Source organism: Megalobrama amblycephala, linkage group LG14 (assembly GCF_018812025.1).
Source record: "Megalobrama amblycephala isolate DHTTF-2021 linkage group LG14, ASM1881202v1, whole genome shotgun sequence".
NCBI classification, from domain to species: Eukaryota; Metazoa; Chordata; class Actinopteri; order Cypriniformes; family Xenocyprididae; genus Megalobrama; species Megalobrama amblycephala.
Window position 1 is genome coordinate 41,666,249 of NC_063057.1, and position 72,089 is coordinate 41,738,337.

At 37.8% G+C, this 72,089-nt stretch overlaps 4 protein-coding genes across 4 annotated transcripts; 3 read left to right on the top strand and 1 right to left on the bottom strand.

The window, feature by feature from the left end:
- The first annotated feature begins 1,233 nt into the window (after window positions 1-1,233).
- LOC125244792 (gastrula zinc finger protein XlCGF57.1-like) lies at window positions 1,234-6,663 on the top strand. The gene has a single exon (XM_048155047.1). It carries the CDS (start codon window positions 2,786-2,788, stop codon window positions 4,421-4,423), a length of 1,638 nt encoding a protein of 545 aa, XP_048011004.1. The 5' UTR covers window positions 1,234-2,785; the 3' UTR covers window positions 4,424-6,663.
- A 23,733-nt stretch (window positions 6,664-30,396) lies between these two features.
- On the top strand, window positions 30,397-34,812 carry LOC125244493. The gene is made up of 10 exons (XM_048154568.1): window positions 30,397-30,625; window positions 30,997-31,185; window positions 31,929-32,120; window positions 32,297-32,391; window positions 32,565-32,615; window positions 32,859-33,215; window positions 33,304-33,441; window positions 33,628-33,733; window positions 33,836-33,945; window positions 34,146-34,812. Exons 1-6 carry the CDS (start codon window positions 30,397-30,399, stop codon window positions 33,135-33,137), a joined length of 1,035 nt encoding a protein of 344 aa, XP_048010525.1. The 3' UTR covers window positions 33,138-33,215; window positions 33,304-33,441; window positions 33,628-33,733; window positions 33,836-33,945; window positions 34,146-34,812.
- Window positions 34,813-43,668: 8,856 nt separating this feature from the next.
- Window positions 43,669-54,051, top strand: LOC125244793. The gene is made up of 2 exons (XM_048155048.1): window positions 43,669-44,073; window positions 46,928-54,051. The coding sequence occupies exon 2, from the start codon at window positions 48,489-48,491 to the stop codon at window positions 49,587-49,589; it is 1,101 nt and encodes a 366-aa protein (XP_048011005.1). The 5' UTR covers window positions 43,669-44,073; window positions 46,928-48,488; the 3' UTR covers window positions 49,590-54,051.
- Window positions 54,052-68,123: 14,072 nt separating this feature from the next.
- LOC125244494 (voltage-dependent T-type calcium channel subunit alpha-1H-like) lies at window positions 68,124-68,602 on the bottom strand. Its single transcript, XM_048154569.1, has one exon. The coding sequence runs from the start codon at window positions 68,460-68,462 to the stop codon at window positions 68,124-68,126; it is 339 nt and encodes a 112-aa protein (XP_048010526.1). The 5' UTR covers window positions 68,463-68,602.
- Window positions 68,603-72,089: the final 3,487 nt, after the last annotated feature.

The following is a 72,089-nucleotide window of genomic DNA, read 5'->3' on the forward strand; positions in this document are numbered from 1 at the left end:
CACATGATCCAAATCACAACAGAGCTGTTGAGAACATATCCACATCGCTATGATTAGATGCTTACTTTATGCTGCCACCGCTGTCATTTTTTGTTGTCTGTTTATTTTGTTATTGAGAGAAAAACGTGCAGTACTTATCACATTCTATCAAACACCTCTCAGGAGTACGGATGGCATTGGCAGATTCAGTGAGTTTCCCGAGTTTTGAATTATATAACATGGTCTATTTTTCAAACAGCTGACTCTTGTCAATCTGATGCTAAAGCCACGGGTATACTTCACTTTCCGCGCCTGGTCGTGTCCGCACATCCTTCAAAGTATACTAAATGGATGCGGATGCGTGCAGATGACCGAGTTCGACACATGCGCAATACAAATTTTTTCTATACTCTTTACCAGACTTGTTTCATCAATGGGACATTCGTTGGGCAGGATCGGAGAAGAAAAATAGTGCATCCACAATTGCAACATAGTTCAGAATATACACCAAGAGAACAGGAATCAAAAACGATGGAGAAGGCATGCCTCTTGAGTTTACTCGTCTTGTTTTTGAATCGCTCTTTACTCATTCTTCTTCGACTGCACATTGTGCTCAGTACTGTGCGTATTGTCACCTAGTGGACTCTTCTTTCCTGCTTGCGCTGTTGCACATGCACCGTCCGCATGGCCGCGAGCCCTCTGCATGATGAAAATTACGTCATGCGGACGGTGCACGAACGCGGATGGCTGAAGTATACCCGGGGCTTAACGCTATTGATGCACCTACTGCTTCTCCGGCTATGCGTCTGTTTACGTTCTGAGATGACGCTGACATCTAGCAGTTGGGTTTATAAGCACAATAGCACAATTTGACTTGCTGTGGAACAAATAATAGATTAATAAGACCAAAGATTGCCCGTTTTATGTACTCAAATTGAATTATGTCTCATGTTTAACCACTATAAGAGCCAGCGGTAAATCCCCGAAGCACTGCCCGAGATTAAGCTGTTCTCGGCGCTTACACAACCCCTGAATGGCTGCTGGTGCCCTGGAGCTCGCATCTCTCAAAAACATCTAAATTAATTGTAAAATAGCCGCTATTATTAAATATGAGTCACATATATAATATGTATATATATATATATATATATATATATATATATATATATATATATATATATATATATACATATGTATGGATTATGCAGGCCGTCAGCAGCTAGGAATTAAGTGTGGCACATATTCAAGCATTTAAAAAAGTCCTTTTATAGTTTATTTTATAAAAAACTGACAACTGACTACAGGTCGGCTCCATAGCAGATTTCAAGCAATTAAGAGCTTAGAGAGTTACATGTAAAGTACTAGACAGATTCTGCTAGTATTGGACATTTACAAGTAACTGTAAAATGTAAATTTTGTGTTGAGGAAAGCACATCTCATTTAATTGTTTTTTTTTTAAGTTGCCAGCCATCACCAGCATTTTTGATTATTATTACAAAACTTTAATGACCCCAGAAGATTTTGTTGTATGAATAGCTGAACATGCAATATGTCAAGAAAAATAACACAGATGATTGCGTTAGTTTGCATGTACTTGATCAAAGCTTTTATCGCTTCTTCCTGCTGCTGCTTCTTCTGTGTTTTGATCTGGAGGTTTTGTACTGATTCAGATAAGTAAAAGCACCCCTACCGTATACCAGGAAAATTCTGTCAATGGTGGGAAAGTTTTGTGTCATAAATTATTCTCAAAATGTGTCTTAAACCAAAATTAAGGGTGTACTCACACTTGTGAGCACTTTTGACCCTCAAAGTCTAGTTTGTTTGGCTAGTGTGATTGCTCCTCCGTACCATGCCCTGGCCCGCTTGAAGAGATTAGGCTCGGTACGGCTGTAGTGAGATCGCTAACCGTGCCGCAGTATGGAACAGCTTCTACTTTTGTGTGTGCTATGTCTGACATCATTACAATGACAAATATCTTCTATTACTAATAGAATAGTTCACTTTTCAGTTAAGTTAATTAATTCAAGTGTATTTAGGTTTATAACAGGTCTGGTGCTTGTCTTATTGGTGAACAGGAATAGTAGTCTGCAAATATCTCTATCAATGTCAGGTCTTCTCTAACAAGCTGATGATCTTCACCAGATGTGCAAAATACAGGAGACATACAAAATGTGCAGTGGTGGGTCCCTGTGGACCAGGTTTGAAAACCACTGGTGTATTGATTATAAGATCTATAGACGGGATGGGCAACTCTGGTTCTGTAGGGACACTATTCTGGAGAGTTTAGCTCCATCCTTGATCAAATACACCTGCAAAATTTAACCCAACCCCAATATTTAACCTTTATTCTTGAGGACTGCTTGAAAATTACAGGCACATGTATTTAAATAGAGATAAAACTGAACTATGCAGGTCCTCCAGGACCAAAGCTGCCCATCCCTGATCCATAGGGTATGGTATAGATCAGGGGTGTCCAACCCTGCTCCTGGAGAGTTACCGTCTTACAGACTTCAGTCCCAACCCTGCTCCAACACACCTGCTGTAATTATCAAGGAACCCTGAACATCCTGATTAGCTGGTTCAGGTGTGCTTGATTGGAATTGGACCTGAAATCTGCAGGATGGTAGCTCTCCAGGAGCAGGTTTGGACACCCCTGGTATAGATCATACATGTTGTTGGTTTTGATGCTTTAAATGTCTAAATTGTTTTGTCTATTTTTGTCCTAGACCTAACAGCACTGAGAGAGGCTAGCCATGAACTTAATGAAAGGGAAGAAGAGAAAGAACATAATGATAAACATGATTTCATGACTGGGGAAAGGTCGACGCTGGCTAAAAAGACTTCCTCACGAAACAGAGTTCAAAAGACAGGAACTAAAAGATATTTCACCTGCCAACAGTGTGGAAAGAGTTTTGATCAACTTAGAAACCTTCAAGTCCACATGAGAATTCACACTGGAGAGAAACCCTTTTCTTGTCGGCAATGTGGAAAGAGTTACATTCAAAAAGGAAACCTTAAAGTCCACATGAGAATTCACACTGGAGAAAAGCCTTACACCTGCCAACAGTGTGGAAAGAGTTTCAATCAAAAAGGAAACCTTAATGTCCACATGAGAATTCACACTGTAGAGACCCCATTCGCCTGCGTACAGTGTGGACAGAGTTTCAGTGAAAAAGGGAGACTTGAAATCCACTTGAGAATTCACAAAGGAGAAAAGCCTTACACCTGTCAAGAGTGTGGAAAGAGTTTCACACAAAAAAGAAACCTTAAAGTCCACATGATATCTCACACTGGAGAGAGCCCATTCACCTGCCAACAGTGTGGAAAGAGTTTCAGTGACAAAAGAAAACTTGAAATCCACACAAGATCTCACACTGGAGAAAAGCCTTACACCTGCCAACAATGTGGAAAGAGTTTCAGTGAGAAAGGAAACCTTACAGCACACATGAGAATTCACACTGGAGAAAAGCGTCATACCTGTCAAGAGTGTGGAAAGAGTTTCAGACAAAAAGAAAAACTTGAAATCCACATGAGAATTCACACTGGAGAAAAGCCTTACATCTGTCAAGAGTGTGGAAAAAGTTTCAGTCATAAAGGAAACCTTGTAGTCCACATGAGAATTCACACTGGAGAAAGCCCATTCGCCTGCCAACAGTGTGGAAAGAGTTTCAGTCAAAAATATAAACTTAAAACCCACATGAGAATTCACACTGGAGAAAAGCTTTACACCTGCCAGCAATGTGGGCAGAGTTTCAGTCAAAAAGGAGGCCTTAAGCACCACATGAGAACTCACACTGGAGAAAAGCCTTACACCTGCACTCTGTGCGGGAATGGCTTTACACGGGAGCAAATCCTTAGGGAACACATGAATATTCACACTGGAGAGAAGCCTTTTACATGTGATCAGTGTGGAAAGAGTTTCGCACATAAATTGTCACTTTATTTTCACATGAGAATTCACACTGGAGAGAAGCCGTACAAATGTGATCAGTGTGGAAAGAGTTTCAGTCAAATAGGAAACCTTAAAGACCACATGAGAACTCACACTGGAGAAAAGCCTTACACCTGCACTCTGTGTGGGAATGGCTTTACACGGGAACAAATCCTTAGGGAACACATGAATATTCACACTGGAGAGAAGCCTTTTACATGTGATCAGTGTGGAAAGAGTTTCACATATAAATTGTCACTTTATTTTCACATGAGAATTCACACTGGAGAGAAGCCATACAAATGTGATCAGTGTGGAAAGAGTTTCACACGAAAATCGTCACTTCATTGTCACATGAAAATTCACACTGGAGAGAAGCCATTCATGTGTGATCAGTGTGGAAAGAGTTTCAGATTCATGGGTAACCTTAGGGACCACATGAGGATTCACTCGAAAGAGAGCTGTTTTAGAAGTCGTCACTCTGGAAAGAGCAGAGGTGTAAAGAGTACCTGAAAACCATACTTGAATAAAAGTACAGATACCTTATCTGCCTCATCTCCTAAATCAAACACCTGCGATTCACAACTAACTGCTAATACACTTGCATTCATGTAAAGTAGCCTTGTTGGCAAGTTTGGGTGAGTAAAGGAAAACATACGAGATATAGTACCTACAATGCCTTCTTTATAGCAGAAACTGCTGCAGAAAGTTAGGTGCCATGCAAAATGTAATGTAATTATTGGAGTAAAACATACATTTACTTGTTCATAAATGTAGTCAAGTAAAGAGTAAAAGTTGCTAATATCCTGATACAAAGTAGCCAAAAAGATACTTAAGTACAGTAACTAATAGCATTTACTCAAACACTTTACACCACTGGGAAATAGTTCCACAGACAGTTTCCGTAACTGGCAGATTTAAAGAAAATTACCGCAGTTTTGGCAAAGCTTATGTTTAAATGTTTTTCCACTTGTGTGAGCAACATAATATATAGGTCAAAAGTATTAGTTCATACAGGGTTCCCACGGGTCATGGAATTTTTAAATTTCTATTCCGCACATTCAAAGTCAGGAAATGTTATAATTTTTTGTCCAAGTCATGGAATATCAGGGATTTTTGTTTGTTGCTTTAAATTTTAGTTTCCATTTATCAAAATGTATTCTATACCTTATTTTTTGTTTTTTGTCACGTTGTTTCACTCGTTTTGTATTGTAGTGGTTAGGCTATTTTTCAGCGCCATTTTATATCCTTGAGCTCGTCAACTGGCAATCACTTAATCCAGGGGTCTCCAAACTCGGTCCTGGAGGGCCACTGTCCTGCAGAGTTTAGCTCCAACTTGCCTCAACACACCTGCCCAACAAAGCAAATGGGCATTCATTTAAGATTTTAGGACAATGATGCTGTTGTTACACACTACATCACTTCTGGATTCGTGGGCCACACAGTATTAAAACTGATGTCAATAGATGTCACAGACAAAAACAATCTCATTCATGCAACTAAAGTTCATGTGGGGTTCTCTGCAGACAAAATGCTGAAGGAACTGGTGTCATCACAGAAGATCAGTGAGAAGAGTGTTATAGTTCAGGATGGATTGCAGAAAGTGCTTACTGACACTTGCAGGGAAATTACAAGAAAAATCTCCACTTGTGTGCAACATGGATTGCCTAGATCCAGGGAGGATGGCAAGCAATAAAGATTCATCATGCATCAACAAGTTGAAAAACATCCTCAAACTGCTCAGTGAGACCAAACAAGTGCAATGATATTCTCAAACAGTACAGGAAGTTCATCAATAAGACTGCTGAAGAGAAGGGCAGATTTCACTGACTTCAATCCCATCACAGGTCAGGTAGATACCCTATTCTATAATAAGTCAAGAGAAAAGGTGTACGAAACACTGTGAAATGTTGTGGCACTCCTCCTAATTTTAAGTGTTAGAAACTTTTCTGCAACCTCTTCGATGGGTTCGAAGGGAGCCATAGAAAGGCCCTGAAGCACAGTGGCCAAATCCCATGCTGGAACTCTCATGCGTACTGCAGGTCTCATCCTCAAAGTGCCACGAAGGAAACGAGTAATTAGAGGGTGTCTCCCCAAAGAAACCCCACTTAAAGGAGCGTGGTAAGCAGCTAAGGCCGCCACGTACACCTTCAGTGTGGAGGGGGATAACCCTGCAGAAAATCTCTCCTGTAGGAAGTCCAGCACCACACTAACCGGGCAGTTAACTGGATCCCACTGATGATTTTCACACCAGGAAGTGAATAATCTCCACTTCAAGGCGTAGAGTTTCCTCGTGGATGGAGCTCTGGACTGGAGTATGGTCTCAACAACCTCAGTTGAGAGACCGGAATCTATGAGACGTGCCCCCTCAGAGGCCACGCCCACAAAGAGAACCGTCTAGGAGAGAGACCAGGTCCGAAAACCATATCCGAGTCGGCCAGAACGGGGCTACTAATAATAGACGGGCCCCGTTCCGGCGAACTCTGTCCAGAACCCCTGGGAGCAGAGCGATCGGGGGAAATGCGTACAGCGGTAGCCTCGGCCACGGCTGTACCATAGCGTCCTGCCCGAGAGGTGCTGGGTGAGTTATGGAGAACCACAGTGGACAGTGAGTCGTCCCTCGAGACGCAAACAGATCCACCCTGGCTTCGCTGTAGTTCTCCCAAAGAGTCTTCACCACATCCGGATGAAGTCTCCATTCCCCGGGCCTCGGCCCCTGCCTCGACAGGATGTCTGCTCCCACATTTTGGTACCCAGGATGTAAACTGCTCTGAGGGATAACATGAAGATGATTATCTGTCTGGCATAGCCGCTCGCTCTAACGTTAACTTAGATAAATGTTCACTATTATATTCAAGGGCAAATTCCAAACGGCATTTTTGAGCCCTTGAAGGGCACTTTGAGAAAAGGACGCCATTAGTGTTTCGAACGAAAATGAACAACTGAATCCATTTACTAAGGGCCTATTAGTGAAGGGTACATGCAGTAGTCACTGAGAGGAAGTAATCTTATCATTTATGGTCATGTGACCCAGCGAATACTAGTGATTATTTTTTAAACTTGGATGACGGGAGAGTTGGGGTGTGACAGTATGGGATTTTTTTCAGACTGGTTGTATTTTTGAAAGCTTCTGACAACAACAGGGCTGGCACAGTGTTTGACCAGTTTGTTCAAGCCACAGCTAGGTATGGGGTTCCATCTCGAGTTAGATGTGACCATGGAGGAGAAAACAATACAGTTTGTTTGTTTATTAATATCTATCGTGGATCTGAGAGAGTAAGTGCCATCCGTGGTAGAAGTGTGCACAACCAAAGAATCGAGAGACTTTGGGGAGATCTTTGGTGGGGCATGACTAATGTGTACCACCAGCTTTTCTCCTTTCTCATTGACTGTACCAACGAGCTACACATGTGAGATCCAGGAGGGCCACAGTTCAGCAGAATAAAGCTACAACCCTACTCAAACACATATAAATCAGGACAAAGATTCAACTGAGAAAGCTTCAGTGCCACATCATATTGACATATGCCAAAATTATGTACTGCAATTTGCATGTCTCAGTCAGTTTCTTCAGAATGGTTACAGAGCTGTGATGACAATGCAGCTTATCAGTTTTTTTATTGGCCAAACTCTTATTATATCTCATTACTTCAGTCCCTTTTATTGTTACTAATTTTAAACCTCTTTTCTTGTATTCTTACTGTTAATTCAAACGCAGTGTGATTTACTATCATTGCATTCCAAGTGGCAATAAAAATGTCTCCAAAGGGAATTTTGAATGGAGAAATATCATGACAAAAATGTTGAAAAACTGATTCAAAATTAAGTATAAAAAAATAATGATCTTGTGTACACTTATGTATATTCAAATGTTATTTTTACTTGAGTACATCAAATCACATTTTTAAAAGTGATTGATTAATTAAATGTGTATTAAACTAGATTTTTTAAAAAAGTTACCAATTATTTATTGTGGATATTCGTCAATTAACTATTTACCACGACTTTATAGATGGGTCAAGCTGTAAAGTCATTAAAGGAACTGTTGAAAGGAGATGAGAAGAACCCAAATGAACTGAGTGAGCAAGAAGACCGTGTCAGATGGATCTGACCTGGATGCAAGACCAGTTCAAAAACAGCCTGGGACTGCTCAAACTGATACGTGTCATGAAAAGAGTGTTTTTACAACAACAACAAAAAAACACAACTAAAGAAACAACAGAAACAGAGGCAATCTGAAGACATAGAAATTCAAAAACTTGCAGTGTTAAAAGACATGTCAGCATTCATTCAAACTGGGAATGTAAAGCAGTTTGGGCAGCAGGTGGCAGTAGAAATAAGTAACATTAAAGATCACACTTTGCGAATTTGCGTAAAGAGGAAAATAATGAACACAATTTATGAGGCACAAGAATCCGAGCAGTTTGGTTGCAGCCCCAAATTATTCACCAAACCCACCCTTTCTTGCACATCAGCCACCCTCACCATATCCACCAACATTTCAACTCCCACCTCAATTTTCATCTCACTCACTTCCACCACCACATGCACAAGCACACAATTACAAGACACAACTTGACCATCCTCAAACACATGGGTTTCCTAAGATGGTCCATGATGTTGAGGACTAAAATCTAAACTAAATTTATGCTATGTATTCTACTTCTGTTATCAATATGCTTTGAATGTACTAAACGGTGCACACATTGTTTTATGAGCTCACATTTGTTTACATCAAGGGTGGATTCAGTCTGTAATTAAAGATCCTCTCCTGATGCTCCATATGCCTGTGAGAGAATGGTTTCATTAGGTCTGCATGTAAAGGATACGCATCATCTCCTAAAAACATGAATGGTACAAAGACTTTGGCAGTGGCTGTGGAGGTGGGATGTTGAGGAGTCCCTGGTCAAGTGCTTGTCTGAAATCAGAGTGGGCAAAAAGTCCTGCATCTGCTATCCTGCCCTGAGCACCGACACTCACATACAGAAACTTGTAGTTGGCGTCCACCACTGCCATCATCAAAACTGAGAATCTGCCTTTATAATTATGAAATGTACTCATTTGCTGGTGGCTGGATAAATATATGTTTCCCATCCAGGGCACTGATCATTATTCGGAAACTGCCACCTTTGCTGGAATGAAGCGGCAATTGTTTGCCATTCCTTCTCAAGTTACTTTTCCAGAATGAAAATAGGATTATAATTGTGAAAATGTAATTTATTTAGAAGCAATATCCTCATCAGTGTTCATTCAGCTTTTACTTCTTTTTTTTTTTAATGAATCAGTATATTTGTCATATTCGCCCCTTAATTGAATTTCAAGGGAATTTTTTTCTAACCCTTTTAAATTTGTGCCTCATCTTTCATGTCAAATCCTTATATTTCTTAATAATTTCAATTAGAATATTAAGACTCTTAAATCAGTATCAACAAAACATTGTTAAAATGTCTAAATATGTAGCAGACCGTCAGTAGGTGATGGCAAGTGTCTTAATGAGTGAGTAAATTAGTTGGTTGTTCATTCATCCAATTTGTTCAAACAACTGATTCATTCAAAGAATAAAGAAAGTGTCTTTATTAAAGGGCGATTAAAAACATTGACACCGATTCATGAAACAGCAGTACTGGAAATGCAACATCACTATGCAGGAACTACTAGTGATCTGGACCATTATTTTAAAGTGAAAAACATCTACTCATTAGTCCTGCATTACTTCATGCATAGTTACTTATTAATTATGGACCATTATTTTAACGTGTTACCGCCTAATCTTTTATTATCCTTACAGCACGTCAGGTATGCAGTGATACGCTATTAAATTATTTTGGAGGAAATGTATTATGATAGGCCTATATAGCCTCATCATCATCATCATCAGTCGGCTGCAAATATTAGCCTTATATTAATTTAATAATAAAAGTAGCCTAAACTAATAGTAATAATAATAGACTGTAGAAGAATGTAACAGGCCCACATTAATTGGAAATGCCAAATCATCTTAATATTGCCAATATTTAATGCTTTTGACAATATTGTGTCAACATGATCAGGGGGGTTATCGCAGGGCCCCCATATACCTGTGACCGTCCGCTGTGAAACAGCTGTGTGTTGCTCGTACTGCTGTTATTGTTAGTAGGCTACATATTATCTTCAGCGAAACAGAGCAAAAACAGACAATATAGTGTCTAAAATGTAATCGCTTAATAATGACTACTTTTTGTAGGGCTATTTTTCTAGCCCTTCATAAAAAAGAAAAAAAAAGAAAGAAAAAAAATCATAGCCATTCATAAAGCAACTTAAATATTAAGTTGTTATCATTATCATTCTGTCTTTCTGTCATGATCAGTTTTTTTTTTAATCCTTTTTGTTTTATTTTAAGTGTAAATTTACATACTATATGTAATATTAAGCATGCCATTCATGCTTTTCATCAAAAATGTTTTTTACTCCGCTTCTTTCTTACCTTTAAGGTAGTCTTCTTTCAGTACTTGGTGCAATGCTTCTGTCATTTCTGTAACAATCCTAGAGATTGTGCAAACCCCATTCTGTACTGAAAGCTTAATGATTTGTAGCTTTCACCTTTGGGATTACAAATGTGTGACAAGACATTTTAAAAATACGAAGCACACACTCACACACTCTTTATATTATATTTATAAAATATTATCATCATCATCTATTATTTTTTAAGTAAAGCACCAGATATCATATGAACAAACCTGTTGCGTAGGCTAAGTGCAGATACGATGCAAGTACGATATTAATTTATAATCCTTTAGTTTTTTATGCTATTAAAATAACAATGTCTTGATTTTCTCATGCATAAAAAGTAACTAATTCATAAACGGTTCTCCTCTGTGCGGCATACAAGAATGACCTTTTCCTCCCCACACAAAAATGCTTAATGTACTTTTTAATAGACATTATTACAATATCACAAGTAACATTACGACATTAATGATGTTTAATGATGCTTCAACCTTTGTGGGAATGTTGTCTGCTGGATGCATCATATTTTGTGTTAAATTCTTACATTTAATCAATAAATTAAATGAGTAACAAGACAAAATAACTGCCGAAAAATAACTGACGAATTAACTATCAAAATTCATCTTTGCAATGCTGAGGAAATAGATGCAGAATCTGAAATATCATTGTTTAATGCAGCTCACATCAACAATGACTTAATTAATAGCTAATTAATAAAGGGCATAAATAATGCTTTGTGTTAGAACGTTGAATATATTTTTTTTATATTTTATTTTAAATTCAAAATTGATACTACTTTAAATGTGAATAGGTGGCACTTGGTGCCACTAGGTGGCAGCAAGTCACCTTTATTGAGTGAGTCATTGAGATTCAACAGATTCATTTGGCTTGTTCATTCAGGAATGAAGTGTTATAATGTACAGCGAGTCATCAACCAATTCGTTCTGATAGATAAATGCATGTATTTCTTAAAAGATAATTTACTCTATTTTGATCACTACCGTATACATAACTGTTAATATGCAAACTTTAAAGTTTTATGTTAATACTTTTGCAGTGATTTGAATACAAGTAAAACTGGTTGAAAACACTGTATGTGCAGTGACTTTCAAGTCCAACTTTGAGGTTGATCAACATGCAAGGAAACCGATGGTGCAACCCAACTTGATATTCTCTAATAATAATAATAATAATAAGTATATAATGAAAGTAAAACATTTAGGTCATGTTTATAGCAGAAAAAAAGATTGCACCACATGGTGATTGTATGGGGGGAAAGGGTGTGAATAACACTTGTGTATTTATGAATAATGTGTATAAGCCATCTGCAGATTGATTCAGATTTTCAGTGTGTTTTTTTTCTTCCTTTTATACTTACGAAAACAGGTCATTGCTTCTACTTTCAAAGTACTCTTTTTGATTCACACTTTCCAAATTCTCACACACCTATGTAATATCATTGTTTTTGTTAACTATTTTTCTTTTTTGTTGTTATGAGAAAAACACAACACATGGTTCACACAGTGAACCCTTAACATTATATATCATATATATATCAGCCTTAGTGAAAACATTTACTGAACCTTTATTAACATTTTTATATTTCAATGCATTTCATGAACTTCAGTTATTTATTTTTCAACAGAATTACTAATTAATCACAATATTAAAGTGTCTGAGATGTGAGCAGTTGTATTTTTTTTACACTCAACGTGGTCATAAAATGCATCACTAATTACTCAAGTATCTAGTCATTCTTCAAGAATTACTAGTGAACTGAACCATTATTTTAAAGTGAAAAAGATCTCTTTCACTTTAGAATAATGGTCCTGATCACTAGTAGTTCCTGCATAGTGACTAGATAACACTTGAGCAATTAATGATGCATTTTATGACTATATTCAAAGTAAAAATGATGACTGATTACGTCTCAGACACACGATGATGTTCTTTACAATTTGTCCGTTAATTGTTATTATTGAAGGTAATCTCATTAGGTAATATTGATTAGCTAATAAGGAACTATCTTCTAAATTTGACAATACTTACTGATTAGTTAAGCTTGTTTCTATATTAGTTAATAGAAGTAGCTGAAGTTTTAATGTAGAACTACTCATTAGTCCTGCATTACTTCCTGCATAGTTACTTATTAATGACGGACCATTATTCTAAAGTGTTACCGAATTTTGTCTCCATTTACCCGTCTTTCCAAAACCTTAAGTCTTTGGTATGGAAGTGAGACAACTAAAGATTGATGTTACAGGATGAATAAAGAGAAGACAACATTTTGAAACATGTAACATTATTGGTGTATTGCTAAGATGTTATTGTTTGAAACAAAATATATATAGACAAACAAGAACAATTAAAAGAGAAATATCAAATGTAAAAAAAGAAAAAGAAAACAAAGGATGAAGGGATGAGGAGCTAACTAATCTATATGGGGGTAATGAGTTTTTTATTGTTTGGAACAAACTATATACAAACTAAACGAGAACAATCAAAATATAAATATTAAAAAAAAGGGATGATGAGCTAACTAATCTATATATTGATGAGGTCTTATTGTTTGGAATGAACTATACAACTATATACAAACTAAACAACAAATAAAACAAACTGATTAACATCAAATATGAAAGTGGGGGAGGGGGAGGGGGGATCTTATTTCAATAACTCTCCTGTTAATGTGTTTCAATTGAAGTCTCATTGGCAGTTTCTCAATTAACAAATCTGGATTTCCAGCGAAGATTGCCTCAGGAACTATGTACACGACTGAGTCGCTGCTGAGGAAGTGGCAGGTGTGATTGATCTCAGAGACCCCGATAATGTCCACCTCTATATCCTCAATCTGGCCCTTAGGGATCTGTAGGGGGAGGGGGATATTAATGGATATTAATGTAACATCTGGATTGATCCGTTCGTAGTCAAACTTTGGAATGTTCAGAACGCTTTTAGCATGCTGGACTGTGTTGTAAATCTTGCATCGGCTCCGGCCGGTCTGCAAAAGACGAGCCCATTTCACAACTTTGTGGCCTGGCCGAAACTGACCAGGCGGCCATGTTTCCAGCTCTTGGGACATCAAAGGGCCCCTCTTGTAGACTAAGTGCCAGATCACATTCCAGCACACACACCACACACACACAGATACACAAACCTGCCTTGAAGACTGTATGTGTAAAATATGATTATGCCAAAATGTACCCATCATGTATACAAGTGCATGTATGTTTCCTAGTGTTTAGGTTTAGGTTAAATAATTGTAGGTGTGTTAGTTTTAATGAGGGAATTTGTGTGTAAACCATAACTTCTTTTATATGCTTTTCTGATCTGTCGAGTTTGATCTCGTTCTAAAGCTCTGGCTACCGCTCATTCACTGAGATGTGTCACATAGCTGACAAATGCATTGTTCTATTTGTTTAATGATACTGTGAAGAAAGTACTCCATCTCGAAATCTGATCTGATAGTCATAAATTATGCAAATTCAGCTAGGAGACAAGACAAAGGAAGAGCTTGCCCGCCAACTTTGCACCTATGTCATTGGCTATTCCACCTTAAGGAGGTGTGTCGGCTTATCTGTCATAAAAGAGGAGCACCAGGATTTTTCTGTGTGTTCTCCCGACTGCTCTGAATCATCCATCGCCCACTCACGCACGTCTCTCCCGGACATCACGGCGACCGCGCTGCCATCGCGCTCATCACAGGACCACCATCTTCCAGTGAAACTAACTTTCAAGTCCTCAGTTCAAACCTTCCCGCGGAATGGAAGACGCCAATGAACTGCACCAGCACTAAACTGAAACTCGACACGATGCAAGTACTGCCGTTTCTCAATCTTAGATAGTGAAACTGCTTTCTGTGCTGGCTTCAAGGACTGTTTTGTAAGTTTTGCTACTTGCTTTCTCTCTTTCCTTTCCTACTTTCACTCTTGTATATATGTGTATATTCTTGTATATATATTTAGATGAATAACCTCTGTATTAGTAGTTTTCATATATTAAACGCATTATTCATACTCGATTGTTCTCTTGCTCATTCACAAAAACCAGGTTTCGATCCTATATCCTTGCTTTACGTTTGGATGCTAGTAGAGGAAGTTTTTCTCGTGGCCAGAGAAAAAAACCTTCCTTTTGATGATATTCTGTGAGGAGCTCACGGTTTGCTGGACAAACTGATAGTTTCTCTAAATAATAAATTATGAAGCTTTATTATATTCATATATCTAACTCATAAATTGATTAAACCTGTACACTTAATCGTTACATTAAATTCTTGTTTAACTGACCTGTTGTATTAAAAAAGATCACATTTCAACTCAAGCCTATTATCAGATTGCAGTCATGCTGATGATCAGAACAGCTGAGCTTTTGTTCTTGTTATATTTATTCATTAATGTAGGTTTACAGTTCCAAAATGCATGTTCTACTCGAATGACATAGCAGCAGTAAGGTGTGCATTAATTACCTTCACAGAAGTGTACGTAGAGGAGTTAAATTTCCCCCAGAATCACTTTGTCGCCTACATATAGTTCTGTCAGCGCCTCATCCCTCCACAATGACACGTTGAAGAGTTTCTGTCCACACTGCAGTTGGATATCGAGAATGGGCACATGGGTGCATGTCATCCTCACGCCACACACCTAGAATATTAATATTCATGGGTGAGTATAATACAGTTGTGTTTCTCAGTGATGTTTCTGTAGTTCCTCAACATTGCACATTTCGAATTTTTAGTTTATTCATTCAATTTGTTAATCATTGACTTTATTTGTTTTCCAAATAAGGGCGACATGCAAAATATGCAATGTTGAGGGTTCCTGGAAGTCCACAGTGCCATCATGATAGACTGAAAAAAATCCATGTCCTTCTTCCTGCAGTGGAAAAGAAATTAAGTTTTTGATGAAAACATTCCAGGATTATTCTCCATATAGTGGACTTCAATGGCCTCCAAACATTTGAAGGTCAAAATTACAGTTTCAGTGCAGCTTTAAAGGGCTTTAAACGATCCCAGACAAGGAATAAGAGTCTGATCTAGAGAAACGATCTGTCTTTTTCTAAAAAATACAACTGTATATGCTTTATAAACACAAATGATCGCTTTTCGTATTCTCCAAAACGCTTACGCTGTATGTCCTGCGCTTTCCCTATTCTACTTACAGAATGAGTTCTATTTTTTCTGTAAGTAAAATAGGGAAGGTGTAGGACATTTAGCGCAAGTTTTTTGAAGAATACGGAATCACGTTATGGTGGAAGCATGTGCAAGGCGATAATTTGTTTATATAAAGTATGTACATTTTAATTCTTTTTTAAGAAAACGAACGATGGTTTCGCTAGATAAGACTCTTATTCCTCGTCTGGTATCGTTTAAAGCCCTTTGAAGCTGCACTGAAACTGTAATTTCAACCGTCTGGAGTCCATTGAAGTCCACTATAAGGAGAATAATCCTGGAATGTTTTCATCAAAAACCTTAATTTCTTTTCGACTGAAGAAAGAAAGACATGAACATCTTGGATGACATGGGGGTGAGTAAATTATCAGGAAAATTTTATTTGAAAGTGAACTAATCCTTTAACAATATCTTTGAGACTATTCAGCTCACGTTTACAAAAAGGTAATACAAGAGGTAATAATGTCAAGTTAGTAAATTACAAATGATAAAACGCTTAAAGAAAGAATTGAACACAGCAACATTCATTTGATAGATGGAAAGATTGACTCACTTCTTTGATGTGCCCTTGAAGGCTGAGGTATCCTCCCTTTGCAAAAATGTTCCTCTTCCTCACCACTCATAAGTTGTGAAGTTGGACAAAGAGCTTCTCTTGCAGATGTCTCAGTGACCGTTTGTGCAACAGTCTTATATTTGAGGGTGCCAGCGTCAACAAACAAACACATTTGGCCAAATGCATTTGAGAGGGCATACTTTTGGAGGACATAACTTACCCCTTCCTCAAATTCCGGGGTAAAGCCATCTTTTTTATTAAGGTATACAGTTATACCATCAGTGAGTGCACTGATTGATTCGGTTTTTAATTTAGAGATTTAAATTTTTCGTCCTTTCATTGAGTATGTCAGGGCACGTTGGCTTAGACGGGTTGCTACACACTTGCAGCATAAAAATTCTGGGAGAAAAGTTGGAGTTCCCATTCTGAAGAGAAGAAAACAAAGAGAAAGGTACATGAGAAAACTGTGGTAAATCTTGTTTTTATTTAATTATTTTTTCATTATTCATTAAATTGAAGTCAAATCAATGTGGAAAAGAATGGTTCGCATTCCCATTTTTTTTTAGGGAAGATTAAAAAAGGAGGTGGAGTTGCTATTTATGTGGATTCTAATTTACAATCCAATTTAGTAAATAATATGTCAACAACAATTGATAATGTCTTGTTGAAGACTGTTGAAAAAATGTAACAGTTAGTTGTATGTATAGGACTCCTGGTTCACCACTTGAAATTTTTAATGAATTTATAGCAGACTTATATCAAAGTCAAAGTGGAAACAGGACCTATATTGTCTGTGGGGACTTTAATGTTAACCTGCTTAATCCAGGAGAACATAAAGGGACCACAGACTTTATTAACACCTTCTATAATATTACATTTTTCCAGTAATAGTAAAACCAAGTAGGATAACAACAACAACTGCGACATTAATAGATAATATTTTTACTAATGAAATGGATCAATTAGACGCAGGGCTTTTAATAACCGATATTAGTGACCATCTACCTGTTTTTGCAGTTTTCCAAAATGTATGTAAAGTAAATTCCAGGTCAACATATGAGTCCAGAATTGTGAGACACAGAACACCAGAAGCAATAGAAGTATTTAAAGAGGAATTGGGCCAGCAAAATTGGGATGAGGTCTATGGTTATGAAAACCCAAATGAGGCTTATGATGTTTTTCTGGAAAAAATATTAAAAATTTACGATAAATGCTGTCCACTTAAAGCAATCAAAGTCACTAATAAAATACAGAAACCTTGGTTTACTAAAGGCATCATAAAAGCACGTAAGAAGGAAAATATATTGTACAGAAAATTCCTGAAATCTAGAACAACAGATGCTAAAAAAATATAAAGAATATAAGAATAAATTGGTAAATATAATTAGAAACAGTAAAAAAGAATACTATACAAAATTGTTGATAGAACATAAACAAAATATACAAGGAACATGGAAAGTGCTAAATAGTGTAATACATCAAAGAAAATATAAGGGTGAGTATCCAAATCATTTTATTAAAGATAATAGAACTATAAATAATATTAATGAAATTGTAAATGAGTTTAATGATTATTTTGTCAAAATTGGTTATAATTTAGCAAATAAAATAGTGCATCCACATAATAAATCTATAAATATCGATTCTATCCACAAGAGCTCAAATAAATTTTTTTTAAGCCCAACCAATGAAAATGAAATATTAAGAATTGTGAGATATTGCAAAGGAAAAAAATCGGTAGATAAAAATGGGTTGGATATGTATATAGTTAAGGAAATAATGTATAATATTGTTCAGCCTTTTACCTTTATTTGCAATCAGTCATTCAAAACCGGTATCTTTCCAAATGAAATGAAAATAGCCAAAGTTCTTCCGTTACATAAAGATGGTGATAAGCATTTGTTTTCTAATTATAGACCCATTTCGTTGCTTTCTCAGTTTTCTAAAATATTGGAAAAGTTATTTGTTAAAAGGCTGGATAATTATATAGAATTGAATAATATTTTAACAGAACAACAATTTGGTTTTAGAGCACATAGGTCCACAACAATGGCAGTTATTAATTTAGTTGAAAATATTACACAAGAAATAAATAAAAAACAGTATACAGTTGGAATTTTTTTAGATTTACAGAAAGCCTTCGATACAATAGATCACAATATCTTATTACATAAATTGCTAAAGTATGGTTTTAGGGGGATAGCACATTCTTGGGTTGAAAATTATCTAACAGATAGGCTTCAGTATGTACATATAAATGGTGTAGACTCTAAATTGCAGAAAATAAGTTGTGGAGTTCCGCAAGGCTCGGTGTTGGGACCTAAGTTATTTTTGCTCTATATTAATGATATTGGTAGGGTGTCTGATGTACTCAATTATATTTTGTTTGCAGACGACACCAATGTTTATTGCTCAGGCCATAATCTGGAAGAGTTGGTAATGGTAGTGGAGAGAGAACTGTGCAAATTAAAGAGCTGGTTCGATTTAAATAAACTATCTTTGAATTTATCTAAAACAAAATTCATGGTATTTAATAATAAATTGATAGAAAATGTTATTCAAATTAAAATTGATAATAATATGTTAGAAAGAGTTAATTACATTAAGTTCTTAGGAGTGATTATAGATCATAAAATGGCATGGACATATCATATACAAAATGTTCAAAAGAAAATATCAAAAATAATTGCAGTTTTAAATAAATTGCAATATATTTTGAACAAAAGTGCCTTATATACTGTACAGTTCTCTCATCACTCCATATTTAACATATGGAATAGAAATCTGGGGAAATACATATAAATCTAGAACTACTCCAGTTTTTCTACTACAAAAAAGGGCTATTAGAATAATTACACATTCTCCATATAATACTCCAACGAATCCTTTGTTTACCCAGTTAAAAACATTAAAATTCTATGATTTGGCAGATTTGTATACTGCTAAACTTGTGTATAAGGCAAGACAACACATCCTCCCTCAGTCCTTGCAAGCTATGTTTAGTTTGAGAGACAGTAATTACGACCTTAGAGGGATATATATGTTTAATATACCATATTGTAGAACCAATTTAAGAAGAAACTGCCCATCAAATAAAGGTGTTCTGCTTTGGAATAGCTTCCCTGATGAGTTAAAAAAGGCTATTTCATTAACACAGTTTAAAATACTTTATAAAGGATTGGTACTGAAAAGATATACTGAATAGTGATGATAATGTTAGTAGTAGTAGTGATGACAATAACAATAATAATAATAATGTATGTTCTTCTAAATATATACTGAGAATATCTTATATTGTCATATTAATGTCAATTAATATGTTAGTGCTGCTTGTGTGGAGTTAAGGGTAGGCATGATAAGCTTCAGCCTACACCTTTTGGTCAATAAGAGTGTAAACATCTTGTTTTTTATTTTTATTTTTTTTTATTTTTTGAATGATCTTGTAATTATTTTCATTTGTAAGGGTATGTATGTGTACATGCATGTGCACAATTGTATGTATCTGTAAATTGTATGTTTTCCTGTGCAAAATGATGCAAAGGGAATTTTGCTTGTTGACCAAAAAACAATAAATAAATAAAAAAATAAAAAATTTATAGATTTGAATATAGATTTTGAGATGCCAAAAATAAATCTTTAACAAATAAATAAATATTGGCTGATTACCTGTGGCGATGGTTTTCATGAGTTCACACTTACAAATGATTGAATAGATTGTAGCATATGCACACGTATCAGGATAATCAATAAACTTTGGAATGTTCAGAACGCTTTCAGCATGCTGGACTGGGTTGTAAAACCTCATCGCGGCTCTGAACAGATCTGCCAAAGATGAGCCCACTTGACACTTTTGTGGACCTGCGAGGGTAAACAGAAAAGTGCAACTTCCTCACTTTGGTGACTTCAAAAGAGAGACTGACCAGATCCACATTCCAACACCCCACACACACAGGGACACACAAAAACACACACACAGACACATATGATATAGAAACACACAATCATACATTTTTGACTGTATATGTAAAATACAACTATGCTGACGTATACCCATCCTGTATTTTGAAGCGTATGCATGTTTCCTAGTGTTTAAATGAGTGTATTTGTGCTAGTGTGCATTTTAATGAGAGAATTTTGTCTGTAAACCATAACTTCTTTTCTATGCCTTTAGCTTGGGTTTCCATAAAAACAGGACACACACCTTCACCTTCGCGCTCTCTTCTCCTGGTGTGTTCCCGACGGCCCTGATTCATTCACGTGGGGTTCCCCCCGATCGTCTCACTCGTTTCTCCCGGTACGCCTCCGGTGACCACGCGCTGCCATCGCGCTCAGCTTCGGGACCGCCATCTTCCAGCGAAACTCACTCTCAAGTCCTCAGTTCAAACCTTCCCGCGGAACGGAAGAAGCCAACGAACTGCACCAGCGCTAAACTGAAACTCGACACTCACAACCAATGCAAGTATACTGCCGTTTCTCAATCTTAGATGATGAAACTGATTTCCGCGCTGGCCTTAAGGACTGTTTTGTGAGTTTGCTACTTGCCTTCTCTCTTTCCTTCTCTACTTCCACTCTTGTACATAGGTGTATATTCTTGTATATATATATTTAGACGTATAACCTCTGTATTCGTAGTTTGCATATATTAAACACTTAATTCACGCTCGATTGTTCTGTTTGTTCTTTCAACTGAAGACCAAGTCACTTTAACGTTTCGATCCTATATCCTTGCTCTATGTTTGGATGCTAGAATAGGAAGTCTTTCCCCGTGGCCAGAGGAAAGAAAAATCTTCCTTTTTATAACATTCTGAGGAGCTGCAGTTTGCGGGACAAACTAACAGTTTCTCTAAATAATTAGTAAACCAGAACTAAGCATATATGTAATTGATTATATTCGTTGTAATTAATTCACAATATATGTTTAATTCCCCGTTGGGTTGATATGAATCATAATTTATTCATAAGGCTTTATGAATTATTATATTCATATTTCATCCATAAATTGATTAATAACTGTAGTAATTCGTTACAAGAGTAAAAAAAAAAAAAAAAAAAATATATATATATATATATATATATATATATATATATAATAAGCACATTTGGTGTGCTGTCCAAGGGGATCGAGGGCTCCGAGCCTAGAATTTAGCCCAAACCCAGAGTTCTCCTCATATCCCCAGTCAAGAGTGAGGAGCGTGGTGGAGGAGGGATGCAGAAAACTGTCTAAGTAACTATAGGCGAGTCGGCTCTCGTCTGTGTATATACTCCTCTTCTTGAGCTGATTAGAAAGACCGTTTGAATGTGTTTCTCCCAAACTTTGTTTATAAAACATCATCTGTCGCTTGCATTTTGCATTCTCTTGAGATGAAGACATCCAAGAGGCGGACAATTAATTGTATATACTTTAATTAGTTTTAATTAGTGACACTTAGCCTACATTTTAAAAACCTTTATTTGAATATGGCAACATTTTTATTAAAAATATTTATTTGAATATGGCAACATTTTTATTAAAATATTTATTTGAATAGGGCAACATTTGTATCGCTGACTCCTCCCCATCAGCCAATCACTGTCTGTATACTCCATAGCAACGAGGTCAACCCCGCCCTTACTCTTAGTTTAAGACTTCAGTCGATTCCTTAGTAAAAGTTTGTCTCAGCAGCTTTGTGAATAGGTTTTAATAGGAAACTCTTAGCTAAGAACTTTTACTGCTATTTAGGAGAACTCTTAGTGGTAAGATAAAATGTTTTGTGAATACGGCCCCAGATGTTTTGCAGTGCGACCTCGGTCAAATCAGTCAAATCAGAATTTATGTTACTGTTACTTAATATGCAACATTTGTCACGATTCAGCACTCATGGGAGTCACTTTCAAATGACAATGATGTGACAGCTCTATATTAGTGCTGTCAATCGATTAAAAAAAATTAACTAATTAATCGCACAATTTTTTGAAATTAATCGCGATTAATCGCAATTAAAAGACTGAAACTTTTTGGATATGTAAATGTAAAATGTAAATAATTAATGTAAACTCAAGACAAAGAAACTATTTAAATTCAAAATATGATTGTTTATTGGAATTTTTGTTTAACTTGTAACACAGATTTTCTCATGTAAACAACATACCTGCAATAAACCATCAATATCCTCCAAATTAACTGTTGGCTTGAAAGCCATATTTATTACAGAAATAAAAACACAGGCATGTAAGTGCCATTTGAATTTCAAAACAATCAATGCCAATAAAAAACAAAAATGATTTCCATGTTGAATTCTAAGTGGACTGCAAAAAAATTCCAAAGTATAGTCATTGCAAATATGGAAATTGGAAAATAATAATAATAAAGGAATGAATACAAACAATTGTATTCATTGTAACGTTGTATTGCTGAGAGTTGAGAACATTAATTATAAAGTAGAAACTATTTTGCTTAGTCCTCCTTTACATTCAGCCAGTTGCTGAGACAGACCAGTCTGTTGACATTATCAGGGGACAATGTGGCCCTTTTCTTTTGAATGATGTGACCTGAGAGTGAGAACAGTCTCTCACAAGGCACCATTGTAGCAGGGGTTGACAGATACTTGCATGCTATTGGTGCCAGCCTTGCATGTGTTGCTTCTCTCTTTTTCCACCACTGTAGTGGACAACCCTCCATGTGCAATTTGGGCTCTGCTTTGTAGCGGTTAAGACACTGTTCTATGGACTCTTCCTCTTCATCTGACTCTGAATCAGAAGAAACCAGCAAGACGGAGATCCTTCTCTTCTTTGGTGGCTGTTGGTCTGTTGTCTCTTTAGACTCTTGTTTTCCAGGACTCTGTGCCATTAACAGCTTGCTTAGTGAAGCCCACACCTCATTCCTTTCATCTTTGGGAAGACACTTTAGGTCTTTAAACCTTGGGTCAATTGCAGTAGCGATCTTCAGCCATGTGAGATTAGTGCTGTCCTTCCTTTTAGATAGGTCTGAAGTAAAATCATTTTTGAATTTAACTACATAGGCTGGATCATCCTCTGTGGACTCCATAATTTTGAACAAGTGGCACAAGGCTGGCAATACCACTGAGCAGGAGATGTACTGCTCTCCTCCCAGCAGTTCAGTTACATATCTGCAATGGAAAGCACAAGATGTTGCTATTAAATGCAAAGAAACTAATTTTGTGCCAGTATGTAACATGTACACTTACACTCTCACACTCACTCATTCTCTCTCTCTCTCTCTCTCTCTCACACACAAACACACACACACACAATTGTATTTTATTTACATTACATTGTTCAACACCATATTTATTTCTTCTTCACCTTTTTAATAATGTTTTACACTAATCTTAACTTATTTTTATTTTTGTTTTACGCAGCATGCCTTGGCAGCGGGCACACACGCACACACAGATTGGGGGATAGTGAAAACAGACAAGAGACGGAGAAAATAATATTAATCTACCTGCAAGGTTCAAGTAGTTCCTCCAGCTTTTGCAGTTTGGCGAGCTGCTGTGTAGTCAACATGGCAACATTGCTCTTTTGCTGAGCCAGGGTAGTGGTCAGTGGAGATTTGTTTCGCTGAATTTGCTTGACCATCTCTAGGGTAGAATTCCATCTAGTCGTAACGTCCTGAACGAGAGATTCTTGTTTCTGTCCACATGCAACTTGCTGTTCCATTAGTTCGTGAGCGTTGGATGGACTATGCTTAAAGTGCCCAACAATCTTGCGACATTTAGCTAGGACACTTTCAAATCCACTGCCGTGAATGGAAACTGTGACAGTTCGTTGCAAAATGTGGGCCGTGCAGGGCAGGTGTTCAAATGGAAGTACTCTCGCGGCAGCAACCATATTACGAGCACTGTCAGTGCCAAGTGTGCTTAACTTGTCCTCGATTTTCCATTCTCTTGCCACATCGAGAAAATGATCCGCACATGCCTCAGCGTACTGTCGTTCCTCAGTTTTAGACACGGTTAGTGCGAATGAATGCAATTTCCTTTCTTTATCAACGAAGTGCGCTGTGATGCCTAAGTAGTTGTCATTGCTCACAGAAGTCCAGTGGTCCCCTGTCAGTGCGATGTGTGTCGCTTGCTGTAACGTGTTCATCCTCCGTGCCTTCTCATCGTCATACAAAGTGTGTATTTTTGACATGTCAAAGGAGGAACCATTCCTCTTGAGGGCATATTGTATGAGGCGTCTCCGGATGCAGTTCTAATGATGTCCCGCAGTCCATCGTCATCTACTATGTTAATGGGTCGGCAGTTTTTAGCTATCCAAATAACCAAAGCATTCATTACCTTATCACTTACAGATCTTGTCATTTTAACACGAACGCACTCCTGCAATTTACATTGGCGAGGCCCCGTAGAGATGGTTTTGGTGGGGTGTTTTGCTTTTAAGTGATATGCCAAAGACGAATTACTTCTGTGGTAATTAAATTCGGCTTTGCAAAATGCACAGATTACTTTTGTTTTATCCACAGAACCATCCGGCAGAGTTTTATACTGAAACTTTCCGTCTAAAAGTCCTTCCTTGGTCTTACCCATATTTCTTTGCACGTTGAACACACATGGGCCACAACCGGAAATAAAAAAAAACTGCAACCGCGTTAATTGCGTTAATTTTTTTTAACGCGTTAAATATTTCAAATTAATCGCATGCGTTAACGCGCTAATTTTGACAGCACTAATAAAATGTATTTTTATGAAACCTGTTGAACTCTAAAACTGCTAGAAACTCAAACCCCTAAATCTAAATATCTCAAAAAAAAGAACTTTCAGTACCAAAATGTCCCCATTAGATGCCCGCAAAGCTCCACTGGTACACACATTAGTTGGTTTTGTGATTTGCAGTAGAGTTTTTTTCTTCTTTTCTCAAATGTTACACACACACAATAAAAAATACACAATATCTACAAATTTGTGATAATAAACATTATACTGTAAATGCTGTTCAGTCAATGGACCTTTTATTGAACCAGGAATATTCCTTAAAGCAGCCTAGAAATAGATGTGGTAGCATTTAAGAAGTCCTATCAAATGTTTTTTTTTTTTTGCCCCAAATGTGTGCCTATCATCTTTCATTAGCAACTGCTGATGACAACAACAACAACAACAACAGCAGCAGCATCAGTATTGATGACAGCTCCATACCTTCTACTGAGTCTGCGGTAGAAACCAGTGATGAGGGGACTTCAAGCAGTCATCCAGTGAAGAAAAGAGAAAGACTAGCAAATCCAACCAAGAAGAGAAGAAAAGTTATCTACTGCAAATTACCACTTTGATTTCATCATTCACTGAACAGCAGAAGAAAGACCATCATCTGTTTTTGCTGAAGGAAGAGGAACGGCACCAGAGAGAACTGGAGTTGGAATGAGAGCGTTACAAGCTCCAGATGGAGTTAGAAGAGAGGCGACACCGTGCACAGATGGAGCGTGATCAGGCTATGATGAGGATGCTGTGTCAAGTGATGAACTCAGCTGTAACTAACACTTTTCCTCCTGTTCACACACCTTTGTACCCCACAGAAGAACCATCTTTTCATACTTTGCCTGTCATACACCAACCAAGTGCTTCGGTTACTGATCAAGGAGTCGGTAGTATCAGCAGTAGTGAGCAGACACTGTCTTCTATCTTGCATGAGTTGAGCAATTCTGATAAATAATGAAATTCCAGTTTATTGATGGAATTTTGATGATATATTTATTGATGTTCCAAGGGTTGTTTTTAGAGAGAAATACTTTATCCACTTTTAAATGACCGGACAGTTTTAGTTTTGACTCTACTTGTGAGTATTGATGACATAATTTGTTAAATACAAAAATGATTTATTATACATAACATAAAAGCCATTACAGGTTTATTTTTTCATGTTTCAGACTGAAATTCCAGCCTTGCCCAGTCCACTTGAGTTTGCTGGTGGGTCTGGGGGCAGAATGTCCACATCCAGTGAGTATTTATTCATCACATTAAATCAGCCACTCTTTTGTTTAAGAAACAATCATGCTAAATAAGACTTCAGACTCTCGACATGCAAAACACAAGAAAACACAGGGCACAGCATCACATTTAAGCCACAGCAACCGGTCAGATCCAGTCAGTGTTATATGATATGAGATCAAATAAATTACACTTTATTTATAGTGTTGTTGGGTAGAGTTGTCAAAATTACCAGTACTTCGGTATCAAGTTGATACTTATATTTAATTTGTGTTTGTGGGTATGATTGCTCTGTTAAGAGCGTCAACCAAAATTCAAGTTTTAAAGCATGAAAAAACAAGACAAAATATAAATAAGACACAAAATAGTGCCAAAATAAATGAAGGAACAGAATGCAAACAGACAAAGAGTAAACATGTATTATAGCAATAAACAAACATGTTAAAGTGATAAAAATGAATATAAATAAATGAACAGGTCCAATGATGGCTCCGAGGACTACAGTGTTAGTTCCAGACACAGCACTGGATCCAGGAATGTAAAGCCCGCCCAACAGGCCCAACGGTGGTTTTCCCACAGGACGGGGAAGGTTTCTTGCACGTTCAGTCTTTTCAGTGTGTCAAGGTAGTTTAATTAAACTCCATTTTATTATGACCTTGAATTTAGGTTGGAATGCCAATTGATTATTGACCATTTATATTTATAATTTAGACATTTGAATATAATATTCAACTCTTTACTCTTATTGAATTCATTCATTCATTCATTTATTCTATCTAAAAGTATTTTGTTTAGTCCCCCATAGATCTGTATACACTTGAATTAAAGTAACACTATCTCTAGTCTAGTCAGAGGTCACAACCTCTACTACAGATAAGCCGACCAATATTACTCCTCTGATAGTAGCTTTGGTTTGGTTATGCCATAGTTTCCCGTGTACACTTAGCTAGAGTAACATTACAATAAACAGAGGTAAGGCTCACCCTATTTAGGTTGGTCGATCAACATTTTGTTGTCCTAAATGGAAATTCCTAGTCTAAGTACACTTCAACTAATGCTAAGCGTTAGTCAATGTAAATGTATCATGCCAATTACTTAATCAATTCAAAGATGATCAATACAAAACATCAAATGCTCAAAAATAGAGTTAAAGATGAATACCTGACATTAGAAAAATAGACATTGCTGAGTGTCCTGGACACTAAATTGTCATATACAATATGCCAGTTCAAGTATATAACAATTAGTTCAAACTTTGACCTGTGGAGGGCAGTAATACACTCAGCAGCGTCTACACTGCTGGAATTCAAATAGAGAAGAAGAAGAAGAAGAAGAAGAAGAAGAAGAAGAAGGGTGCTTCTCGTTGGCTGTGTCCGAAAACCTAGGTAGCTGTCTTGCTGCCTCGCTGTCTTATAAGAGAATGACTTGTACAGGCAGCGTTTGTGCATGAAGGCACCTCATGAAACTGATTTCAGACAGACTTCTGAGGCAGCGTAACAGTTTAATGATCTACAGCAATATAGCGTGAGCTTTGGTGAGAACTAAACAAATAATTAATTACTACAGTAGTAATTTCTCGATAGAAATGATATCAAAATTGAAATATGTTGGTCAAAATCGTACATTTATACACAAACTGAGCAGCAAACGCAACTTTCGGATGCCATCTTTATTTTTATAGCTCAACTGTCACAGAATGGAAAGCACAGGATTGTGGGATATCAAAGGCAGCTAAGGATACATCTATGCTTCCTTCAAAAATCGATCAGATGAAGGTATCTCATGAGACAGGAAGTGAAGCTAACATTGGATTCGGACATGCCTTGATGCCTTACTACCTGGAAATGTGTCCTCAGAAGGCAGCATTTTCCAGTTTTCGGACGCAGCCAATATCCCTCCTCGTTTCCTCGTTCCTCCGTCCTCCATCCTATGACCCGGGAACCGATCGAGCTCAGCTATCCTGAAGGATATCTCAATTCTCTAATTGCACTGCGAGGAGGTGAGGATCGAGGAGTGAGAAGGCTTCCTGAGGAGTCATGAGCGAGGATACACAGGTGCATCCTTTGTGGAAGTCTTTCTCATCGAGAAACGTGACGCACGCATAAATTCTCCGCCCCCTTCATATCTGTAACAATAATTTAAATATATGCCTTAATGTATGCAGTTTAAATAAACTTTACATCTCACATATTTCAACGGGGCAACTTGTTTTATTAATATTTATAATTTTTTTTTTTTTTTAAATAGCCAAACTTTAACAACATGTGGGTAGATCCCTCGAGTGCAGCTGATGACGCTTTGAAGAGACGCTAAAGGGAGCGAGGATATATCATTTCACTTAATTCAATTCATCCGTCCTCACATCTTTTCCTTGTTTCCTTCCCTCACATCCTGAAGGGGTGGAGCTAAGACGCGAGGAAAGGAAACGAGGATGCACAAATAAGAATTGAGAAGCACCCGAAGAAGAAAAGAGCTATTTCAAGATGAGCATTTATGGTTAAAATGTATAAAATAAAAAAATAAAATAAAAAAAATGAGCGATGGTTTCTCTAGATAAGACCCTTATTTCTCGTCTGGGATCACGTAGAACGCTTTGAAGCTGCAATGAAACTAATTTTGACCTTCAACCGTTTGGAGTCCATTGAAATCCACTATATGGAGAAAAATCCTGGAATGTTTTCATCAAAAAAAAGAAAAAAAAAAAGACATGAACATCTTGGATGACATGGGGGTGAGTAAATTATCAGGAAATTTTAATTAGAAAGTGAATTAATTCTTAAGAAACAGATTCAGTATGTGGCTCATGAGAGATCTGCCCCTGAATGGACGTGTTCTGCTCTCAAAAGCAGAAGGATCTCAAGGTCTGTTTATATATGGATGTCAGCAGATGCTCCAAACAATGTTGTCAGGAAATTAGACAAGATTCTTCAGGATTTTATTTGGAGGAAGAAAATACACTATTTACTGAAAGATATTCTAAACAATAATAGAGAATTTGGTGGCCTTCAAGTTTTACATTTTACAGATCCTAATAATGTGTTTAAGATAAAATAGATAATTGGATTTATTAAAAAATAAAGATAGTGCATGGAATGTTTTCATATTTAAGTCTTTGGGTGGCATTCATTTTCTTTTAAAATGTATTTTTTCAGTCAAAAAAATCCCAGTTAAACTGGCAAACTTTCATAAGCAGGCACTGCTGGCTTGGCAATTAATCTATAAAAATAACTTTTCACCGCATCAATACTTCATATGGAATAATAAAGACATCTTGTACAAAAAGAAGTCAATCTTTAATCAGAAATGGGATGTTGGATGGAATTCTTACTGTTAGTCAGTCGCTTAATGAACAAGGTTTACTTTTAACATATTCTGAATTTATCAATAGATTTATGATTCTTGTGAGGCCAAAAGAATATGCTGTTATCTTTGATGCAATCCCTGACAGAGTTGTTACGAAATCCTGGATTCTATCCTATAAATGTTGATCGTCAAACCAGTTTTTGCAGTGATACAATATTTATGGGAGATATTAATATAGTAATAGATAAATGCAGTAACAAATATATATATATATATATATATATAAAAAACTATTTGCCTTGTTCAACAGTGTTTTGATCTACTAAATATGAAAATATTAACTGGAAAAGAGTATGGTAATAACAAATACACTTTTTTTTTTTTTTTTATTAATAATAAAATTAGAGAAGTGCCCTATAAAATTGTACACAGAATTTACCCTGTCAAGGAGTTGCTTGAACATTTCCATTTGAATATTGAAAACTGATGCGAATTTTGTGGCAATGCCAAAGAATCAGTGACTCATCTTTTTTTAATTGTATATATTAAAAAAAAATGTGTTGGTTGGATGTAATTTATTAATTTAATTTATTAGATCGTGTATACAAATAGATCTGTATGATGTGGTCTTTTTTTATTTATTTTTTATTCCAAATGCACCATGTGCTTCTTTATACAACTTTTTATTTTACTTGGAAAATATCACATTCATAGTTAGCACTTAATATTTCTGTATATGGCCAAATCATTCACAAAATCATACATTAAGGAATGTTTACGCTCAGGCTCGAAGCGTCTAAGCCAATAAGATTTGCTGAATTATCAACCAATGAAATTGTGCCCCGCCCCTTCGTCCAGACCGCTTGGAATCGTGAATCGTGGAACGCGTTATTGTGACGTCACAGTGCGCGCAGCCGCTTCATAAATCGAGTCAGTCGAAACTCTTTGTCAGAGTTTAAAGCTGCTCTTTGGTCTCTTGCGATCGATCTGTAGTACTGAGTGTTACAAGTCTACCGCTAGAACCAACAGGCAAATACAGTGTTCACAGCTCGTTGAGATGGAGCATCTGGCGACTGTTACATTGGACACTATGTTTGCCAACTTTCCACTGGAGCTGGAAAGCTGCAGCAGCTTGGACTCATTCGAGGACGCTCAAGTTGAGCCGCTGAGTGGCGCTGTGAAGCCGGCTGACAGAAAGGCCTGCAGTAGCAGCTGCCAACAGCTCCCGACAGAGGCGCCTCGACCACCGGCTGTCCCTACAGTCGCCTGGGAGGACGATTCAACAGGTAACTGATAACGTTAATAAGTCAAACTGCAGGAGACAATTACTTTGTGACTTCTATGTAACAGCATCAGCACTGTGTTTTTAACTTTTCAAGTGTTCTTGGAAATTTGCTGAGCACAGAAACAATGCAAAACCTGCTAATTATTCACATGAACTCGCTGCATTAGGACAGTTTTACTCGTGAATCATGTAGCTGTAATCTGTGCTGATAAAAACAATGTTTCTAATCAACATTCATTCATATACTGTATATTGCGTATTTTTAAAAAATATATTTTTTGTATGTTGTTATTTCCTGTTTACTTATTCTATTTTTATTTGTCTTGTCACTGTCATTCTGTCTCTCATGTGTAAACATACCTGGCAATAAAGCTCTTTCTCACTCTGATTGTTTGCAGAAAAGCACACACAAGGGAGGAAGTCTAAGAAAGAATCCATCCAAACCCAGGAAGAAACCCAAGTGTGTGCTTTTGTGCCTGAGGATCCATCGCAGGAGCTTCCACACACATCCGGCGTGGATCCGACAGGGCACAGATCCGCGGGAGTCTGAGCCAACAGACCGTGAGTCTCCAGATATTACCACTCTGATTCATGTCTATGTCAGCCTGATGTTTCTGGGTTTAGTTTTCATTTTTCCTCGTCTTCTGCTGGTTCCTCACCTGAAAGACCACCAAAAGATCTGTAAGGTCATTTTTTTAGTGTGTGGAAAAAGCGGCAATTACTAAAAACTAAACTAGCCAATCAGATTTCTCGTTACCAATCCCACACCCATACACACACAAACACATTTGACTTCACAACACACAAACGCACACCTTTATTTATTCTCATTCCCTCTTGCTTTCTTAGTATGTCATGAGTGCACACAGATTAATAACCAATTTGGGGAAAAACTGGCATTAGGTTAGTGCCCTTTATGGTACACACAATTAGGATAATTACGGTGTGACTTCAATGTGAAACAGCATCAGCACTGAGTTTGTACTCTTTCTAGTGTTGTTGGAAATTGGCCCAGAAACTCTCATGAACTCGCAACATAAAGCAGCTCTACATTAGGACAGTTTTACTAGTGAATCATTCAGCTGTAATCTGTGCTGATAAAAACAGATGTTTCTAATCAATATTCATACATGTACTATCTATTTTTGTCTATTGTGTATTTTTTTTAAAAATATATTTTTTGTATGTTGTTATTTCTTATTTACTTATTCTATTTTATTATCTTTGTCTTGTCACTGTCATTCTGTCTCTCATGTGTAAACATACCTGGCAATAAAGCTCTTTCTCATTCTGATTGTTTGCAGAAAAGCGCACAAAATGGAGGAAATTCCTTGCTGGCCTCCGGAGAGCGTGGAAGTCGATAAAAGGATCCTTCCAAACCCAGGAAGAAACCCAAGTGTGTGCTTTTGTGCCTGAGGATCCATCGCAGGAGCTTCCACACACATCCGGCGTGGATCCGACAGGCACAGATCCGCAGGAGTCTGAGCCAACAGACCGTGAGTCTCCAGATATTACCACTCTGATTCATGTCTATGTCAGCCTGATGTTTCTGGGTTTAGTTTTCATTTTTCCTCGTCTTCTGCTGATCTGCACAGGTGTATTTCGTCACAAGCAGATGCTGCTGGAGTTCATTCTCATGCTGTATATTAATATGTTGTTGTGCATTTTTCAGGATCCTTTGAATCTCTTTATGATGTGGTAAAGAAACTGAAGTCGAGACGTGGTGTCAGTTATCATCTAGGATTTCGAAACTCCGATGACAAACGAGTATGTTGCCCTTTCTGTAGACACATATATATTCTGTATATTTCTGTCTTTACTCTTTCAGTCCTGATGAAAACATCAGTGTTTACAGTTTTGATCAAAAAGGTACAGACTGTTAGATTAGATGTACACAATCAAAAATAAATCAGTTTACAAAAATGTTCTTCATTTTTCAGGTATTGATCAAATTTATTAAGAAGAACCGGCCTGAGAAACTAGTGGAATTGGTAAGTTGAAAAGACTTTATTCTTCATAAAATGTTTTATTAAATTCTAATTTGGTAATTGATTAAAGTTTGTATGTGGACAGAGTAAGATATAATTGAAATAGCCTAGAAACATCAGTTGTAAAGTACATTGCTTTCATCTTCGGCAGCCCTAGAGTGGAAAATGAAGTGTACCGGGCCTTTAGTTAGGAGATTTGAGATGGGTAAGGAGTTAACTAAGCTTTTGTCAATCTCTTTTCTTTAGCCTGGGTATTCCAACCCTTTAAGTCAAGAGGCAGCTGCAATGTTGATGGTGCAAAAGCCTCCAACTAGCGAGCATCTCGTACAATTATATGATCACTTTGTCATGGAAGATCAAGACATCTTGATTATGGAGTATCCACGTTCCTACATCAGCCTGTTTGATTATGTCCAACGAAACAGCAGTAACCTGACCGAAACCGAGGTGAAACTCATCATTCAGGGGCTCATTGTTGCTCTTCATCACTGCATGAGTCGTGGTGTTTATCGCGCACGCATATGAAAAACATCCTTGTCCACACAAATACCCTGCATGTAAAGCTGATGGACTTTGGAGGCGCACTGCTCGTCGAAGAAAGACGTGAGTCGGCTTTTTAAGCACAGTTCACTGATGACTTATTTACTACAGTTCACTGTTTTACTGAACACTGAGCCTGTATTTCTTACAGGAGAAGATGAACCTCTATTAATCAGTGCAATCAGAAAATATGCTGAATGGGCAACAACTGAGGACTTACGCATACTGCTGGATCTGCTGGTCCCGAGAATAAGTCGTTGCTTTTGGATGAGACCACGCGTGTCCAAAGGTGAGACCAATAACTAGTGTGAAAAACATATAAAGCCCTGACATGAGTGACAGTGAAATTATCAGTGGGCATCCAGAGAAAGTCATAGTAACAAATGCAGTGTATTTCATGGTAACATTACCTTACATGAACTACATATCTCAGTCAAACATGACTAATCAGATCTCTTATAAAAAATGTTTACAGAATGCCTGGATCTTCTTGAGCACCTTCATGATGTAAAGTCACGGATGACGTTACAGGCTATGTTGAAGCATGACTGGTTTAAAAGAAAAACTGAAGCATAAGAAAAGTAAGCATAAGAGAAAGAGATTTTTAAAAAATTTTTTGACAGATTAAGGCCGCCTTGGCACCTTTTGACCATAATTAATGTCATGCTTTCATTATTTGCCAGGTTCCCCTGCATTGGCAGCTCAGGGCCTATAGCTCAGCTGTATGGGTCATCAGCCGGGGACGGTTCACGCTTTAACCCTGGAGCGTGGATAAGACCACGTGTGTCCAAAGGTGAGACCAACAACAGGTACAAAATGGAAATGACATTGCTTGAAAAACATATAAAGATCTGACATGAGTGACAGTAAAATTGTTTGTGTCAAAACTTGATGAGTGTAAAGAGATGGAAAAGAGATGTTTTTTTTTGATAGATTCAGGCCTTCTTGGCACCTCTTGACCATAATTAATATCATGCTCTCATTATTTGGCAGGTTCCCCTGCATTGGCAGCTCAGGGCCTATAGCTCAGCTGCGGGGTTATCAGACTGGGACCCCAGGGACGGTTTACGGCTTTAACCCCGGGACGTTCCCCTTTCACCCCTGCATGATGACACTGATGGCAACTGTCCTCTACTTGTGAAATGTTTGTGTGCCACCAACCCTCTCAGAACATTATCACGTCCCACTGATAGCAGTGCGAGCCCCACCTTGCAGCCTGACAGGAAGTGCTGGAGGCTTACATTTGGACTCCGTTCTTCCAGGCCAGACCACCATGTTTCAGACAAGCGTCGTGTCAAGCCCAGCCATTTTCCTGAATTACTGTGGACAAGGATTTCACACAACTTCAGTGTCCACACAATTTTACGCCACACCTTGTACTTGCCTGGAAGCTGGCTTTAATCAATCCTTCCTTAGTGAAAAAATAGCACAATTTATTCAAATGTAATTTAGTGTAACTAAATGTATTTGTGGCACACTGTAAATTGTTATACTTAAAGTCTGTTCAAGTGGATCAACTCATTTTGTACTAAATGCATTTTAGTTGTCCAAAAGAAGTGCTGAAGTTCAGGTTGTATTAATTGTAAACTTGTAGTGTGCTAATGGCTTCATTATTGTGTGATTCTAATACAATAAAGTGATAAATACAATACAATAATAATACAATAAAGTGATCTTTAAAAATAATGGCACAGCTTAGGAATTTGTCTTTACTGGTATTTTACAGACACCCCCTAGTATACCAGTAAAGCTCACTTATCTAGAGATCAGAGAGACATTGGGAACAGATATATGTACACCCATGGATTCAAACCCGGGTCTGTAAATGTTAGAAAGTCATGCAAATATTTCCATTTTGCTGCTAAACTTCACAGTGAACAAGCGCAATAGAAGTGCAATAATTCTAAAATATACATTTCGCTAAAATACGAGGCGTCTAATCGACGGTAATCCATCCATATCAGCTGTGCCAACATGCATAAACTGGAGCGGGATTGCATGTCACTTGTACGTACAATCAATCATTTCTCCTCTCAAACTCACTGGAGCATCTCCAAAGCAACAGGCCGGAGTTATGAAATATTCGGTGTCTGAGATTTCCGGTGACACTGGGCGGAGCTTACATGAATATTCACGAGGTTACAACTGTTTTGATTTTATTTTAGTTCGTTTGAGGAGATAACTTGTATAAATGTATCTGTGGTTGCATAATAAAAGTTTCAGTTGTGATTGTGTCATTCCCTATTGCTTTCTCAGATAGCCTGCATAACTTTAACCAGGCATTATTATTTTTAAAACACATTGAGAGTTAGATTTATGTTCTGTTTATATTTTTGACATGCATTAATTAATGTAAACCTTCTTTATCCTTTTCTGCAAAACACACAATGCTCTCTATATGATTAGAAACATGATGAGACAGTGATATTAGCTTCCCTGCAGCACTTTCACAAGGTTTTATTTTAATGCGCTTTCCACAACAATTAAAATGTTACAATTGAATTACAAGTGGTTAAATTGATCAGCTACAAAACTAAAAGTTACTAATGCAGGTTTTATTTAAAAATATTTATATGGAGAAGACAATTGGCAAAAGTGTGAGGAATATTATTGTTATGTGGATAATCAGACATATATACATACTGCTGTGATTGTTCTGTCATTTCTTAATTGCTTGCTCAGTTGGTAAATATTTTTAAAGAGACTTTATTAAATCCTAAAGTTAAGTGTTATTTTTTTCATATTATAAGGAAACATTCTTTTTTCCCATAAAATTATGCATTTCATTGACCAAAAAAAAAAAAAAAAAAGTAATGTGGAAAAAACATGAAGCACTGTGAATCAGGATTCAGTTTAACAGTGTTGATATGAAACTAAATGATCAAACCTGCAGTATATTCACAATGAAATGTATTAGTTCTATTCTACAAGCTTTCCATAACAAAATTTTATTTATGTTAAATTAGCTGCTAAAATAATAGACCATGTAGTAATTTGCATATTTGTAATATCAAATATGAAAGTAAATAATGAGAGTAGTTTCACTTTGAATAAAAAAGAGCAACTGATTCTGTGTGGAAATTTTATTCACAAATGAGAAGAAGTCACGACATATAATATGACATATTTAATTATCAAAAACACTTGTATTTAAACACACATTGACACACTTTACACAGGGTCTTGGGATCCCAGACAAATGAAAGTTTGGTCTGCTCATGTGATCTCAGTGATACCAGTCTTTGCTACTGACACATTAAATCTGAAATATATAATAAAATGACATTACAACAAACATGTATTATTAAAATACTTTTGTCTGGTGTACAGGGATATTTATTGGCAAAAGTCATATTTGGGAATGAAAGAATATTGGCTATAGATATTATATTAGTTATCACATGCGTAATTCACCGTGGCCTATTTGGTTTGTCATTAAACTATATTTAAAGTACATTAACATGTTTTCTTGCATGTGTGCAATTTTTGAAACATATTACATATAGAAATTCAAGTCTACCCAGATTAGAAGTGCTTCTGCAAACTAGGAAAGTTCACTGCTGCCTTCACCACAGGAGTTCACAATTATTATTATTATGCTACCATACATTTCGGCAAACTTTTAAAACTATATGCTTAAAAGTTAATACAGAAACAACAAAAATAGGCTACTTAAAACGCTATTGGCTCGTTTAGCGAATCCTAACGACACCTCTGGCGAATCATTGGCTGTGTTCATATCAAACATAGCTAACACATGACACGACATAACACAAAATAGCTTATATATAAAATATTGTGCTTCAATAACAGTTAGAATATAAGCTTGACATCATTTAACACTGAAACATATGATAATTACCTTTAATGCAAGCCGAAGAGTGTGCGCTAACATTTTCAGTGGCGCTTTAACTCAAAACAGGAAACTCGTGAATGTTCATGTAAGCTCCGCCCAGTGTATCATTGAAAATCTCAGACACCGAATATTTCAGAACACCGAATATTTCATAACACCGTGTTATTGTCAGACTGCCCACTCCCGCCTAATGCACTCTAAAGTTACCGACCGCAATCCTCCTTTCATTCAAAATTCATTGTGGGACTGTCTCGTAATGGCTGAAATTCTGCACCAAGGCTGAATTTCGGGCAAGAGACTTCAGATACAGTACTTGGGACCACTTAGGCCTATATAAAAGCATCCAAAAAGCAGCATGTCATGGGACCTTTAACTCGTCGGATCTGAACTCAAGACTGAAGATAGAAAGTTTCTGTAATAGATCCAGACCAGAGCAAAGCATGCTGGGAACTAAAAATCCACTGCCCAGTTTCAGTTCATTTAACACAAATGATGAAGTGAACTTCAGTTTGACGTGTTTAAGTGGATTTACTCAATTAAATCAGGACAGAATGTGCCGTAATTGTGTGGTTTAACTCATTTTAATGAAGTTCATTTAACAAGCAGCAGAAATCATGTTTACAGTCACTTCCCAAAAGATATTTCTATCTGAGAGCTTTATTTTGAGTGTAATAATTGCCACAGCTTCTGGAAGCCCTTCTCCTTCATATATGCTTCCCTGGGTGCTTCTCAATACTCCAATGGAGGTTTTTAGCTCCATCCTCCAGCCTGTGACCTGGAAAATGATCAAAGAAAGTCCCGGAGGCCATTTTAATTCTATAAATGCACCGCAAGAAGGTGAGGAACCAGGAAGCCTGAGGAGCTTTGAGCGAGGATGCGCAGATGCATAGACATCTAATACTATTAGTTTCTGTTACGTTAATTATGAATTGTTAATAGATTAATACTAGTCCCAAGATCCCTCAAGATTCGAGCACAGCTGATGACGCTTTAAACTGATGCTCAAGGGATCAAGAATATTCCAATGTACCCGTCCTCGTTTTCTTTTCTTGCATCCTCTCGTTGCATCTATGGGGTGAAGCTGAGGCGCAAGGAAAGAGATAAATAAGAAAAGAAAAGCACACTGTCTCGTCTTCTCTACAAACACACTGTTTTTAAAGAATGATGATGTGACTGTACATCAGGTGACCTGTAAATGCGAAAAAAAAAAGTTTCCATCGCAGTTTAAAAAGCTTAAATTATATGATAACAGAGCCGCATATCTCGTCCTGCTGGTAAGTTGATAACTAAGTTTGGATGGTTTGAGCCCAAGATTGAACTATAAACTACACACAAGTTTACTTATTTTGTCTGTCAGCTCCTAGTTGTGTTAATCGAGTCAAATATGTGTTATTTGTGACGTTAAGATGAAGAGTGTGTTAATTGGCCTGCTTGTGAACTCCGAACTTTATTTTTATGTTTATTTCATTTAAGACTTCTCATGCAACATTGATGCACTGTATTCTGATCAGCCTTTTGGTGCTGTTTGTCCCACGTATGTGTTTGATTCGGTTTTGTCATGTTCTGTGTTAAAAATAATATTAGTTGACTGTTGGCTATTAGCCCACATGCTCTATCGTCTCACATGTGCTCTCCTGTGTAACTGCGCCATTTTAACCCATTTGTGCCCAAGTTTTTCTGAATGGTTTCATGCATATATTCCTGTTAAATAGTGTCCTATGTGAACATGTTCTGCATTTATTTTCCCCAGGTTTTTTTTTTTTCTTTCTTAAAAAACCTATTTGTATGTGTGGCAACTATATGTAGGGGTTGTTCCTCTGCATTGTGTTGATTTGATGTTAAATAAAAGAAATTTCCACACAAAGCTGGTTTTTACCATGGATGATTTAATCTTAGTGCCTGTGTGGTAAAACACACAAACAGACACTGTTATCTGCAACTGCTCTTAATTGTGCCTCTCCTCTCTAATGGCACTGCAGGAAAGAGCGTAACATACACACACTCTACAACACACATACACATAATATATATAATATAATAGTATGAGTAATACAAATATTAATAATTATAATATAATAATAAATTCACAAACATGTCATTCTTATATACCAATAACTCACAACAGCATCAGTGTTTCATGGATACCAATGAACATACCTGTGTGGTAAAACCATGGGTAAATCACACAGACAGGCACTGTTATCTGCAACTCTGCTCTTAATTGTGCCTGTTAACCACAAAATACATGTTAAGTACACCAGGTAGTTAACCACAGATCACACAATGAATGCAATATACAATATATATTAAAATATATCTCTTAAGTGTACAAAATATATTAAGACTAAAATATATATAGTTTACAAAATATATATTATACATGCATATCTTTTTAGTTAAACATATCGATCTATTATTTATCAATTTATATATAAATACTATTTAATTGAGATGTTAGCCGCATAGCCGCTAACACATATTTCACACACGTGACGCACTCACTTTGCCGCCATCTCCCGCAGTGCACTATTCACCCGTTTACAGCACTCTAATAAACTACATTTAACACGTTGATAACACGAACTAATGATCAAATATAACATCCCATAGAATACTTTCTCACATTTGATCACATGACAAGAACACTTATAACACATTTTAACACCTCATGAAATCGTACCTCTCCTCTCACATTACAGGAAAGAGGACGAACTTCTCATTGAAACGCCTTTACCCATGTGACGTCAGCCGATGTACATACTGTATTTAATAAAGACACGCAACGTTTTCAAAATAAAATGCCCCAAAACAAATAATATATATATATATATATATATATATATATATATATATATATATATATATATATGTGTGTGTGTGTGTGTGTGTGTAAGAAAAATGATTTATAATCTGGTGTAACAACATATCCCTGCTACATCTAAAAACTGAGGTATACACAAATCCGCCGCGAACTCTATGGGCGCCGCCATCTTGCCTGCCGCCATTACTGCGTGCCTGCGAAGTGTGACGGTGTGACACTTGCCGGTGCCCTCTAATGACATTTCAATTAAAGTTCATCCTGCTCATTAAAGAAAATGTCTGGTGAAAGGGAACATGGGTAGATGATGTCAGGCAGTGGCCAAAACTTACAGATAAAGGTAATTTATTGACAACATAATGTAATAATGTAAAAATGTAATGTAATGTAATTAAGAAGTGTATTAATTGATGACAACAATAAAACCGAAAGCTGTCATTACTAGCTGTGTTGCTAATATGTTCACAAGCTTAAGTTTCAAATAATTATTAGGCCATCCTTAAAAATATTCTTGTTTGCCATAACCCGACCGACCCTGTCAATTTAGGACCGACCAAATTAATTATTTTTTCCCCTTTTAGTCCGACCGACTTGCCGATTGTAATTGCGTTAAGACCCACGGATTTTTTTTACTCTTCAAACAGCTAATACAAATGCAATAAAATGTGAGACACACGCAATTGACGCTTTTCACACGCTCTCACGCCACACATCCATTTTCTCACGCACAGAAAAGTCGAGAAGTAAAGAGGACACAGAGACCGACAGACTAGACAGAGCAGGTTACTTATGATAGAAAAAAATCTCAGCTCTCAGATTCTGTCAATTTTATTACGAAATTCAAACAATAAATACCGTTTTGGTGCTTGTAAATGTGACATGCTAGAAATACAGATTAAAAAATATTACAACATCAAACGACGTATAATGTTATGTTCTTGTAAACATGTTTTTCAAAATGGATTTATGTATTCACACTTACCTTCGTCTGAGGTAAATCTCTCAGAAATGACCGACGGCTGTCAGCTAGCACCCCCTCACACAGAACCTGTTTTGGCTGATATGTGTACTGTATTACATCTTTATTATATTTTTACTTATAGCATTAAATAAAGTTGTTGTTATAATAAAAAATGCATTATATTTAAATTGTTATTTTTAAATAATACTGCCAGCTGATAGGGCTCTCTGTATGTTTACAGCATTAAGTTAGGTGAGTTGTTTTTTTTCTTGAGAAAAATTAATGCCTACCTTGTGTAGCCTAGCTAATATTTATCCAAATGAGTCAATATTAAATCAAATCACAATAATAATTAAATAATAATAATTGAATAAAAATAATAAAAAAGTGTAGCTTACCAGAAATTGTAGCCTACCATGTAAACATTGTAATGTCACTAAACCTAATAAAATTCAGCTTAGTTACTAAAATGTTTTGACAATCACAATACACTTAATGTGATGCAATAATTTTTTTTTTTTTACATTTTTTACGACCTACCGACCATTTTTTTATTTTTTTGGCTGTTACGGCAAACCAAAATATTTTTAAGGATGGCCTTAGCCACGACCAGTTGTAGCAATAAAATACATGTTCTTACAGGTATTGAAGATTATTTTATTAATCATCTGGCATGCGATGAGCCATCTCGGTTATGTCTTGGTCCTCCGCTCGACCAGGAACTCTGTGCAATCCGTATGGCCGTAAACATGGGCAGTCAATGTGCAACAAAGCTTCGTGGATTACACAAACGGTTTTATTCCAGGCCTGTAGTTTTGTGCTGTTGTTAAAACAACCAACCACACAACACGCTCTGCCCGGCATCACTGGACAGCATACATACTAAAAAAACTATATAGCTAACATCTGCTACAGCCTAAGGGACCAACACGCTACTTCTGCTACTTCCTTAGCAGCAAGGCACGCAGTAATGGCGGCGCTGCTTTACTTCCGTGTTTCGCCGGATTTGTCTATATCACTGATGTATTTTGAGTTTGCACACTTCACCTGTGGTGGGTGTGTGATTGTAAATGTCTCAGAGTTTTGTTCATTCTGTGCCCATCATCCATTATTTCTGCCACTTCTCATTAAAACATGACGTTTTATTTCTCATTTCTTTTCGTTTCGCGTTGTCTCTCATATTGAGGTATTTAGTCCACAGACATGACAGTATTCTTACCGCGACTGAGGCCCTGTCCCAAATGGCACCCTAAACACTCACGGCCTTTCTACGAGTCCGCACTTTCGTGACGTAACGTCGCTTTGAGTGTCGGGAAGAAGTCTGCTGCGGAGCTGTGTCACAGTGTTTGTGTGTACTTAGCACGAGAATTTATTTATTCAAATTTTATTATAGTATTATTATACACTGCACCATTACTATTATTGTGTGAAATTAATATTAAATTACTTTTACAGAACATAGTATGTTGTAACAATCATTATGTTGGTTTATGTTATATCTTTATTATTATCTTATTTAAGAACAGTTTATTAAGTGGAAAAACACATTGTCATGCATGGTTGTGTTTCTAATGTAATACACGGCCTTTCATTTTGTATTTCAAGCATGTTGTTTGTGCACTTAGTGTAACAAATATTATACAATAGTTTAATAGGCTTTAATTAGCCAACCACAATTATTACAGGTTATTAAGATTTTATTTGCAAACTGTTGTGCCTCTATCGTCAAAAAAAGTCCCCACTGTTGCTCGACCCTTGATATTCAACACTTTTGATCTGCACTGACATTGAGCTGGACGATGGCATCACTGTTTTCTCCAGTGCTGATAAATGAACTAAATTAATAACTATTGATTTTTACAACCAATCATTGAATCAATAGTGAATTTACTTAAGCTGGACAATACAACCATTTTCTTTAAGAGCTGCTGTGCAGCCAAAACTATACACCAGTTATCACTGTAAAGCTGCTTTGACACAATCTGCATTGTAAAAAGTGCTATATAAATAAAGGTGACTCGACTTGTTTCAGCAGTTGGTCAAAAGTGGTGCTATAATGCTTTAGTCTTTATACACATAGTTAGAAAGTCAAATTCAACCGTGGCAAGTGAAGAAAACACCATGAGATGGAGATGAGGAAGAAACCGGGGGTAATAGTGTAATAGTGTTCAGTCACTAACATGATCTTCTCTGTGACCCAGATGATGCAGGCAGTGGCAGGAACAGTGAAGAGAGCTGAGGTGCGTTCATCCATTAAACAATCCCTGAAAGAAGAAGAAGCAGTTCATCCTCCATGAGGTCGACTGTGGAGGACTGGAGCTTCATCACTGTCACCATATCTTGAGAGGATCAGAGGGGCAGGACAAAGATCCTGCAGTAAAGAGAAATGAATTCTGGTTTATGTTATGTTAAATAGTCAGAAATTAATCATGTGATAAATCTTAAACTCAATCAGTTTTGTATTAAATGGAAACTTTTCTAGCTGGACAGTGTATATTGTATTGTATTGTATTGTATTGATACAGTATACTGTTTCACAGTTTGTTGTTTAGAGTGACATTTTATAATTAAATCCAACATTACTCTTGACAAATCATGCATTATTTGAAAAACCAAAGACTCAAGTTTTGATGTTTGATAACTATTTGCTTATTATCTGAAGCGACATATGTAACCCACGTTAAATGTGGAGCCTAAAGAAAATAAATAATAAAATTGTATAATCTACTAATTACACTTTTAATTAAAAAGTTTAAACGTTCTATTCAATATGCATCGTAAATTAATTGTGTATAAATAAAAATAATTCGTATTATAATTAAGCGCAGAACACGTGATGTATTACACGAACACGTTGTGTGTGACGTAAGCAGATGCCTCACGGAAGTGCGCGAGACGCGCTGAACACGAGACGAAAGAGCGGAGCGATACTAAGGGATTAAAAAGGTTTATGTTGTTATAATTAATTTAATATGGGTATGAGTAACTTTATAATACTTTATGTTTGATGATGATAAATGGTTTTAGAATGATGATTGCTGATTTAAGCGTGGATGTTAGCGGATTGAGATCCTCTGAATCTGAAGCGGGTGTTTATCAAACTGAAATTAAGGTTTATATTGTTATAATTAATTTAATATGGGTATGAGTAACTTTATAATAGTTTATGGTTGATGATGATAAATGGTTTTAGAATGATGATTGCTGATTTAAGCGTGGATGATAGCGGATTGTGATCCTCTGAATCTGAAGCGGGTGTTTATCAAACTGAGAAACTCGGGATTCGGTGAGTTTATTGATCGAGTTGAGAAAATCTCTGGTTGATTTGAGATGGCGGGCCATCCAAAAAAGAAGAAGAATGCTGATTCCTGAACCTGGGAAAAAGACACTTTTGCTGCATAACGAGGATTTCTTTAATTCTTTAACTTTGTTCAATTCTCTTTCGTTCTTTAAACTGGTATTATATACCCACAATTTGTTGAATTGTGGGTATATAATATTGTACCGTGTTTGGTGGTTTATTTGTTTTGTTTAAAACGGAATAGAAAGTAATAATGCTGAAAGCAAAATAGAATAAGACCCTAAACCCCAAAATTAAAGAGACAGTGAAGCTTAAGAGCTGTCCAAAATACAGCTAAGATTAAATAAAAGTCTTACTAAAATCTACATACACAGAAATAGGTGTAGATAACTTACATAAGGCATCTTTACACAGAAAAAGCGGCACAGAAACCAACTCTGAAGCGGCATAATACCACAAAAATGTGCATTTACACAGAACGTTTAATGCTGTTCTGAAGCGGCATAAATGCATTTACACAGGAATTAAAATGGCGGGAAACAATGCTTTGAACATAAGTATTTCAAAACTAACAGTTTTAACAAAATTAATTTAAAAATAATTAAATAATAAACAATGAAATATAACTCTAAATAAAAAAAAATACAAAAATTTAAAGTAGTAAACTGCGTGCTATATCTCATGCTTTGATGTTTGTCGTAATAAAAATTGAACGATGTAACAAAAAATTATACATTATTACACCGGGTAGTTCACAACAGGGTTAAAAGAGGTCAAACTTTTTTTTGTTTTGTTTTTCAGAGACAGAAACAACAAATGATGCTAGCATTTGCGTGTATCAGGCAGCAGCAGATCACCAGATAGACCGTCGTGTGTGGGTGAAATATCGTCCTCAAGGAGATGATTTTTGGAATATAATATAACAGTACACAATCACAGTGACGCCGATTGTGTTAAGCATTTACCTTATCTGAGAAAAATGTAGCAGCGCGTTGATCTGACAGTTTCTTCATGGGAAGATTACAAACGGCGAAAGCCAATTGATGACACACGACGATTCTCTGCTGTTATTTTGGTGGTTTTGCTTCACGATGTGAGTACAGGACTCTTTTACGTCAATGCCCCTTTTTGGAAGACATTATTTTTATTATTTGCCGTAAGTTATATGTTTCGTCTCCTGCTTCTTGAATCTCGCGCCGCCTGAGTTGACTGGAATGCTTTTGGTTGTCATGACAATGACGTAGTTTAGAGCGGCTATATTCCGTGTTCATTTACACTGAACCAGAACAGTATCAGACTCGCCTTTGATACTAGGGGCTGAGGTGGGTCAGACCCGGCGTATTTTAGGTTTTCTTTAACACGGCATTGCGTCTTTACACTGAATTCTGAGCAGGTACAGACCTTTTCAGAACAGCCATAAATCGGCTGTGTAAAGATGCCTTGAGATTTGTTTCTCTTTTTTCTTCTTGAAACAATTTAAACAAGAAAAGAAGAAAACCAAAGATGGAGAATTATTATTTTGTGTATATATATTGATTGAGTATCTTCCTCACATATTTTGTGATGATTTACTGCCAGTATTCTGTTCTCCACTAAGCTAGAAACTGGTCATTGCTCCAGCTTACTTTGAGGGCCCTTGGTGTAACCATTTGTAATTGTTTCATAAAGTCATAATGGAGCATGGCTGTCACCTGGTGGTGTAACACCTAATCAAATGTCACTCATATTTAATTCTTACTTTTGCATTAAACTAGGGCTGGGTGATATGGCAAAAATCTAATCTCAATATTTTTTTCCCTTATTGATCGATAACGACATATAAACTGTTAATGCTGCCAGTTTTAAGAGTATCCCAACTATGACTGAAGCCACAAAAATTTGAGGGTTCATTAATTACATTTTCAAGTATAGTTTATTAACAAAAACAGATAACACATTTGGCCTCAAATTCAAAACAACCCCTTACTAAAATAAATTAAAAACTAAAACGTGTGGCAAAATAAGGTAAATGAGAGTAAATGTGCAAAATGTAAACATAAAATTTGTTAGTAACATTCTTTTCCTGAGAGAAGTCTGTCTACATTGTCTGGCTTTAAGAGGTATAGATTAAATATGCAAAATGTAAACATAAAACAATATAACTATATAATTAAAAAAAATGTCAGGAAGACTAGTCTCGGTCTCAGACTAGACTGTCAGCAGTGTCTGGCTTTCAGAGGTAGATTAAATGTGTAAAATGTAAACATAAATATATTCAATTCCTATTAATCACAATTTGCAAAACAGTTTTTTTTTTGTTTGTTTGTTTGTTTTTGTTTTTTTTTGCTTTAAAAGGTAGATTAAATTAAAAAAAAAAAAAAAAATTGGATCAACAATGGATGCTATGTTCAGGAGGTCATCAGTGGCTGCATCATCATATTTCTCATTCAGATAGCTGATGACAGAAGCTAGTTCTCTCAGGGTTCCCACTCATCCTGGAAAACCTGGAAAATTGATGACAAATTTTCCAGTCCTGGAAAACAGAGAAAATGTAAAGAGAATGTAAAATGTCAGGGAATATCTTGTAGTTGTCCTGGAAAATTTATTTTTTAAAAAGTTCTTGGTTTTTTCTTTATTCGAGAGTTTATCACTGACCTAGTCTTGTGTTGCCATTTGTAGCAGTTATTATTATATTGTTATAGTATGTTATTAACTGCTTAAATGCATAATAATTTGCTTAATTATTATGCAAGTTAATTTTCTGATCATATTTTTCCCAAGTAAAATTAATCTTAATAACTACTATTAATTTTGTATTTAGTCATGAAGTTATTTTATGAAGGCTTGTTTTCTTTTACAGATAAAATGAGCCAAAAAGAGATTTATCTCAGACTGAAAGGTCAAAAATGATTAAATTCCCATGAGAAGGCATAAGGTAACATAAGGCATGACCATTGAACAGCAAAATGCTCATTGGGTCAGCAGAGTCGGACAAAAACAGGTGGAGAAGAAAAGACAACAGGGCTCGACAATAAGGATTGCCAGAAGGCCCGGGGCCAGTGTGAACAACGCTTGGAGTTTGGAGTTTATCTACACACCTCAGTTGGCAGGATTTTATTTATTTATTTTATTTTTTGTGGGACTAGAGGGAAGGGTCATGAGGAGCATGAATGCTAATGTGAATAAAGTGTTGAATGAGGGGACAGATAGATTGACATAGTCTAATTCCACCCGTGATGAAGCTGACCAAAAATCAACATTGATTCAATGTTGTCTTTTTCAACACTGGGTTGCATCACATCCTGTATTTCTGAGTAATATAAGTGATAAGCACACAAGAAAAATGGAAATCCTTCAAAACCTTCAAACTAAATTCTTTAAATATAAAACAAAGGAGAATCAGAAATAGTCTTTAGTCCGTGGCAACACTGTGTGCTCGTGTGTAGCTCGCTCATTCACGTCTGTCAGATGCTGTTTTAGCCGTTTGTCTATAGGTTTGAAATGGAGTTTTTTTTTTGTGAGCTTATTTAGTTAATTATCATTCACCTGTTTGGGTTTGGATGGATGTATGTCACCGCGCATAAGGGCGGATGGGGAAGTGACATGCAAAAACATAAATGTTTGGATTTGGGAATGGTGGTTTCTAACAGTTTTTTGACCACTTCTTTAATTTTGTTTGGGTTTTCGTTTGTGTTTTGAATTTAATTTAGAAATACTTTTGAAACAAATCTTTTTGCTTTTTAATAAAAGAAATTAATTTTGAAATGAAACAAGCGTTGGAGTGGAGTGCGTGCAAAGAATAATTGCTATACCTGAATCCACAGCCTACAAGGAAAGGCCGACACATTTAAGTCAAAAAACTAAAGGGAATGTGGAGTTTGCACCACAAGCGGGAGGAGAACGTGGTTTTCCGTGAGTACATGGTGAAGAGTTTTATTTGCTAAGCCGCTGCGCTTATGCATCGTGGAAACGGAGCGCTGATTCACAATGCTGATGTAGCGGAACATTGTTGAGTTATTGCACAAGCATGATTTGGTGAAATGAAGTTTATGCTTGATGGACAATGGATGATGTTGTTGAAAAAGTGATTATGGACGAAAGGGAATTGTTTAAGTTGCTCGCATCTTGCAGAGGAAAGCTTGGCGCTTTGACGAGAAAGCAAAACAAAATAAATGCTGCAATTGAAGCGGGCGAAAATAAAGAAACTTGCTAAGCATGTTGAAACTTTTAACACTGTTGGCGGGTTTTATGGAATTGCAAGTGTCTGTGCAGAGTTTGTTGAATGATGATGAAAAGGAGGCTGACCACGTAGACTGGTATGAGCCGAAATTAATTCTCTTCAGGGAATTTCTGAATGAGATTGAAGCATCGATGGGTGAAAATCAAAATGGTAAAAGTGATGTCTTGGTGCTGTTGGGCCCATGGATAGTGTATCTCAGGCCACTTATAAGTCTTATAAAAGAAGTTCCCAAAAGTCATCTAGAGTTTCTTCTAAGAGCAAAGTGAGTGTCTCTGCTGCTTTTCTGCAAGCAGAAGCGGAACGAGCTGCATTAAAAGCTAAAGCTCAAGCTTTGGAGAAAAAACATGTTTTGGACATGGAAGAGGCTCAACTAAAAGTAAAAAAGGAAAAGCTTGCGTTGGAATCTGAAATGGCTGCAGCTGATGCTAAGGTAAATGTTTTCCTGAAATCTGAATCGCTCCTCGGAAAAATGAGTTCAAGAAGCACAAAAGGAAGTGCAAAGTCTGACACAAGCAGTACTTATCCATCTACTGAATATATTGCACCTGCAAGAACACTAAAGGTTCAAATAACTCAAGACAAACAAGGGAAAAAAGGTAAATCTACTCCTACAGTGAAAACGCATCAAAGCCATGAAAAAACTCAGAAACATAAAAGGGACTCATCCACTTTGGACAATACAGCTCTTGCAGATGTTCTGAAAAAACAAAATGAAATAACTGCTTGGTTGATAAAGCAACAGCAAACATCCCTTCTTCCCACAAGAGAAATTCCTGTGTTCGGTGGAGATCCTCTGCAGTTCAGATCCTTTATTAAAGCATTTGAACAGGGTATTGAAAGCAAGACTGACAGTATGCAAGACAGGCTCTATTACTTAGAGCAATTTACAGTTGGACAACCCAAAAATCTGGTCCGCATCTACTTGCATATGGATCCTGTAATAGGATACAAGGAAGCAAAGCAGCAGCTTGAATGGAATTTTAGTAACAGTATAAAAATATCATCTGCTTTCATTGAAAAGGCTTTGAATTGGACTGCTTTAAAGGCAGAGGATGGACCAGCTCTAAGATCATATGCACTCTTTCTTTGTAGCTGTTTTAACACTTTGCAAGAGATTAAATTTGTGGAGGAGCTGGAAAATTCAGCTAACTTGAGAACGATTGTTTCCAAACTGCCTTTCAAGCTGCGTGACAAGTGGAGAACAATTGCTTGCAACATACAGGACAGCCACAATAGAAAAGTCAAATTGAAAGATCTTGAATTCATTGAAAGAGAGACATGAGCTGCATTGGATCCTGTATTTGGTGACATACAAAGCACAACAGACAAGAGGGGAATTTCTAAAATAACCACAACTACAAAGCCCAGTTTTAAATCTCCTGGCAGAGGCAGCAGTTTTGCTACCACAGTTACTACTGTAGCAGAAACATGAACGACAAGCTGAAATTAAGTTATACTGCCTCAAATGCAGTGGAAAAGCCACCATGCATGTTTTGTGATAAAAAAACCACACCATTGAAGTTTGTGAGGCATTCAAAGTCAAACCCAACAAAGAAAAGGTGGAATTTCTCAAGGTAAAAGGATTGCGTTTTGGATGTTTGGGACATGGGCATATGAGCAAAAGCTGTCAAAACCGCAAGACTTGTCAGATTTGTCACCAACAACACCCAACCATTCTACATATCGAGAGTAAGCAAATTAAAAGAAAAGACGAAACTCCTAAAGTCTTTTCAAAAGATCAGATATCAAGTGCATTGGTTTCCTTGAAAGATGGGAAATATATTGGGGCTGGTTCAAAAGATTGTGCTCTATCCATAGTTCCTGTTAATGTGAAATTGAGTAAGGGAACCAAAGTTGTGCAGACGTATGCATTTCTTGATCCAGGTAGTTCTGCAACATTTTGCACAGAAGAACTGATTAAATTAAATTAAATGCTGCAGGAAGAAAGATGAAAACACTTCTGAAAACTATGGGTCAGGAAAAGCTTGTGTCCAGTTACAGAGTTTCTGGATTAGAAGTGGCTGCTTTAAAGGGAAATGGATTTCTAGAATTATCTGATGTATACACACAGAAGTCGATCCCAGTCACCAAAGACAACATTCCTACAGAAAAGGACATTAGAAAATGGTCTTACCTGAGGGATGTTGATTTGACGCCAATAAATGCAAGCATATGGCTACTTATAGGCATCAATGTTCCAAAGGCATTGGAGCCATGGAGAATTGTCAACAGTGAAGGTAATGGACCATATGCTGTGAAAACTCTCCTTGGTTGGGTCATTAATGGTCCACTTAATCATCGTATGAATGATGATGAGGATAATGTCCCTGAAATGCAAGTAAATGGAGTGTCTATTGAAAATTTGGAGGAACTGTTGATCAAACAGTACAATCAAGATTTCATTGAACAGCAGTACGATGAAAAGGCAGAAATGTCAGTAGAAGATTGGCAATTCATGGACATGATCACAAAGACTGCAGAACTTAAAGACGGACATTATTATTTAAAGTTGCCTTTTTGTGAGTCCAATGTAAAAATGGCAAACAATAAGAACATGGTACAGCAACGTGCTCAGCACTTGTTGAAAAGATTTAAAAGAGACATATCGTTCCATACTGAGTACAAAGAGTTTATGGATGACGTGATTGCAAAAGGGGTATGCAGAGATTGTACCAAGTGACCAGCTGAATCTAGAAAATGGAAAGGTATGGTATATACCACACCATGGAGTTAGGCACCCGCGCAAATAGACACTGCGTGTGGTATTTGACTGTGCATCAACATTTGGTGGGACTTCCTTTAATAAAGAGCTATTGCAAGGCCCAGACTTGACAAATAATTTGATAGGAGTTTTACTTTGTCAAGGTCCCATTGCCTTCATGACTGATATTGAAGGTATGTTCCACCAGGTAAGAGTGGCCACGGAAGATGTGGATTTTCAACGTTTTCTTTGGTGGCCTGATGGAGACATAACAAAAGGACCTCAAAGAGCACAGAACGGTTGTCCATATATTTGGTGCAGTATCATCACCAAGCTGTGCGACCATTGCCTTGCTAAAGACAGCTGATGACAACCAAAGGGATTACACAGAAGATGTAACTAACACCATCAGGCAGAATTTCTATGTCAATGATTGTTTAAAAGCTGTAAATATGGTGGAGCAAGCTTTATCTTTGTATAATCAACTAACAGCACTGTGTAGCAAGGGAGGATTTCGACTTAACAAATGGATTTGCAATGACCGTTCCATTCTCAGTGTAATTCCTCAGGAAAACCGAGCCAAGGCAGTGAAGACGCTGGACCTCAGTAAAGACCAGTTTCCTATGGAGAGAGCTCTGGGTGTTCAGTGGGACATAGAAAAGGATGCATTCACCTTCAGTATAACAATCAAACACTCAACGACAAGACGTGGCATTTTATCTATTGTGAGTTCAATTTACGATCCATTGGGGTTTCTGTCACCCATCATTCTTTCTGCAAAGCAAATTCTGCAGAATCTGTGTAGGATCAAACTTCCCTGGAATGAAAAGGTCCCTTTGAATACTGCTTTAAGGTGGCAAAGATGGCTTGACGAGTTGGTTCCTTTAAACACCTTTAGCGTGAACAGATGTTCCACATCCAAAGATTTCGGGACCATAGCATCCGCACAGTTGCACAACTTTTCGGATGCAAGTGAGGCTGGGTACGGAGCAGTGTCATACCTAAGACTCATAAATGATAAAGGAGAAGTGAATGTGACATTCGCCATGGGAAAGGCCAAGGTAGCACCGCTTAAACAAACAACCATACCAAGATTGGAATTGGCAGCTGCCGTCCTAGCTGTAAGCTTGGAAAGGTTGTTGAAAGCAGAGGTACAGTTTTTCACAGTCTGTGATTTCCGAAAATGTTTTTTCCAAAACACTTTTTCTTGTGTGTTTTGGTCAACGTGAACTACCGTACAATCTCTCGCTATCGCGCCGGTATTCAAGTTTCTGCTTTTTGCGCACCGATAATGGATGTAGATGTGTTTGGTACACTGCGAAGAAATAAAAAAAATGAATCAACAAGAAGAGCCAAATCACGTAAACTGTTAAGACTGGCTACTGTAATATCAGTTTCAGGTAAGATTACTTTCATTTCTGCACTTAATTACATAACGTGTAAATTACATTACGTGTCTCTATTACTAGCTTATTCTCTGCATTTTATTATTTGTCTTTTTTTTTCATATGAATGCTTATTATCCACAAGTTTAAGTACTTTGTACACTGTTAATTATTTTTCAATAGAAAACGAATACTCTTAAAAGTAGCAACTAACCAAGAACAGAGTCCAGTTCCTCAAAGAATGGGCAGCGTTGTGGATCCGACCCAGTCTTCTTGTTATGCTTCACACATTCGCGGTAACGTCGTTTCAGATATTCTATACAGACTTTGCACTTCACCCAGTCGAAGGTATTTTGAATAGATGGACAAACCTCACAAACTTTTTTAAAAACTGCTTCCCACACCTTGTGGTTATGTATACAATTTTCAAACTGAAACTGAAACGTAGGTTCGCTCCAAACAGAAATTAAAGCTAATGTTTCCTCCCTACTCCAGTGTCGCGTCACTTTCTTATTCGGCGCCATCTTGCCATTGATCGGTCATATGACCATACGCAATCCACGCATTCTGAACACGTGATCTTCTGAAATGCCCACATGTAAAACACAGACACTCCTACCTCGGTAATAAACACGGAGATGTTAGTCCCGTCCGAATCCGTACATAAAATCACAGACGTAGGTTGATAAGAATTGTTACTCAAACGTCGTTTGGAAAACTAGTCCCGTCCGAATAGGGCTTAATACAACGAAAGGATTCAAAACTTTCGTAGCAAACAGAATTTCCATTATTCACACCCATTCAAAGGCCTCACAGTGGAAATACATCTGCTCAAAATGAAATCCGGCAGATGCAGCATCAAGAGGCATGAAAACTGAAGAATTCCTTCGATCTCAAGTTTGGATCAATGGACCCGACTTCCTCTTGAAGTTACTATCTCAATGGCCTGAAGCAGAGGAAGAGGTTAGCTTAATTCTGGATAATGATCCAGAAGTCAAAGAAAAAATATGTGCTTGTGTTACTATGACTGACGAAAAGGAACCTCCAACAAGTCAACTCTTGAACTACTTCTCGGACTGGACTTGCCTGAAAAGAGAGGTAGCATGGATTTGTAAGTTTCTAGAAGTCTTAAAATGGAAAGTGAAAGAATAGAAAAGGCAGAACCAACTCAAAGAACAGAGAAGTTGTAAGCAGAAAACAAAGCTACAATTACCTGAGAATCTGAGTAGGACACTTTGTGTTGAAGATTTGATTGCGGCAGAAAAAGCCATTGTATCTTTTGTGCAAAGAGAACATTACAGTGAGGAAATTTCTGCTTTAAAAGGAGGCATTCGAAAAAGATAGTCATTTGTACAAACTTGACCCTGAGATTGTTGAAGGAGTATTGAGAGTGGGTGGAAGGCTAAGCAAGTCGGCTTTGCCCGAAGAGGTGAAACATCCTGTCATCTTACCGAAATCTAGTCATGTTTCAAAACTCATTCTTCGACGTGTGCATGAGAAAATAGGGCATAGAGGAAGAAACCACATGCTTTCAACTAGGGATGTCCAGATCCGATAACATGATCGGAAATCGGGCCCGATCACGTGGTTTCAGACTCGATCGGAATCGGACGTTACCTCCCGATCAGGACTCGGATAGCCTATATATGTATTAGGGGTGCAACGGTTCTCGGTAAAAAATCGAACCATACGGTTCTCCACTTACGGTTCGGTACGCACTTGCACCGTGGTCCATCTCGAATGACGACGCATCTATTGGTTAATATGGTTTGTTTAAAATAGCAACGTGGAAAACAGACAGAGTTCAGATAATGTATGTTTCAGTCGATGGATGCACAAAACGTTACAACAACGATAATCAGAAAGCGTGGACAAAACAGTCACTCTTTGTGAACTGTTAACTGCGAGTGCCGTCTGCTCTAATGTCCAGTCATTTACGCCGTCACCCGGGTGTTGATAGCGCGCGAGCGCAGGTGAGACCTGAACAGCACACGTTGCTGTCTGTGTTTAAACTAACTCATTTAAGCCTTGCTGATTTAAACCTTCAAGAACAAGACGCGAAAGAGAACTCGCACGCGCTGTGAGAAGATTTGTGTGCGCTCATCCGTAGCGCGCACACGCTTATTCCAGTCAGCGCGCAAATACGGAGTTCTCTTTCAAGTCTTGCGCTTCGGCGGCCACATTCATACAAAAAATGTCAACATGCCCGTCCTAGCGAGTATCCTGGCAAACATAGTCGGTTATGTCTTAAGTGAACGTATGTTAGTCGAGAAAGACAGCGCATGTGTAACAGTATATGTACTGGATCGTGCATGTCTTAAAGGGAAAACAACTATTCCTGCTGCCTGTATTTAATGTTAAATCAAACAACAAATAACAAAGAAATCACTCACTGCTCTTGACTGAATAGTTTTTGTAACTTCAATAATGATTAATCTTTATTTATTTTATACAGTAAAGATAATATGCAGTGATATTTTATATTTGATTACTGTTAGATACCTGAAAAACCTGAAAAGCACTGTTCCTGGATCTGTTTTTTCGCTCTTCTTTATTCTTTTTTTATGTAGGCTATTATAGAAGTATCGGATCGGGACTCGGTATCGGCAGATACTCAAAATCAAATGACTTGGACTCAGACTCAAGGGCAAAAAAACGTGATCGGGACATCCCTACTTTCAACCCTTCGTCGACACTACTGGATTCCGCATGCTAACTCTTCTTCTAGGAAAATAATCAAAGAATGTGTGATTTGTCAACGAAAGGGACAAAAGCCAGGTGAACAAAAAATGTCAGACCTACCTGCTGACAGAGTTTCTATGGACCACCCTCCATTTACACACATTGGTATGGATTATTTCGGCCCAATCGAAACTAAACGAGGAAGGAGCACTGTTAAAAGATATGGTGTTATATTTACATGTTTGACATGTCGAGCAGTTCACATTGAAATTGCCCATACTCTTGATACAGATTCCTGTATCAATGCGATCAGAAGATTTGTATGTCGACGAGGGCAAGTCAAGGAAATTTGCTCAGATAATGGCACCAATTTTATTAGTGCTAATCGAGAACTGAAAAATGCTTTGAAAGAATTAAATCAAAGATTCAGAATTACCTTATCAACAACGGTGTCAAATGGATATTCAACCCGCCTCATGTTGCCCATCATGGGGGTGTCTGGGAACGTTTAGTCCAGCAAATAAAAAAGGTGCTTTTCTCAGTTGTGAAACAGCAGATGCTGGATGATGAAACTTTACATACCGTGTTTTGTGCGAAGTGGAATTAATACTGAATGATCGTCCAATCACTCCATCTTCCGACGATCCAGAAGATCTTGAAGCGCTTGCACCCAATCACATCTTACAACTCAGAGCTAAACCCATTTTACCATCTGGTCTGTTTAAAAAGGAAGGCTTGTACATTAGAAGATGCTGGAGACAAGTTCAGTATTTAGCTGACTTGTTTTGGAAAAGGTGGATAAAAGAATACCTCCCTTTAATGCAACAACGCCAGAAGTGGAACCAGCGACGCCGGAACTTCAGCATCGGGGATCTGGTGCTTGTGGTTGAGGAGGCGGCACCTAGAAATTCTTGGCCCCTGGGACGCATTACAAAAACATTAGCGGATTCAAAAAGATTTGTTCGTCGTGTGCGTGTGAAGACCCAAACAAGTGAGCTAGAAAGGCCTATCAATAAACTATGTCTGTTAATGGAGGCAGTATGCTGAACTGAACTTTAGAGTCAAATATTAATACTTTTGACTCTACATTTACACTGATTCATCTATACTGAAACACTGGCATAACTTCTTGTTTTTTTGTTTTTTTGAAAGAAGATTTTTCCAAAGGACATTTTTTGGACATTGGATTGAAGGTCTAAATACCTTTTTTGAGTTTGAATTTAAATTTATAACCTTATGGACTTTAAATGAACAACGTAAAATTAACTCTTTGTTTGGTACGGCTACTAAAGTTGTTGTAATTACTTGTAAACAAGAATTAGGGGCTGGAATGTTGTAGCCGTTTGTCTATAGGTTTGAAATGGAGTTTATTTATTATAAGTTATTTTATTATTATTAATAATAATAATAATAATAATATATATGTGCATATTTGTGTTTTTATTTTGTGAGCTTATTTAGTTAATTATCATTCACCTGTTTGGGTTTGGACAGATGTATGTCACCGCGCATAAGGGCGGATGGGGAAGTGACATGCAAAAACACAAATGTTTGGATTTGGGAATGGTGGTTTCTAACAGTTTTTTAACCACTTCTTTAATTTTGGTTGGATTTTCGTTTGTTTGTGTTTTGAATTTAATTTAGAAATACTTTTGAAACAAATCTTTTTGCTTTTTAATAAAAGAAATTAATTTTGAAATGAAACACAAGCATTGGAGTGGAGTGCGTGCAAAGAATAATCGCTATACCTGAATCCACAGCCTACAAGGAAAGGCAGACACAGATGGCGTGCACTGAATGTGCTGCTGCTCCTCTCAGCCGCTCAATGAACAGAGTAGACGCTGAGAGAGGTGTGACGGCAGCGGGAAAGCAAAACCTCGCACTCACAGGACAGTGGTGGTGACATTTAAAAAGTTACTGAGGTTTGTCCAAAAAGTCGCTAGATTTGTCGCTAGGCGTTTTTTTGAAAAATAGTCGCTAAAGGTGTCTGAAAAGTCACTAAATCTAGCGACAAAATCGCTAAGTTGGCAACACTGTGACAGTCCTGGAAGAAAGATTATGCATGCCAGTTGGCTGAGAGCACACGGTCAGTTGCGGCCCCGTTGTGATAGACCTCATTTCCAGAGCCTCACCGGATCCCGTAGAGACCACAGGACTGGGGCTGCCATTGCTGAGGTGACAGTGCTGTTGGATGAGGTTGTAGATGGAACCGACCAAGTGTTTGCCACCCCTGTGCCTGCAGTGACCGTTGGCCCCGCTGCCGCCTTAGGACTTAGGACTTTGAATTCTAAATAAGGTGACACATAGGAAGCTTTTATAGGAAACGGATGTATCTATTTGCAGTGTCACCAGTAGAAATTTGTATATATTACTTTTTTATTAAATGTATGGACCAGGGTTGAGGAACATTTCATTTCCTGAAATTCCTGCTGTTACAGTAATGCTGCTGCTCTGCTTGCACTCTACTCATGTATACAGTGTGAAACAGGCTGAAAATATTAAATATTTTCAATTTAAGTATACTTACTATAATAAGCAATATAAAATATATAAAATTGTAAAAGGAGTGGGCATCCATAACGTAATACATGATGTCCACCCATCCTTCCAAAGTAATAACCTGCAAAAAAACAAAAGAGAAATTAAGAAGAAATGCTGTGAGATGAAAGACTTAATTGATCATTATCTTGAGCTTGGCTCAGCAGAATAGCAGTCTCATGTGCCTGGCTCACATTTCCAACTGTGCAGATGGCTGGTGGCTCAAACACTGAGTTTCGAGAGTTCGTCTGGGGAATTGAAAGCCTGCAAGTTTTTAGTGTTTTTTTTTTTGTTTGTTTGTTGTTGTTTTTTTTGCAGGTTTTTGAAAATAACAGATGAGTTCAAACACATTAAAATGTAGATCACTGTTAATGCACCTTGACCTAAGCTAAAGTTTCAATAAATTACCTCTAATTATCTCTAATTTCTGTCTTGAACACAAAGTAGAAAGGACAAAAATATAGCATGGCACAGAGTGATGCCAGAGGTCTGATTGTTAGTTTGATTGCAGTAAAAGTAATAGTGCAGGGTTACATCTGTTATTGAGTCATTTCTTTTGGAAGCTCTGCGCCTGCAGCACTACATTTCATTCCCATCCAGCTGTATCATTTAGCATTAGACTAATGTTTGAAACCCTGTTTTTCTCATTCTTTCTGTGCTGTCTACTGGATTAATTTTCTGAGACAAATTTCTGATGACAAATTTCACATGAATCATGTATTTTGATTTCCGCAGTGCATCCACACAGTTAGCTTTAAAACAGCTGATTCAAAACTTAGCCACATTTACATTTTGTAAATGAGACTGTACTGCTAGACACACAATTTTACAATTTAGCCTTTTTTTTACACACTGTACACAGCCATACCAGACATCATTTCAAAATATTGCTTAAGAGTCCATTTGGGCTCAGGATTTAATGGATGTCAGAATAAAAAATACTTTTTACTTGGATTGTTTTCAGCTGGTCACAGCACTAATATCCTCGAATATTTCCTTATGTGGGTGTTTCTTTTCAGGCCCTCTTTTATAATTGCATACCCTGTACTGTCATTATAGCCTGGCCAAAAGGGACACCACATGACTGACCCATTTGTAATGATCGGACAAAAGAGACCGACATTCATTTCCACAGACTATAGCACAGGTCTCATTGAATGTCCGTACAGTGGGACTAATGCGCCTCTCCACCATATTAAATACTGGTGGTCTATGCCATCAATTCATCTGTGGTGATTCAACTCTGCTGATGAGGATGGATTGAAAGTACTGAAGAGTTAATATGCAGCGGGACACTTTTTAAATTCTTATTTAATTTCCACAGGCTGCAATACAAGATATCACTTTCCCACTGAAAAATCTCATCACTTTGCAGAGTTCCTTCTGAGAAAGCAGCAGAAATTACTAAAACAGACATTTTTTTTCAGTGGAGATTCAATTATTTGGTGTGGTTGGAGCGTGCTTAACAAGATTTTGTCCTCTCAAGAAGAAAACTGAGCAATAAAAAGTTGTAAAAAGCCTCATCTATCTTTGGAGTAACTAGGACCTTTGACTTCATGGAAAAGAACAATGATGCTTACAAATGCATTTCCATTCCCACAGCGTCCAACAAAAAGACCATCAGTCATGTAGAAAATCAAGAGGAACGTACCTGGAATATTGCAATCCAGGCATATCCAATATTATCAAAGTTCACTGCCCCTTTGTGCGGGTTGAGCTCCCCGGCCTTACACACATTGTAATACTGGTCCCAGTTAATACAGCTGCTGTTGCTGATCCCATCCTGGCCAGAGTAGGCATGTCCCGGTGGGGATGCATTTAAAGTGCACTCAACACCATACTTGAGGGGGGGCACCTCACTGCAGCGCAGCATGAAGGGGTTATCCTCACCGTCTTCATTCATGTAATACGGACTCATGAACGACAGATTGTAAAGGCTGTGGAAACACAAATGAAAAACAAATCGAAATATATCAACAGACTGTAACTGAAACATTGTATCATTGTAAGTTATTTACATGAGAGGACCCCTGCAGAACCTCATGACTGTGTGCCAAGGTCAATAAGTCTCTTAAAATATCAGGTAATTTGACCTTTTTATGACAAGGCAAGGTTGGTTCAGGTTTTAAAATGTCATGTGGTGCGTAAAAAAAAAAAAAAAAACCTTTACCTTGACAAAACATATTTAAAAAAATTGATTAAGATGTTGACACTTATACATATTCAAGGCGTGAGGACAATATGTTATTAGTTACACCAGATGACACTTAAGGTAGCAGCCGATCACGTGACCGGCTTGGAGATTTCAGAAAAAAATCAAACAAGATGGTGGTCTCAGAAGAAAAGGAGCGTGAACTTATATCTTTTTACACCGGTAAGTTGTTATGTGTCAATCCAAAACAGGGAATTTACTTCATTTAATGCTTAAAATAGCAACAGATGTCCAATTTAATGTCCTTAGGCTGTAATTAATTAATTTTTAGTTAAATGCTAAAAAGATTTGCTCCATGTAACGTCTGCAGTGGCGTAGGCCGTAGGGATTGTGGCACTTAACTTTTGATGCGATCAACCCAGGTTCAAAACTGCCTTTTGACAAACTCGCTCTTCTCCCTTTTCCCATCACAAATCAGATTGGAAAGGCATTTTTATTTAATAAAATTTAAGAAAATATTTGAAAAGTGGAATTAAAATGCCTAACAAGTGTTTAACTGTATTTATTGGGTTGGCAATAGATTTGCTCCTCTCTGATTGGTTGCTGCCAACTGTCCATTGCCCTAATTAGTTGCCCTGTGTCTCACCAGGTTGCCCATTGACAGCAACATTGCTCAAAAAGTTGCCCCATGTATCATCATACTGTCATTAAATTTAAAATAGAAAATGGTAGAAACATTGTTCAAAACCATCTGAAACCAACAGGGCATCAAGAGAACCTTTTTTCTTTTCTTTTTTTTTTGAAAAACTTAATTTAAAAGAAATGTTTTATTTTTTATATATATCATTGGGGACCCTGGAGCCCCCAAACATAAAACAAATTACATTTAAAACAGAACCTAATTTAGACATTGTTATTAAAACAAGATATACACTGACAAGTCTGGGAATATCACGTCACAAATATGGAGGACCAGGAGTGCCACTTAAAAAGAAGAATCAATTAATTAATTTAATAATTCAAACATAAAAATGTATATAAATGATTCACTTTTTATATGGGCAAATTAATAGACATATTTAAAGTTGTTTGATTAATTCCTGTTTTTAAATGTAGTTTAATAAAACAATAAATTTTAAAAATCTTTTTTGAATGTATAAATAAACAAATTTGAAATGGGATATTTAATTCATTTTTTTAAACGTAGATCAATAAAACAATAAAAAGTTCATTAGTAAATCATTTTAAATGCGCATTTAAATCGCTTTTTTAAAAAGAATTTGGCAAATGCTTTTCTTTCTCTATTTACCAGTTGCTTTTCTTTGTCGGTTTGCCAAATGCTTTTCTTTATCCATTTGTCAATAAAATGCCATTGGACAGTACACACGTGGGAGCAACCAATCAACTTTTGCCTCAATTTGAAGAGCCAATCCTCTCTCACTTGTAACACTCACTGTCTTTGGACAGTTAGTACGGTGACCGGGAGGGGACATGTTCGGTTCATTTAGTTTTGTCGTGGCCACAACATATAAACTCGTGGAAACGTGATATGTCGTGGCCACAAAATATTAATTCGTGGGAACGGCCACGAGATCGTTTTGTCGAGGTAACGACATCCTTATGTCGTGGCCACGCCATGTAAAGTCGTGGCCTCGAGATCATATGGTGAGGGAACGATATATTTTTCTCATGGCCACGAGTTAAATGTATAAACAACCTGCGTGACCATCACAACCTGGAATTATCACAAATGGACAATACCATAATAATATTTTTTAATTAAGAAAAAGAACGGAATTAAGAAATTATTATATTAACATAGTGCATATTATATTGTATTGCGCGTGATTTTGCAGACAGCATTCGAATGAAGTTTATAAATCAATGTTTAAATGTTGTACATTTTAATCCCACCGAACAATCTTTTAAATCCATTCACTTATCGTTTATTTTTTATTTAATATTTTTATATTATTAGTTACATCTGTATATTCAGGGTGCGATTTGTGAAAAAAAACAGAGGAGGGGGGGGTTGTGAAAAGGTTTTATATACTATTTTTGGCAGCTGTTACAGAAACATTTTTACAAAAAAATTCTGGTTGAACTTTGAGATTTGAAGTATTAGATATAGCTTAGATATTTGCAGCACTACAATGACACTAATAATTCTTAATTTCTGATGGAAATGCAAAATCAATCGGTAGTTATTAATAGAATAACGAGACACAACCCTTTACATTCAATCGCGTTTGGTCCCATTTATTTGTACACGTTTACTTCAGATTTCATTAGATAGAATATAAGCTGTGCTGTACGCAAGGTTTCATAATTACCGAGGTCAGAAAATGTAGTTTGCTAGGGGGTACGGGGGCATGGTCCACCGAGAAAATTTTGATTTCCCTATATGTGCATTTTTAAGACGTTTTACGGCCAACAAATTGGATAACAATAGCTTTAAAACCATGTCAACAAATACATGCATGCACAGTTTTGAGACAGCTTTAGTCGCATGTTTGGTAATTTCATGACTTAACAGAACAACGACGGTCATTGCTCGTAGTTTCCTTTGCGCTCTATTTAAGCTGATAATAAAGTAATTATGCAGCGCGCGCCGGCGCATTTGCTCATGCAATTCTTGAGTGCGCGCCACGAGCACAGTATAACGGATGATTGAACAGTTAATTTTTCTGAGTTTTACTAACATCATCTGACTGCAGTTCACTGTTGTTCAAGTAAAGCTCACTCGTTGTCACCTGCACCTTTTCCTCGCTCATTTGACTTACGAAGTCGGAATGCGCGTCTGTGAAGTGTCCCGTTTGTTGTGGTCGTAAAGAGACAGTTCTATATAAACGCAGTGTTTTATTTGGCGATGTTTTAAAACAAAAATTTATTTTTGGTATTTTATATGCTCTGTTGGTGGTTTGTGGAGTAGCATCACTAAGGGGGGAATTTTTTTTTATCCCCACCGGGGATTTGCTTTGACAAGTTAAAGCTGTCATTGATGACTGCAGCACTAACATCAGCTACGACTCATTAGATAAGTGTCTCTCTACAAGCAATGAAGCTGTGAGTTGAATTACTTCAGAAACAACTAAAATTTTATTTATTATTATTATTGTATTTCTGATCAAATAAATGCAGCTTTGGTGAACATAAATCTTCTTTCAGAAACATTAAAAAAAATCTTAACAAGCCCAAAGTTTTGAATGGTACTGTTTATAGTACGCTTGCCTTTGTAGAAGTCTGTTAACAGTAACCAGAGGCAAAAAAGGGCACCACTGTAATTTTATTTGCCCTTTGACGTATGGGACACATTATGGGTCTCATTGGGTCTCATTCATGAAACATTCGTAAATATGCGAGTAAATATGTGAGTGATTTGCGCGTAAAGAGACCTTCCCGAAAACTCTTCTCCTGATTCACAAGTACTTCGTAAACGTCAGAAGTGATAGCGAAATGTGTGTGTGTGTGTGTGTGTGTGTGTGTGTGTGTGTGTGTGTGTGTGTGTGTGTGTGTGTGTGTTAATGAATTCCAAACAGTTGTAAATGGGACGCGCGTGCACGCTCATTCTCAATTACCATAAATCCCGCCCATTAAATACGACTGACAACTATATATGGGCATCATATTATGACCAAACGAAGGATTTTGGCCATTTTATAGGAAGCAATTTCCATAACAATTAAGGGGCCATTAGTTTGCCCAGCCCTATTGAAATCAATTAATTATTTGATTAAAGTGCTCCGTTTGCAGCTATTACTGGCTCTCACAAAAAAAGTAAAAAGAAAAAACGTATGTAATTTCTATATATAATATTTTTTTCAAAATGCTGTGTAAATATACCTTATTAAGGTGAATTAAAATGCAGCCTTATTAATGAGCAAAACGTTCGGATGTTAAACGCACTATTTACGCGTGACTGGGAGCAGGTGTAGATTTCTTTCGTACCAACTAACATTTGGAAAATACGAACATTTTAATGAATCCGAAAATTTACGCCAGAACCACTTTACACACGATTTACACACAAATTCGTTCTGCTCGTGTTTCATGAATGAGACCCATTGTTTTTATAGTAGACAAGGATCTAGGAGATCAAATATAACTGTCAGTCCGCCACACAGAGGCTCATTACTAAAAGAAATACACCTTCCTCAGTTTGTGGGACATTTTCTGCTGGGTAATTTATAGACTTGTGTGTTCTGTAAGTTGTTTTTCCTGCACACAGGTTCATCACATGATTGGATGAGATGATCTCTGCTTCACATGTCATATAGATCAGACAGCAATTTTTGCCTTTCATCACAGATGAAATGACACATAACAATGTCTTTGAGTGGTGGGTAGCATCAGCAGCCAAAGATCACCCTGCTGGAAAAACCAGGTCATAGCAGCCTCAGGTGGTTTGGGCTGTTTTTTTTTTTTTGGATATAATAGCTGGTTTGTTGCTGCCAAGGAAAAATATGAATTGAAATATGGCATGTTTTTTAAGTCATCTAATCAGCATGGATCCCCATCAGCTCAGCAAAGGTGACCTAGTCAACTTAACCTAGTTGATCAATACCATCTTAAACCATCTTGAAACAATCAATGACCATAAATAAATAATTTAATCAGGATTTTACAGCATGAAAGGTACTTACTAGGCAGGGGCCTGAGCACTCGCACAGTCCGGATGGCTGACAGTCCGGCATTATGACCATCCAGTGAATACTCCATCATCCTGGAGGAAGCAGAGCAGAGGAAATGTACTGCAAGCATCAGACACTAAAGGTCAATCTCTATAACCTTTCTTTCTGTCAATCTTAAGTGAGGATAATGAAAGAAAAGTGGTTTGAAAACAGAAGTCTTGACGAATGCATGAGTGACAAGTGAGAAAAGAGACAGGATTCCTCACCCTGCCATGACAATGAGGAAGTCCAGGCGGTTCCATGTGTCACCAAGGTAACTCTTTGGTCCAAATACCCCCAGGGCTATCATTTTAATGACCATCTCCACAGCAAAGAAGGCGAAGATGCAGTCATCAAATGCCTGTGGACAAAAAACCACATTCATTTCTATCATATAGAAGGACAGACGTTTTACATACTGTGGGAGGCGGAACATGAGATGGGGGAAAACAATTTTATTTCAATATAAATTTTTCTCCCATCTATTTTTTTACCCATCACCATGTCCCTTTAGAGGCTCTGTACAGTACGATTCATGTTGTGTAGGATTTTCATCTTTGGCCGACCCGATCTCCTAAATCCTGCTGATGCTGATGTCAGGTTCTTCTGGACATAAAAATTTCCCACAGTACCATATACGTACACAACCCAGCTCACTGGTGGGAGCGTGGGCAGGATTTCAGAGAATTACAAAACTAAAGGAGCAAAATGCTTCAGTCTCTGATATCTGGCAAAGGTTCCAGTGACCCCTAAACCTGCGCGTGCCACAAAACATGGGCTAAATGCCAACTCCATAGTGGGACAGTCCTAAAAACAGACATTGGAGACAAAAACAATAAAACAAACAAATAAAATAAAGGGTAACGAATCATTTTAAGACTAATGGAAACAAAAACGAAAAAATTAATTTTGATGTATAATGGCCCCCAAAATTATTTTAGACATATAATCCACATCAGTGTTATTTTAGTATCATACTAAAGTATCATATTGTAGTTTTTATTAATATAATATAATATAATAAATTATTTTTCTTTATATTTTTGTTAAAATTTTGTTGTGCATTTTTATTTTAATGTTTTTTAAATGTCTATATAGTTTTTGATCATTTTATTTCAGTTTTAGTTATTTTAGTACATATCGTTAAACTAGATGTTTATGTTAATGTTGCTTTGCCAGCTACCTGAAATAAAATAAGTTATATTTTTTATATTTTAATAAAAGACAAAAATGTATTTTTATTGCTTTAGTATTAGTTTATTAACTATACCCTGATGCACACACACACACACACACACAGACACACAAATGCCATGAATGTTCAAATGATGAAAAATATGGATGAATTGATTAAAGACAAAAAATTAAACATGGACCATGTTAGTGGAACATGTAATGAACCATGGCTGTTACTCTAGGTCACCTGTTATTCTATGAACTTCATACATCCACTAAAAATCACCTTGAAACTAGTTTGATTTGAAATAATGGTTCATAAATGTGAAGCTAGTTCTGAGAAAAGCTCTAGCGACATTTGATTGCAGAGGCCATTTGGTTTGATGCTATTTTATGCAATTTAATATCAACAGTTTAAAGCATCCTAAATCTTTTACGGAATGATGTCTGAAGGAACATTATCCTGTTATGAGCTATCAGAGTCCATCTCTCATAGCAGAATGGAGCGAGACTCACCTGTAAGATGATACACCGCTCAGACTGGCACTTGAGGTCCTCACATGGCTGGAACATGGCCAGAGTCACACAGTTCAAGAGAATCACCAGCATGCTCACATGCTCAAACCATGTGCACAAGAGTCAAGGGAATACATCACAGAGGTTTCTGGATTGTGTTCAGACAACTGCAAAGAAATATTTCTCTATGGAACATAAAGATACATAGATAGTAAACACCAATATTGATTTTGTTGATCCCATACTTAGAAGAAATGAGTTTAAAGGTGCCCTAGAATTAAAAATTTAATTTACCTTGGCATAGTTGAATAACAAGAGTTCAGTACATGGAAATGACATACAGTGAGTCTCAAACACCATTGTTTCCTCCTTCTTGTGTACATTTGATTTGTTTAAAAGACCTCCAAAGAACAGGCAAATCTCAACATAACATCGACTGTTACATAACAGTCGGGATCATTAATATGTACGCCCCCAATATTTGCATATGCCAGCCCATGTTCAAGGCATTAGACAAGCCAGTATTAACGTCTGGGTGTGCACAACAGAATCATCAGAATAGGTAAGCAAGCAAGGACAACAGTGAAAAATGGAAGATGGAGCAATAATAACTGACATGATCCATGATAACATGATATTTTTAGTGATATTTGTAAATTGTCTTTCTAAATGTTTCGTTAGCATGCTGCTAATATACTTTTAAATGTGGTTCAAGTTACCATCGTTTATTACTGTATTCATGGAGACAAGACTGTCGCTATTTTCATTTTTAAACACGTGCAGTCTGTATAATTCATAAACACAACTTCATTCTTTATAAATCTCTCCAACAGTGTGTAATGTTAGCTTTAGCCACAGAGCACTATCAACATAAACATCCAAATAAATACCATACTTACGCGATTAGACATGTTGCATGACGAACACTTTGTAAAGATCCATTTTGAGGGTTATATTAGCTGTGTGAACTTTGTTTATGCTGTTTAAGGCAAGCATGAGCTCCGGGGGCAGGGAGCACGAGAATTAAAGGGGCCATTTGCATTTAAAGGGACACACACAAAAACGGCATGTTTTTGCTCACACTCAAAAATGGGCAAACTTGACAAGCTATAATAAATGATCTGTGGGGTATTTTGAGCTGAAACTTCACAGACACATTCTGGAGACACCAGAGACTTATACTACATCTTGTGAAAGGGGCATTCCAACACAATTGGAAATAATACAAATTACAGTGATGTTTTCCACATCCTCCAAATATCCCACAAAGTGCTTTCTATATCCAAGCAGATCTGCATGACAACAAATCCATTAAGTTTTTATACACTAATCACAGGTCTAATTGCTCTCTTTACAGCTGTCAGTCAAAAAGTGATGAAATACATAATGCACTTCAGACCACAATGCGGCCATCCAAATATTCCAAATGGAATATGAAAACGATTACAGCCTAAGAGTAATTTGCTTTATGGCTAAGCAACAAAAAGCAAACCACAAAATGGAGGAAACTCCAGTGCATAAATGAGGCCAGCAAGTCCAATTCATCATTAAAAACTAGAAATCGTAAGCATTGTATTTAATCTTATCTCTATCTATATCATAAAATAATATCTACAAAGTGCCAGGCTGCATTTTGTGCATTACTTCTGAAGAGACTCAGCAGAGAGCTTGAGCCGCCCCTACAGCTAATGAAGCTATTTATAAAATAGTGCTCTTGATTGCAACACTGCCAAAAGGACATCTTTGGGAAGCCTACACCAGTGGGAGAACGAGATCAGCTCTTATTTGTTGAAGTTTCCTGTCAAAATACACGCAGGAAGCTGCAAGCTGCCGCAGCAACCAGCCAGCCATTCAGCATACACCTACAGATCTTAATTGATACCGAAGTCCTGTCAGGTCCAAGAAAAAACAAAATCGGAATTGATAGATTATTGTGTATTAATGCCACAGTCATCGGCGTAATCTTCAAACCACTGGTAACTGGTAAATAGTAGTTTCAGATGAAAATATTAGTTAAAGGATATGGGTTGAAAACCATCCTGACACACCAGCTACGTGGACGAGTGGTCTGTTTGATGCAGAAGAACACCACAGGCGCAAGCATCGGGTAGGGGGGCTTCTCCTCCTCATCGGAGACCAAATCTGGAGTGGGGTCCCGGGCCCCAGACCCCTGTGCCTGAGAGCTCTCATGGACCGGGATCCATGTGCTGCTCTTTTCCTCCTCATCGCTGATCTCTTCACTGGAACAGGGCGCCCGGTACAGGGCTGAAATGGGAACACTTACCTCTCCTCTCTCCAAGTAAAGAAAGTGTTCTCTCCCCTCACCATCAGTCATGATAAAGCGTCTGACAATGGAATCCTACAGTTAAAAGAACAAATATGTCAAGCGAACAATGACTGTATGGCAAGCCAATTTAACAAATATTCCTTTATACGAACTAGTAGTAAATATCGCTAGTAAATAACAGTCATGTGTCCAGTCTACTCTGCGGTAACCTGAAACTTACACTTGCCGCAATCTTTTGAAGTATTAAAATTATTCCGTTATCATAAGCCACTACGGTATGCACATTTGCAATATTTTGATAATTTCGATATAACGTGCAGACCGAGTGACTAGTGCTTTTTTAATACTAGTAGGTAATACAATAGTGACTACTTCCCTTTCAATTACAATACTATTGAATTTTCATTAGAATTCAAAATGATTAGTATTACTATATATTACATGTGTCATGATTGATCACAGGAAGCAAATGTGAGTTAACTGGTTTATTTACAATGAAGAGAGAAAAGAACACAGTCACTGAATAGGCAGGTCTCTGGTGACGCAGGGATTGAGATGGTCGGCTGGTGATGCGTGGCTGTGATGAAAGGTGCTGGTGTGAAGTAATCCAAGGTCCAGACATAGAACGAGAACACGATGAACACCAAACTGGAATGGATGAAGACACGACTAGAACTCCGGGCAGGAACAGGACGGAACAACACAGCACAGTACACCAAACAACGATCTGACGGGGAAGAAGAGAATGAGGTGAGCTTATAAAGGGTGAGTGAATGAGCGGCAGCTGGTGAGGTGATGACTTGCAGCTGGATCCACTGATGAGCCACGTGGCCTGGACACACACACACACACACACACACACACCGTTGTCACAACACAGAACACGCGACAGGAAGGAAACAATGCATCTGCGAACCGTGACAGTACCCCTCCTCCTATTAACGCCTCCTGGCGTTCCCCGATTCCCTTACCTGTCGATTGTAATCATCGATAAGGGTGTGATCCAGAATGTCTCTGGCAGGTACCCAACTCCTCTCCTCCGGACCGTAACCTTCACAGTCCACCAAGTACTGGAATCCGCGTCCCCTCCGCCTAGAGTCCAGAATACGGTTGACCGAATAGGATGGTTCCCCATCTACGAGTCGCGGCGGTGGGGGAACCGGGACTGGCGGATTAATGTTGGAATGAAACACGGGCTTAATTTTAGAAACATGGAAGGCGGGATGAATCCTCCTGTACGCCGGAGGAAGTTTAAGGTGGACTGCCACCGGACTAATGATCTTGGTGACAGTAAATGGACCAATAAATTTGGGAGCAAGCTTGTTAGAGACGGATCGGAGAGGAATATGCTTGGTAGAAAGCCACACTCTTTGACCAACGACGTATACGGGAGGCTTTGACCGGTGGCGATCGGCCTTGGCCTTGGTGCGCTCCCTCACTTGGAGAAGAGTCTCACGGGCTCTCGTCCAAGTGCGGTGACACCTCTGGACAAAGGCGTGTGCAGAGGGGACCGCGACCTCGGATTCCAGACTAGGAAAAATAGATGGCTGGTAACCTACACTACACTCAAACGGCGACAGGCCCTCGGACGACACTGGTAACGTATTGTGGGCGTACTCCACCATTGAAAGTTGCTGGCTCCAGGAGGAAGGATTCTTGGAGACTAAACATCGCAACGTTCGCTCCAAATCTTGATTGGCTCTCTCAGTTTGACCATTGCTCTGGGGATGAAACCCTGAGGATAAACTGACAGTCGCCCCCAGCAATCTACAAAACTCTTGCCAAAATTGACACAAATTGGGGACCCCTGTCGGAAACCACATCCATCGGGAGGCCATGAAGCCGAAAGACGTGGTCAACAACTATAACCGCTGTCTCCTTGGCTGATGGTAATTTGGGCAAGGGGATGAAATGAGCCGCCTTCGAGAACCGGTCCACTATGGTCAAAACAACTGTGTACCCCTGGGAGGGTGGGAGGGTGGTGATAAAATCTAGCGAGATGTGGGACCAGGGTCTCGAAGGGACTGGCAGGAACAACCCATCCGGGGAACGATTGGAAGTCTTATCAACGGCACAAACTGAGCAAGCCAACACAAAATCGCGGACGTCCCGAGCCATACGAGGCCACCAGAATCATTGCTGGACTAGAAATTTAGTGCGTTTAACCCCTGGATGACACGCTACATTGGAACAATGACCCCACTGGATGACCATGGACCGTAATCCCTCCGGCACAAATAAGCGGTTCGGTGGACACCCGGGCGGAGGCGTTACCCCTTCTAAGGCCGTCTTGACCCTCGATTCGACCTCCCATGTGAGTGTGGAGACCACTACTGTCTCCGGTAAAATGCACTCGGAGTAGACGGGCGTTCGGAACTATCAAAAATGCGTGATAACGAATCGGGTTTGATGTTTTTAGAACCCGGGCGATACGAGAGAGTAAAGTCAAAACGTCCGAAAAAAAGTGCCCACAGAGCCTGCCTGGAGTTCAATCTTTTGGCAGTCCTAATATATTCCAAATTCTTATGATCGGTCCATACAATAAAAGGCACCCCTGAACCCTCTAACCAGTGGCGCCATTCTTCCAAAGCCAACTTGACTGCCAGCAACTCCCGGTTACCAATGTCGTAGTTGCGTTCGGCAGGAGATAAACGATGGGAAAAAACGTGCACGGGTGCATCTTATCGTCTGCGGGAGAACGCTGGGATAACACTGCACCTACCCCCACCTCTGACGCGTCGACCTCCACCACAAACTGCCGTGATGGATCAGGGGCAACGAGAATGGGGGCTGAAACGAGGCAACCCTTCAGTTTGGCAAACACAGCCTCAGCTGTGTCTGACCACCTGAACGTAGTTCTGGGGGAGGTCAAGGCAATCAGAGGTGAGGCTAGTCGGCTGAAATTGCGAATAAAACGCCGGTAGAAATTGGCGAACACCAGAAACCTCTGTAGGGCCTTATGGGAATCTGGACTTGGCCAATCCACCACAGCCTTAACCTTCTCAGGATCCATGCGTACTCCCTCAGTCGACACGATGTACCCTAGGAAAGGAACAGACTGTGCATGAAAAACGCATTTCTCCGCCTTGACAAAAAGCCCATTCACTAGCAACCTGTGAAGCACTCATCGAACGTGCTGCACATGCTCCTGGAGAGATGAAGAAAAGATCAATATGTCGTCCAGGTAGACATATATGAATTGATCGACCATATCTCGCAGCACGTCGTTGACGAGTGCCTGGAAGACCGCTGGGGAGTTGGAAAGCCCGAACGGCATAACCAAATATTCAAAGTACCCCCTAGGGGTGTTAAAAGCAGTCTTCCATTCATCCCCCTCCCTGATGCGGACCAAATGATAAGCATTCCTTAAATCCAATTTTGTGAAAATAGATGCTCCCTGCAACCTCTCGAAAGCTGAAGACATTAACGGCAAAGGATAGATATTCTTTACCGTTATGTTGTTCAGCCCCCAGTAGTCAATACAAGGTCGCAGAGATCCATCCTTCTTACCCACAAAAAAAGAATCCCGCCCCCGCTGGAGAAGAGGAAGGGCGGATGAACCCCGTTGCCAGTGAATCAGAAATATATTTCTCCATAGCCTCCCTTTCTGGAACAGAAAGTGAATATAACTTGCCTTTAGGCGGAGATTTACCTGGCAATAAGTCTATGGCACAG

Coding starts and splice junctions, on each gene's coding strand:
- LOC125244793 (XM_048155048.1), top strand. CDS start 48,489: ATGGATAGTGTATCTCAGGCCACTTATAAGTCTTATAAAAGAAGTTCC.
- LOC125244493 (XM_048154568.1), top strand. CDS start 30,397: ATGGAGCATCTGGCGACTGTTACATTGGACACTATGTTTGCCAACTTT. Junction 32,121..32,296: donor GGAGTCTGAGCCAACAGACC/GTGAGTCTCCAG, acceptor TGCATTTTTCAG/GATCCTTTGAATCTCTTTAT. Junction 32,616..32,858: donor CTGAGAAACTAGTGGAATTG/GTAAGTTGAAAA, acceptor TCTTTTCTTTAG/CCTGGGTATTCCAACCCTTT.
- LOC125244792 (XM_048155047.1), top strand. CDS start 2,786: ATGACTGGGGAAAGGTCGACGCTGGCTAAAAAGACTTCCTCACGAAAC.
- LOC125244494 (XM_048154569.1), bottom strand. CDS start 68,462: ATGACTGATGGTGAGGGGAGAGAACACTTTCTTTACTTGGAGAGAGGA.